This window comes from Lontra canadensis, unplaced genomic scaffold, assembly GCF_010015895.1.
Source record: "Lontra canadensis isolate GAN:19392208 unplaced genomic scaffold, GSC_riverotter_1.0 scaffold141, whole genome shotgun sequence".
NCBI classification, from domain to species: Eukaryota; Metazoa; Chordata; class Mammalia; order Carnivora; family Mustelidae; genus Lontra; species Lontra canadensis.
Genome location: NW_022631135.1, coordinates 2560900 through 2632988, shown reverse-complemented (window position 1 = coordinate 2632988; position 72089 = coordinate 2560900). Strand labels below are relative to the sequence as shown.

At 38.7% G+C, this 72089-nt stretch overlaps 2 protein-coding genes, 1 non-coding gene and 1 pseudogene across 4 annotated transcripts in view; all 4 read left to right on the top strand.

The window, feature by feature from the left end:
- Positions 1–9552, top strand: part of LOC116858658 — a 12903-nt pseudogene extending 3351 nt beyond the window's left edge.
- Positions 9553–25372: 15820 nt separating this feature from the next.
- On the top strand, positions 25373–51410 carry VNN1 (vanin 1). 2 transcript variants are annotated; one of them, XM_032843492.1, is made up of 8 exons: positions 25373–25420; positions 34366–34615; positions 35915–36045; positions 43852–44044; positions 44798–45089; positions 45543–45901; positions 50071–50241; positions 51226–51410. In XM_032843492.1, exons 2-8 carry the CDS (start codon positions 34403–34405, stop codon positions 51403–51405), a joined length of 1539 nt encoding a protein of 512 aa, XP_032699383.1. In that variant the 5' UTR covers positions 25373–25420; positions 34366–34402; the 3' UTR covers positions 51406–51410. The 2 variants fall into 2 exon arrangements, with proteins under 2 accessions (XP_032699383.1, XP_032699384.1); XM_032843493.1 differs by lacking the exon at positions 25373–25420 and adding an exon at positions 31401–31421.
- Positions 39572–39677, top strand: LOC116858670. The gene has a single exon (XR_004380981.1). It is a non-coding gene; the product is annotated as a U6 spliceosomal RNA (small nuclear RNA).
- Positions 51411–67041: 15631 nt separating the features above from the next.
- The window catches only part of LOC116858620 (trace amine-associated receptor 1), a 12793-nt gene continuing 7745 nt past the window's right edge, over positions 67042–72089 (top strand). The window contains exon 1 of the mRNA XM_032843458.1: positions 67042–67065. The gene's annotated coding sequence lies outside the window, so the exon portion shown is untranslated. The remainder of the gene's footprint in view (positions 67066–72089) is intronic.

The following is a 72089-nucleotide window of genomic DNA, read 5'->3' as shown; positions in this document are numbered from 1 at the left end:
ATATATAAAGAACTTAGCAAACTCAACACCCAAAGAACAAATAATCCAATCAAGAAATGGGCAGAAGACATGAACAGACATTTCTGCAAAGAAGACATCCAGATGGCCAACAGACACATGAAAAAGTGCTCCATATCACTCGGCATCAGGGAAATACAAATCAAAACCACAATGAGATATCACCTCACACCAGTCAGAATGGCTAAAATTAACAAGTCAGGAAATGACAGATGCTGGCGAGGATGCGGAGAAAGGGGAACCCTCCTACACTGTTGGTGGGAATGCAAACTGGTACAACCACTCTGGAAAACAACATGGAGGTTCCTCAAACAGTTGAAAATAGAACTACCCTATGACCCAGCAATCGCACTACTGGGTATTTACCCTAAAGATACAAACGTAGTGATCCGAAGGGGCACGTGCACCCGAATGTTTATAGCAGCAATGTCTACAACAGCCAAACTATGGAAAGAACCTAGATGTCCATCAACAGATGAATGGATAACGAAGATGTGGTATATATACACAATGGAATACTATGCAGCCATCAAAAGAAATGAAATCTTGCCATTTGTGACAACGTGGATGGAACTAGATGGTATCATGCTTAGCGAAATAAGTCAATCGGAGAAAGACAACTATCATATGATCTCCCTGATATGAGGGAGAGGAGATGCAACATGGAGCGGTTAAGGGGGTAGGAGAAGAGTAAATGAAACAAGATGGGATTGGGAGGGAGACAAACCATAAGTGACTCTTAATCTCACAAAACAAATTGAGGGTTGATGGGGGGAGGGGGGTTGGGAGAGGAGGGGTGGGGTTATGGACATTGGGGAGGGTATGTGCTATGGTGAGTGCTGTGAAGTGTGTAAACCTGGCGATTCACAGACCTGTACCCCTGGGGATAAAAATATATTATATGTTGCTTTCTGCCCATGGACGCCGCCGAGTAAGCATTGTTAAAGTCTCCCCTCCCACCGCCGTCATGTCTAAGTCAGAGTCTCCTAAAGAGCCTGAACAGCTGCGGAAGCTCTTCATCAGAGGTCTGAGCTTTGAAACAACCGATGAGAGTCTGAGGAGCCATTTTGAGCAATGGGGAACACTTACGGACTGTGTGGTAATGAGAGACCCAAACACCAAGCGCTCCAGAGGCTTTGGGTTTGTCACATATGCCACTGTGGAGGAGGTGGATGCAGCCATGAATGCAAGGCCACACAAGGTGGATGGAAGAGTTGTGGAACCAAAGAGGGCTGTCTCAAGAGAAGATTCTCAAAGACCTGGTGCCCACTTAACTGTGAAAAAGATTTTTGTTGGTGGCATTAAAGAAGACACTGAAGAACATCATCTAAGAGATTATTTCGAACAGTATGGGAAAATCGAAGTGATTGAGATCATGACTGACCGAGGCAGTGGCAAAAAGAGGGGTTTTGCTTTTGTAACATTTGATGACCATGATTCTGTAGACAAGATTGTCATTCAAAAATACCATACTGTGAATGGCCACAACTGTGAAGTAAGGAAAGCGCTCTCTAAGCAAGAGATGGCTAGTGCTTCATCCAGCCAAAGAGGTCGAAGTGGTTCTGGAAACTTTGGTGGTGGTCGTGGAGGTGGTTTTGGTGGGAATGACAACTTTGGTCGTGGAGGAAACTTCAGTGGTCGAGGTGGCTTTGGTGGCAGTCGAGGTGGTGGTGGATATGGTGGCAGTGGGGATGGCTATAACGGATTTGGTAATGATGGAAACAACTTTGGAGGTGGCGGAAGCTATAATGATTTTGGCAATTACAACAATCAATCCTCAAATTTTGGACCCATGAAAGGAGGCAATTTTGGAGGCAGAAGCTCTGGCCCTTATAGTGGTGGAGGCCAGTACTTCGCCAAACCACGAAACCAAGGTGGCTATGGTGGTTCCAGCAGCAGCAGCAGCTACGGCAGTGGCAGAAGGTTTTAATTACTGCCAGGAAACAAAGCTTAGCAGGAGAGGAGAGCCAGAGAAGTGACAGGGAAGCTACAGGTTACAACAGATTTGTGAACTCAGCCAAGCACAGTGGTGGCAGGGCCTAGCTGCTACAAAGAAGACATGTTTTAGACAATACTCATGTGTATGGGCAAAAAAACTCGAGGACTGTATTTGTGACTAATTGTATAACAGGTTATTTTAGTTTCTGTTCTGTGGAAAGTGTAAAGCATTCCAACAAAGGGTTTTAATGTAGATTTTTTTTTTTGCACCCATGCTGTTGATTGCTAAATGTAATAGTCTGATCATGACGCTGAATAAATGTGTCTTTTAAAAAAAAAATATATATATATATAATATGTTTATAAAAAATAAAATTAAATTAAAAAAAAAAAAAGAAGAGTGTGTTGGGTACCTGGGTGGCTCAGTCCCTTGAGCATCTGACTCTTGGTTTCCACTCAGGTCATCATCTTGTGGTCATGGGATCAAGCCCTGAGTTGGGTTCTGTGCTCAGCAGGGAGTTTGCTCGAGATTTTCTCTCTCCTCTCCCTCTGCCCCTCCCTTTGCTCTCTCTCTCTCAAATAAATAAAATCTTGAAGAAGAAGAAGAAGGAGGAGGAGGAGGAGGAGAAAGAGGAAGAGGAGGAGGAGGAGGAGGAGGAGGGGAGTGTGTTCTATTTCAACCCCTTCATTTAACTGTCTGGAAGCACTTTATGAGAGAAAGCATTTTTTCTTTTCTTTTTCCTCTTAATCCACCTCCTTTTCTGTGCTTCAGTCTCACATGGCAGTTGAGAGTCTGGTACATTAAAATAGATTAGCTTTTAGGGGGCCTGGGCAAATCAGGTGAAGGAGAGTGAGAGGTACAGGCTTCCAGCTATAGAATGAATAAGTCATGGAATAAAGGCACAGCATAGGGGATGTAGTCAGTCTGTAGTAGTACCAGATGGTGATTGTGGTATATGGTGCCCAATGCAGCTGCACTGGTGGTGAACACAGCATGGTGTATAGAGTTGTCCCACCATTATTTTCTACACATAAAACCAATGTAATATTGTGTGTCAATTGTACTTCAAAAAATAAGCAGAATAAAAGAGATCAGTTTTCATAAAGATGAAGATTATATTGCTTGTGAAATGTTCGATCTTTTCTGATTAAATTCTTAACCTAGAGCTTGTGTTCTAACTAACAGGCAAATAAAGTGCCATTTTGGAAGATTAGAAATCACTAAAATATAGTAAGCTTGAGGCAATACGTATTAAGTTAGGTTTGGCTACACCCCGGTGCAACAAAGTCTCAGCTGTCTGGCCAAAGACAACTCTATCTACATTGTAGCAAATACTGGGGCAAGAAGTCAGGCAGAGCCAGTGACCCTCGGTGTCCTCATGGTGGTCTTTACCAATACAACATTGATGTGGTGTTTGATTCTGAGGGTGGGCTGTTGGCACGCTACCGTAAGGTGAGAATTTCTTCATTTGCTTATCTTTGGTATATGGTATGTATATATACTCCTCTGTTGAATGTGGGTGAAACAACCATAATGAATGAATTCTTAATTATTATGTTTTAGTTGAACAGGGGGTTTTATTTACCTTGGTCTCCTATAAGTGTTCTGAGTTTGAATTAATTATTAAACAGAATATGGCAGAAAATTGAAACAATGGGATAATATTCTCACAAAGATTTTAATAGTCTCTGAGAAAGAAGGCAAAATGTAGTTTCATCCATGATTTAATACCAAGGTTAGTTTTCTGGCTCAGTTTGTTAACATTTTACTAAGCTGTAGTCAGTCATTCATTCCATTAGGGCTTGTCTTTTCTTCTCTCTCTCTTTAAAATTCAAGTAAGTTCTATGCCCAGCGTGGGGCTTGAACTCATGACCTAGAGATCAAGAGCCATATGCTCTACCAACTGAGCCAGCCAGGTACCCCCATTAGGACGGTTTTTATTGCAAAAATAGAAAACCCCAAATGAAATTTACTTAAAAACACTCCATGGAATTTCCTTATGTATCTGAAAAACTCTAAAACATAGGAAGGGTGCATCTAGTTTCAGATGTAGTCTATCCGTCAGAGGCTTTAAAGATGTCAGCCATTCCTCTAGCTCTCTTAGCCTGTCCTCCAGCTCTTACACAGGCTGTCCTTTTAGAGGCCACATGTGCCCAACACAAAGCTTACATTCTGTAGCAGCAAAATTGAGAGGAAGAGTGCATTTCTTACTCCTAGAACACTGGCGAAAGGCTCATCATGCCATGAGTCCAGTTAGGCTTCCTGCCGTCCTTGAGCTGATCACTGCAGGAGGGAGGATAAGCTACCACCCAGTCGGAGCAGGAAGGAGTCAGCTATCCTCTCTGAAGCCGAGGATGTGTTGCCAGAATATGTGTAAGTACACATCGAGCCTAATCAAAACCTGAGCAAATACTCCTGAGTCCAGGCAAAGTGGAATTTGGGGACAATAATCAAGCTGGGAAAATCACAAATGGCTTACTGATTAGCAAGGTTTTGCTATGACATTGTCTAAATTCACTTTAAATGTACTTCACTTATATAAACCTAGCAGTATCATAGGGAGATATGGCAAAGTTAATCTTATTAACATGAATTAGACTTCACACTGCCAGTGCTGTTGGTATTTCAAGAATATACCAATAAAAAATCTGAAATTTGTAAGGTTCAAAATTTCAACCTGTGATGTTAAGACAGAAATACTCACTTTTTGAATATCATTTGTAGATATGATTTCATTTGTTAGTTGAGGGAAACTGGTTTTTGATTAACATCATGGTAATAAAACAGTGGTATGCTGGGTGTGATTCATACAAATCTTTTGTGTAATTGTTTTAAATATGCACATCAGCATGAAGGGGAAAAATTTTATGGATACAGAGCACCTCTACTTGGCAGTTTTCTTACTAATTTCCCCCTTCTTTGCTTTTTGTTAGCAGTACAATCTTTTTGCACCTGAAATTCAATTTGATTTCTCCAAGGATCCAGAATTTGTGACTTTTGACCCTCCCTTTGGGAAGTCTGGCATTTTCATTAGCTTTGACTTTTTCCCCATGACCTGGCCATTGTAGTGGTGGTTGATCTTCACGTTGACAGCGTTCTCTACCCTGTGACGTGGTACAACACGCTGCACCTTCTCTCAGCTGTTCCCTTCCACTCTGCATGGGCCAGAGCCATGAGATTCAACCTCCTTGCTGCGAATACCCACAACACCAGCGTGCACATGACAGGTAGTTCACACCCATCCCGAACCCGCTGGCCATGACAGTCTCGGGAAGTCTTCATTGATTTTCAAGCCACATTTTTCTTTAATAATGCTTTTATGAGCTCTAATGTCACAAAATTAATGATAGCATAGATTTCTGAACTGACATTTAAAAAACATTATCCCTATGAGTACAGAAGGAGGTGGACGTTATCATCTCAATTTCATATGAAGGAAAATTGGAATTAAAGAGAAGTCAAGGGGTGCCTGGGTGGCTCAGATGATAAGGCATCTGTGTTTTGGCTTAGGTCATGATCCCAGGGTCCCTGGATGGAGTCCTGTATCGGGCTCCCTGCTCAGCGGGGAGCCTGCTTCTCCCTATGCCTCAGCCTCTCTCTCTCTCTGTCTCTCATAAATAAATAAATAAAATATTAAAAAAAGAAGAAAAGTCAAGTGACATAAACAAAATGAAACAAAGCAACACAAAGAACCAAGGCCAGATTTAAAGAACTTTGCAGCCAGCATCCATTAATCATATTGAAATAAATCTTGAGGCAATAAAATAAATTTAAACTTAAGCAGATCTTTAAAATTTATCCTTCATAGCATCTGCATTCAAGGTAAGGCAGGCTCCTCTCTTGACTGCTTGGTTACTTGTTGATCCAGTGGAAGAAACTTAACCACAAATAAATTAAGACAGGTCAGTGGGGAGCTAAAATTATTCTTTGTATTTGGGGAGTTTTCTAATTGTTAAGTTGGCTGAAAAGGGGGTAGTTTACGTAAAAAAGACAAGCCACCCAAGTCAATTGATAATTTCAGATCATTATGGGAGGCGCAGAGTCAAATTGGAGCTATGCCAGTGTAACAAGCTATCTCCTTGATTATCCTGAAAGTGCTTATGGATTGATAAAGTTGTACCTATTTTCTAATGAAAATGATTCCATTGGTTTGAGACCATGCAAAATTTGGAACCAGTATTTGTGTGACTTTGCGTTCACTTCTGTAGGGAGTGGAATCTGCACACGGGAAGTGGTCCAAGTGTATTGCTATGACATGGAAACAGAGAGTTGGCCAGCTGACTTCAGTATTGAAGTCCCAGCTTCAAAATGAACCTGCCTACCCAGAGGCTATGGATTGGAGTGCTTATGCCAGAAGCTTCAAGCCTTTCTTGTCCCAGCAGTTAGATTTTCTGGGAATGACTTATTTTGATAAGCTCACGTTCACTGAGCTTAAGAGAAACAAGGGAAATTACACAGTTTGTCAGAAAGTCCTGTGTTGTCACTTAACTTACAAGATGTCTGAGAAGTGAACAGATGAGATGTATGTATTAGGGGCTGTTGATGGACTGCACACGAAGGTCAATATTACTTGAGGGAAAAAAAGCTTCAGTGAGTTAGAATGGATATTTTTATCTATTAGTTTTTTTTTTTTTTTAACTAGACCATCACTGCATTTAAAATAAATAAAAATTGTACTGGATTCAATTAGTTGGTATAATGCTAACATTGATTACTGAAGTTTTCCCCCCAGGATGCCTTATTTGTTTAGCTTTAGCAAAAACGGAATTAGTTTTCTTGGCTGCAAAGGAAAACACAAAGCAGATTGATCCATTCTCGACCATCCAGACTCAGGAAGTTTAAAAGGCTGCAACTTCCGTGCTTTTTTGTTTTGTGTCAGGTGGCTTTAGAGCAATGTGTTCCAAACGGTCTTCAACTGGAGTCCAGAATAGGAACTTCATTTTCCATCACAAGGCAGTGCAGTCAAGATGAGTGAATGATTTATAATAGATTGGCTTTAAACAAATATTTTATTAATAAGTTCAAATTAGAATTAGAAATCTTACAGGATTCTCCATCGGTGCCCCGGGATCTTGGTCATGCTGCTTTGAACAAGGAGGAGGTAGACCAGATGGAGTGATGGGCAGCAAAGCAAGGTTTACTGAGTGAGAGCAAAGTGATAGTACAAAGCTCCCAAGGAATCAAGGGACCTGAAAGGGTAGGTTGCCACCGGTGTTTCTAAGTCTAGGGGTTTTTATGAGCTTGTTGGCAGGCTGTTTCAATCTTATTAACCCTCCCTGCACCTGTCATCCAATCAGATTTTTTGTCACAGGGGAAAGGGTGGAGGGCTCTTTGAGGGTGGTGTAAAATCCTTCCAAGGGTGGTTTCCTTTTAGGGTGGGGCCCTTCTCCCAGCTTGCCTTCCAACTATCCTTCATCAGAACTATCTCTAGGGAGGCGTGGGTCGCTCAGTCGGTTAAGCTTAAGTGTATGAGTTCTGCTCAGATTGTGATCCTAGAGTCCTGGCATCAAGCCCCACAAGGGGCTCCTGCTCAGTGGGGAGTCTGCTTCTCCCTCTCTGTGTGCTGCTCCCCTGCTTTGTGCTCTCTCTCTTTCTCTGACAAATAAACATAATCTTTCAAAAAATAAAAAAAAGTATCTCTAATTATGAGCAATGGTGCTCTGACTTTTTAAAAATCTAGTTTATTGCTTTTCACTTTATTAAAAAAGAATTAATCTTGACCCATTGAATTGATTTTAGGATTCACTAATGTCTATGACCTGCAGTTTGAAAAGACTGCTTCAGAGGTGTAGGAAACAAAAGCTGGCTACACCAAGATGAGCCGTTTTGGCATGAAGATTATTGTGAGATAAAAAGAAATCAAAAGTCAGCAGACACAGAAAAAGCTCTTTATCTTCCCCACAACTGCCTAAGAAGAATTCAGATAAAAGATCTCCTCTAGGAGAAGATCTATCACCGTATATAACTCTGACTATGTTGTAACACGAATGAAGAGTGGCAGACAGGGAGGAACCGAATCCCTCACAAGGCCTATTTGAACAAATTGTCTCTGTCCCTTGTTTCTGAGTGGCTCTGCAAACATTTGTTTACCAAATGGTTATTCTTTTTCCTCTTCCTCTGAATTGCATTCCATCTCTTTGAATTCCAAGACCCCTATGCCTTTCTCCTTACTTCAGAATGACATGTGTACCTCATTTCGCCTGACTGCCTTTGGAATTTCCATGTCTGTGTGGATTGCCCATAAGTACAAAATTCAATTTGACTTTCTGCTGTTAATCTGTCTCATGTCAACTCAGTTCTTACTCTGACTAGAAGGACCGTGAAGGGGACATGAAAGTCTTCCTCCCTGACAGACACAACTTAACAAATTTTCCTCTATTCCTTGAGATTGTGTCTCTTCCAGAGAAAATATTTCCAAGATTTCTGACCACCTCTGTCTCTCCTTTGCTTACATAGATATGCACATTACTGAAGTGTCAAACCACTGGCCTGAGAACTTGTGGGGAGTTTGTGGGGTCAGCTTTCACCATGTTTGGATAATTCTCCCTTAGTGGCACATTTGCCACATGTTATGTTTTCCACAGATCATTCTCAGTGGAAGTCAACTTGTTCCTGAGAGACATGATGAGGTAGGAGGAATTCAGGATGATAAATTTCTTTGAGCAGATCGGGTAGACTTGGCATCATGAAAATCTTTGAAATTATGAAGCAGTTTTGCAATGCCGTGACTTACATTATATGGCAAAACTTTAAAGGCAAGGGGGATCTATAATATGGAAGCAAAGTTGTGGTTCTAGATGCCTTTTTTTTTTTTAATATTTTATTTATTTGTCAGAGAGAGAGGGCACAGGCAGGCAGAGGGGCAGGCAGAGGCAGAGGGAGAAGCAGGCTCCATGCTGGACAAGGAGGCAGATGTGGGACTCGATCCCAGGATGCTGGGATCATGACCCGAGCTGAAGCAGCTGTTTAACAGACTGAGCCACTGAGGCATCCCAGTTCTAGATGTCTTTAGGCTGTGATGGAAAATTTGGGGTTCATTTTTCTACATAAATGTGGTGTTGAGATCCAAGGCAATAGTAGGGATATGGAGAATTATAAAAAGAAATCACTTGTGGACAATGGCAACTAATATTCTCTTTATTTGCGTGGTGTAGAAGGCCCAAGTTAAATGCACCTATAGCTTGCTTCATGGATATGTTATTTTACGAAGTTGTTATAACAGGAGCAATAATGATACTATTTCATGAGTTAAAAGAATTTTTTAATACATCTTTTTAAACCACTTCTGCCATAGTTTACTTGATGCACTTTCACCCAGCTCACTCTCCTATTCGACCTTTAAATCTGGCACATGGGTCTTCTGACACCAAATCCTGTGTGCGTGTTACTATTTTAGAGTGAGGTTGTTGGAGAAGAGCCTCTGGGCTGGAAACCAAAGCTCTGCATTGGAGTTAATCCTTTGATTTCTTTGATCGGGTTCCAGGAGATGGATGTCCCAGGAGCCGGAGCAGGGCTTCTGTGCCTGAGTGCGGGTCCTGTATGGGAGAGTGTTTGAGAAGGACCCTCAGCACTTAGGGCAAGGACCTGGGAGATGATTGTGAGCCCCTCCCCTGGGCATACTTTCAGGATTGCACTGGCAAAAAAAGGGAGAAAAAACAAAACAAAACAAAACAAAAAAACCCGCTTCGTGTCTGTTTAGAAGAGCTGTCACAAATTGGCCGAAACAACAAACTTAAAATTTAAAAAGCTGTGGCTCTGTCTCACATGTTTGACATTTTACATATTTGATATAGCACAGACTCATTTGTGGGAGGTGCCTTTATCCTACGTGGAGAGGTGAGGTAAGTCTGCGTAAGCGTGGGTGTGTGTAACAGAACATGTATTTAAATGGAGGGGCACCTTAGAAAACTTTTGTGTTATCTACTCTAATGCATGCAAATGTTTTTCTATCATTTGTCAACACACAGGGTGAACATCAAATATGCAGAGGGTAGTTGATCCTAGTTGACTAAGACACAGGAAGTTGAAAAACAAGGTCCTCTTGTAATTACGAATAACTTTTTAAAAATTATGAATAGCTTTTTTAACTAGTTAAAAGTGTTGCATTATCTCCTTATTCCACTCTTAAGTTGTACTTGTATGGAAATTAGCTACTTAGAATGGAAATAAAAAAGAAAAAAGAAATGATCTCCTTCAGACCACACCCTATTCCCTTCTGACATTGTTCTATTGTAAAACAAAGCCTTACCCGGGATACTCAGATTTGTGGCAGTCTGCACTAGCCAGGGAGCCTCCTTATCAAGGGCCACCCTGTCAACTTTCCCCTAGTCACTGTTGGTGCCTCAGTCCCAAGATCCTGAGCTCTTTTTCTCTCCATTGGTCACTGATTAACTCTGGGAAGAGATAAACAGGAGGGCCAGGGAGCTCTTGGGTTCATGTGGGAGTGGTTGAGGCTCCCTCAGAGTTGGAGTTACCTTTTTCTCACAAAGGATAGGACGATTGCTCTCCTAGACTTTTCCCAGATGTTTATTTCCATTCCATTTAATTCTTCACAGTTCTGGTAGGCTAGAGATATTCTGGTCAGCAGATATAGCCCTTATCTCCGCTCCCATCAAGTCAGGATTCTCTATCCAGGGGCTATGATACTCAGATCCTTAAAACCTCGTGCTGGATCTAGGCTTCTTTACTCTGTCTTCTAGACCGTTGTCTGGTGGCTACATTGGTACCTGGTGGCCCCAGCCTCCTCATCACCCATGTCACCCCCAGGCACTGCTACTTCCTCTCTCTAGCCCCGGAAACTGCAGAATCACCTGATCCCCATGGTTTCCCAGCTTAATCACCATGACTAAACAACCAAGCTGCCTCTCTGCAAGTTATTTCGATCCTTATCTTTTAATACTGCAAAATTTTTATTACTTTGAGCTATCTTATCTCCTGCCCCTCTCGCCTACCCCTCTCATTTTATTTACCATGACTTATAAATGAGGAGCTCTGACAGATCATAATCCCCAGAGCAGTGTCTTCCTACATTCTTTCTTTGGAGAGAGAAATCATTCTGGCTTCAACTAGTATTTTTAGGCAGCAGAGTATAATTCACAGGTGAGCAAAAATAATTTTTAAATTTCTTTTCTTTTTATGGGAGCCAGTTCAAGCCACAGAATAATGGTTAGGGGTATGTTAAAAAAAATTAAAAAGTTTTATTAGGTCCTATGGCAAATATATAGATACACACATAGGTATTTTTATTCTTACACCGTACCTCACTGTATCAGTTGGATTAATGTCCACAAGGAAGCCGCAAGTGTGCTAGTCATTAAATATTACTAAGTACCAAGAAGCCAACTGAGTCAATTTAAACATCATGTTGGCTTTGTTTGATGATTCCTGAATCTGATAGCATTTCATCTCTTTAAAAAGTTCCATTGAGTTTTAGAAAAGGGAAGATTTTTGAAGACAGAGAGGGAGTGAAAAAAATTATTATCAAAACAATGCATTATTTTAGGCTAGGTGGCTCTCCTAAGGAGAACTTAAAGATTAATTCCTGGAGTGGGCCCCCGGGGAAATTCTAGGTTGGCTGGTTAAAGTCCGCATTTCTGGGAGAAGCTGAAGTTGCAGTGAGGTTAGGCATTAAGTCTTGTTTGGTTTAGAATAAACGACTCCATTTTGGGCCTGTTGTCGTATTTTTAATAATTTAATATCTAGGCATATATATTTATAGCAACCCAGAGGCCGATTTCTCATCTTTTACCTTACAGAACACACAGTGACTCTCACTCAGTTCTGACGCACAATCCCGATGTGTTTCCCACACCATTAATTGTCTGACACCGGCTGGGAGTCCTATAATTCAACTCCATTCTGACACTGTGTACCTGGAAAGCATGTCAGGTCCCACAGGTAAAGGGCTCAGTCCCACAAAACTGCCTGCCCTCTCCCCACTTCAGATCCCAGTGGTGAGCCCAGGTTGTGTCACCTGTGTATCTGACTGTCTGGCTATGGAACAGAGGGTCCAAGGACCCCCCTCTTTCAGTTTGGTTAATTTGCTGTAGGGGCTCACAGAACTCACACATTTTACTGACTGGATTACCAGTGTTAAAAAACAAAAATCGACCTGGTACCTTTGAAGATCTAATTTGGCTTTTTAAATGATTCAGGAATCAGGCAGGCAGCATCCCATCTAGCAAGCAGAGGGGAGCTCCCCTGAACTCAACAAGAGACAGGTTTTTAAACATTATTATTATTATTTTAATATAATTTTAAAAAAGATTTTATTTTATTTTTTTTAAGATTTCATTTATTTATTTGTCAGAGAGAGAAAGAGCACAAGCAGAGGCAGAGGGAGAAGCAGGCTCCCTGCCGAGCAAGCAGCCGGATGTGGGACTCAATCCCAGGATGCTGGGATCATGACCTGAGCCAAAGTCAGCCGCTTAACTGACTGAGCCACCCAGGCGTCTCAAGAGACAGGTTTTTAAAGGCAGGGAAGGGGTATAAAAAAAAGGAATGTATTAGCAAGGAATGCATTGTTTAGGCAAGGTTTCCCTCTTAAGGGGGAGTAATAGGGACCTATCAGTAAATGTTCTAGAATTGACCAGAAAATTCAATGTTGACTGGTGAAAGGTTACATTTGTGGGGGTATTACCATTGCATTTAGGTTAGATGTTTAGTCTTGGTTTATTGACTTGGGGCCCTTACCTAAGTAATGCCATTTTGGGCTGGTGGTTTTCTTTCCAACAATCCCCTCCTTTTGATCAGACTTTCAGTTTAACTGAGAGACAAGATCAAAATTTAAGGCATGAATGCCACTCATAGCTACTGCTCTGAGGTTCTTGAAACTTTTGCTGATCCCTTGTGTGGCTTTCACAGGTCATGACCATTGTCTCTGGGATATTTAGAGGTTATAAATTCAGGTTTATATTTTTTAATTCAGTTATCCTTGGTTCCTTTTCTGATGTGCTGCATTTAAAGCTTTTGAAAGAATATAATGCACCAGGCAGATTATTCTGATTACTACAAGTGGGATAATTCTCATTGTTTGGAGTGAGCTTTGAAGCCGTGGTCCCTAATGCAGGGTCCTTGAGCAAAATAGAATTCTAAGAATTCTTGGGACATTTTTACTACAAAAAGGTGCTTTTATTAAAGCATGTCAATAGAACCCATGGGCAGAAAGAGATGCACTTGTGATTGTGACATGTGATTTTGATTATATATTTTGGAGTTGGGAGGTAGTAGAGGTAACAAGTCTCTGAAGGGATTTCTGAGGTTAAAGAAGACTTAAAGGATCCTGGAAGTCTTGTTGTTGTCAAGCTAAGGATGCTTTTTAGTCTCGGGCAAAATGGCAAAGCGGGCAAAGCATTAATATTAAGGCAGTTGTGAGTTCCTTGAGGGATGTCACATTCTGCATGCCCAGGTATTTATCAATGGGCTGCAAGTGGTAGGGAAATTTAATTTTACTTACATTTCCCCTACCTTTGTTCTCCTCCTTGGTCCCTAAGAACCAATCCAATCAAAATCAAGTAAAAAAGGGAGACCCCGGGCGCCTGGGTGGCTCAGTGGGTTAAGCCGCTGCCTTCGGCTCAGGTGATCTTGGGGTCCTGGGATCGAGTCCCCTGTCGGGCTCTCAGCTCAGCAGGGAGCCTGCTTCCATCTCCCTCCCTCTCTGCCTACCTCTCTGCCTACTTGTGATCTCTGTCAAATAAATAAATAAAATCTTAAAAAAAAAAAAAAGGGAGACCCCATGGAGGGAGTCACTTTGTTAAGCCAAAAGGCTTGCTTTGTGAATCTTATGTGATTGAGTTTTAACTTCCCGAGAAGTGTTAATCCGGGCTAAAGTTGCAGCCAACAGATAATCAAGGGCTATTCTATTATCAAGAACAACTTTGGTCAGAGCGCCTATGGATCTTAGTTGGGCAGCTGTTGCTTCGCAATGGATTCTCCAACAGTTTCAAGAATTAAGGAGAAGTTCCCCATCACAGCCTTGTTTATATTTATACCCTTGCCCAAGAAGTAGGAACCTGCCCAAAGGAGTGAATCCTGAATCCTGAAAGCCTCCTGGTAGACCTTTTCTAACTTGATTATGTGAATTCAGGGGAGTTGACCGATGAGATGGAAGGGCTCAGATTTCAGGTTCCTAGTGTGAAATAAATAGTTTGCTCTAAATTCCAGAGGCTACCCATCTTAACAATGGCCTGGGAGATAAAGATGAGGGTATAACCTTTCCAGGCCAATGCCAGAGTGAAGGAAGGGAAAAGAAGAAGGGGTTTCAGTGTTTGGTTTAAGTGGGAAGTCTTGATCTGTCTTCTCAGCCAGAGCAGTATACCTCAGTGTCAGCTACTTCACTTCCTTATCAGTTTTATTTGGAGGTCTCCAGGACCAGGTGTCAGGTGGAGTCTTTTTTACCTGTGTGACATGTACCCAAGGCTGAATATATTCTAGTTTTGCAGCAGTGTTAGTGGTCAGGAACACTTGGTAAGGTTCTTTTCAGAGGGGCCTGAGGTCTTCCTCTGATGATGTGTTCAGAATACTTGGTCACCTGTGAAGGCTTCTCGTTGATGACAGGCTTGAGCATAAGGCATTAGAGACTTACAGTAGTGGTCATCCTAGCACAAGACAAGGGATCAGCAGGAGGTTATATTTGATAGAATTCCAGGTCGGCAAGGTTTTCATTAAGGCCCATATGATTCACCCAGTGAAGTGGGTGCCTTGATCACTGGAGATTATAGAAGATACATTTCAAGTGGAATCACATTTTGTAGTAGGTCCCCTCCCACTGTGAGAGCATCGGCCTTGTGGTAGGGAAAGGCTTCAACGCATCTGGAAAACATGCATACAATAACAAGGACATACTGATAACCCATACTTAGTGACAATTGAATGAGGTCTAGCTGCAGGTAGGTGTTCAAAGGGTCTACAGGGAGGAGGTTTGAGGACAATGGAGACAAAAATCAGTTTTTCTGGATTATGGATCTGACAAATTAAATGTTACTGGCAGACTGTTTTGTTTTGTTTTGTTTTGTTTTGTTTTCAGTTTCATAGAAGTTTCTCCACGAATGGCTATAACTCAAGTCATCATCTTAAATGCCTTACAGTGGATAAAGGAATGCAAAACTCAGAAAAGAGGGTTTTCAAGGAGCTGGGAAAAAACAAGCAGCCATCTTGGGTTTCCCATAGCCCCGACTATTCATTTAATTTACAGCCATTGTTTAACCATTTCATTTTCTCCAATTCAGGAGGAGACTATTGCCATGTTATAAGGAGATCAGGATGGCAAAAGCCTGGAAATGAGGAGCCATTTTTGCAGAAGCAGAATGGACCTCATCCGGGTGTGTTACAATCATTATAGATTCTGTTGCTGCTGCGTTTGCAATGGAAGTCGGCTGGATCACATATTCAGAGTTCCAAAGATTCCTTTTTCACAAACCTTCTACAATTTTTTTTACACTCTGATTTTGTCCTAAGTTTTCCCTCTTTAAATAGCCAGGCTCACGTTAGGACAAAATTACTTTGCTTTTCCTTAACAAGAATGTATCTCCATTCATCATAATTTTTTTCTTAAAAAAATGCATCTTACTTTCTTTGCATAAAACTTACTTTCCCTTATTATTTCCAGTGGTCTAATAAATTATTACATTTACTAGAATTTTTAAGTCTTAGAAACCTCAATTTCTAGTGAAAATTAAGTAGTAAATGAACTGTCTCTTTAACCACAATTCTTTAGATTTGCAAATTTATTAATATATCTCATAATATTTAGAAGCACATGCCTTTTTAAATTTTCCAGTGTAGCGCAAACAGTTCCAGATATCTTTTAGTTTCTCTGTAATTAGAAGCCAAAAATAGATAAGCCTACGTTTAGTAATCAATGTTTTAGTATTTTGTTTTGTAACCGGGTTTTTTCTGTCGGTGCCCCTGCTTCTTGGTCACACCACTTCGAAGAATGAAGAGGTAGACTAGACAAAGTGGTGGGCATCAAAGCAAGATTTATTGAGTTGTAGCAAAGTGATAGCACAAAGCTCCTGAGGAGAGAGGGGACCTGAGAGAGTTGCCACCAGAGTTTCTTTCTTTCTTTTTTTTTTTTTTTTGCTTGCTTTTATTTTTCTTTTATTTATGTGAGAGTGAAACAGTGAGAGAGGAACAGAAGCACGGAGAGTGTGGGAGGGAGAAACAGGCTTCCTACTAAGCAGGGAACCCCACGTGGGGCTCCATCCCAGAACTGGGACCATGGTCTGATAGCAGATGCATAACAACTGAGCCTCCCAGACGGGAGTTTCTGCTTCTAGGGGTTTTTATGCACTTGTTGTCAGACTGTTTTAATCTGATTAACCCTCCCTGTATCTGTCATCGCGTCAGGTTTTTGTCACATGGAAAGGGTGGAGGCCTTCCTACAGGTTATAAAATCCTTTCAAGGGTGGTTTCCTCTTAGGGCAGGGGCCATTTGTTCCTGCCTGTTCTCCTTCATCAGTTTTATTTGGATCTAGATATTAAACAAATTTAACTTAACTCATCATTTAACCTAACTTGGCAAGATTTTAAGGTTTTAGGTTACCAGTAAGATTTGAGAAAACAATTAAAAGGGTTACCTAAAATTTTTTTATGTCTATTTAATTAACTTGCTATTAACAATTATGCTTAGATTACTCAAAAACTAGTCAGTCGTTCTTTCAAGCTATTTTTCTTTTGAATAGTAGGTAAAAGAGATAACATTGACTTAGGACTTTTAAGTAAATGCAGGTAGAATAAAAGTTTCAGTTTTATTGCTGATAACTCTAAAGACATGTCTATTTTAATTAAACCAATAATCTTAAACTTTCAAATTGAATCTTTTTCCAGATCATATGAACTTGAAAAAAAAACATTTGGGTTAGTTTCTTTTTGATAGGTTTAGAATGGTCAATCCTTATTAGCACTTGTCTTCAACTAACAGAGCTCTTTTGAAAATTAGCAATACCATCCAGAGGTAGAATAATATCTCACATTTGTTTATTTTATTTATTTATTTTTATTTTTTTAAAGATTTTATTTATTTGCGAGAGAGAGAGAGCGAGAGCGTACACACAAGCAGGCAGAGAGGCAGGCAGAGGCAGTGAGAGAAGCAGGTTCTCTGCCAAGCAAGGAGCCCAATGCGGGACTCTATCCTAGGATCCTGGGATCATGACCTGAGCCGAAGGCAGCGGCTTAACCAACTGAGCCACCCAGGTGTCCCAATATCTCACATTTATAACAAACCCACAAACACATGGATGCAAGAACATTATTGTTACAAATGTTGGGGAAGATTTTTAAGATTTGTACTTGTCCCTGGAATTCATCTTAAAGCTGTGCTAGAGTCTGGGCACAAGAGACTTTAGCAGTTTATTTTATTTTATTTTTTATTTATTTTTAAAGACTTTTTAATTTATTTGTCAGAAAGAGGGAGAGAGCTCTCGTTGGCACAAGCCGGGGGTGGGGGCAGGCAGAGGAAGAAGCAGGCTCCCCGCTGAGCAAAGAGCCCCATGGGGGACTTGATGCAAGAACCCTGGGATCATGACCTGAGCGAAAAGGGACCCTTAACCCACTGAGCCACCCATGTATCCCTAGCACTTTATTTTTAAAAAGACCTCTCTCTCTCTTTCTCTCTCTTTTTTTTTAGCTCCCCCTTCAGTCTCAGGTAATAGTGGGCTGTATTTACATTGCAAAGGCCAATGTGTAACTTTAAGGCCAAGAGAAAAATAAGTTCTTCCAAGAAGGACTTTGGTTTTCTAAGGCCAGTAATTTATAGTGTGTTTCAGATAAACAAGGGAAGTTTGGGGATTGGTAAAAGAATAGGTGAATTTTGAATTGCCTGTATGCTGATTTTTGTTTCATAAAATAAGGATGGTGTTTTCGGTTCCTCAAAGAATTGGGTTATAATTTAAATGACATCTTACATCCATTCACCGATCCTACTACATTATCCTCAATTTGTTGCTTTCCCTCTGGGTACATAGTTTTGTTGGTTTTTAATTTCAGTATAATTAGCATACAGTGTTATTAGTTTCAGGTGTGTAATATAATGATTCAACAATTCTGTACATTGCTCAGTGCTCATTATGATAAAAATACTTTTACCCTTTCACCTACTTCACCCATCCCTCCACCATCAGTTTGTATTCTATATTTAAGAGTGGGGTTTTTTTTGTCTCTTTTTTTCTTTGTTCATTTGTTTTTTTTTAATCAAATTTCCACATGAATGAAATCACATACTGTTTGCTTTTCTCTAACTGGCTCATTTCACTTAGCTTTATACCTTCTAGATTCATTCATGTTGTTGCAAATGGCAAGATTTCATTCTTTTTTATGGCTGAGTAACACTTACTATGTGCGTGTGTATACACACCACTTCTTTCACAATTCATTCATCCACAGACAAGGGTTGCTTTCATAATGTGGCTATTGTAAATGGTGCTGCATGAGTACATAGTTTCACTTTCAAATATTTCTGAGAGGATTGAGTAACATCTGGGGTGTCTGTCAGATCCCCAAGGAGGACTGTGTTCCACAAATCCAGAGTGACTCCCAAAGGCAGCCAAAAGAAAGAAACAACTTGCCAGTACCAGGCAAGCAGAAAGCCAAGCCTAGTTACGCAAAACGGGACAAGCAAGAAGGCAGTTGCTATCTCTGGGAGAGAGGAGAACAATCCACAATGGGCTTGAATATGAAAATGGAGGGACAACAGTGAGATTTTTTTTCCTTCTCCAGACTGGGCACGGCAGAGATTCAGAAGAACAGATTCTGGTAAGAGTTTTCATCCTTCACTGGCTTTTGACAGTTTATCCAGGATCCTGTCTGTAAGCTCTGTTACCAACCAGAGTTTTCTCTTGGTTGTTTAAGGGAATAATATAGCAATTTACCAGAAAAGTCCGCAGTTTTTTCCACTCTGGGAGGGGTACCTCTATGGGAGCCCTTCTTTGAAGGTAGATGTGGGAGTATCTGTAAATCCATTAACTGGCAGAATTTTGCTTAGAATTATGTCTCTTTCCAGAGCGGAAAAATAATTCAGACAGACGATTAGTAGAATGAGTACTCAGAGGAGGATAGAGGTGAACCTTAGGAGTTCTTTTGTTGTCTGTCTGTCAGGGAGCAAGACTTTACTGTCCCTTTCAAGGCTCATCTAGTACATTGGGAATTAAACTGATATGAAAATTAACAGTAGAAAATCAAATTTCATTTCGGATGTATGGGGAATCCACACGCATGTGAAGATTCCAAAGAATCAGGCAGAATGAGGTATGTAGGTCATTCTGCAGGAAGGAGAAGGGGGTGGGGGTCTGGGACTTCAAAGCATAGGAATGTAATTCGCAGGAATATGAAAAAGAGTAAATGGCTGGTAAACATGTTTGCTGGACCACTCAGAAAAAAGAAGACCTGGGGAACTTTGACCCGACAGGTGCTGTAAGTTTCCTCCCTGTCTGCCACACCTAGTTCATGTTACGACATGGAGTTATCTCTGGTGATCTCTCTCTTGCTGGAGTAGATTCTCTCTCTAAATTCTTGTTATGCAGTTGTGGGGTAGGTAAAGGGCTGTTTCTGAATCTGCTGGCTTTTGGTGACTTTTTTGGGTAAGATTTTATTTATTTATTTGATAGAGAGAGAGAGATGGCTTGAGAGGGAACACAACCAGGGGGAGTGGGAGAGAGAGAAGCAGACTCCTGTAACAGGGAGCCTGATGTGGGGCTCCATCCCAGGACCCCAAGACCATGACCTGAGCCGAAGGCAGATGCTTAACGACTGAGCCACCCAGGTGCTCCTTTTGATTACTTTTTAAACTCAACTAACCTTCATGCAAAAGTGGCCTGTCTTGGGTCTGCCGGCCTTTTGCCCCTATACTTCCTTCCTCTGAAACTTCCCTGAAATTTCACCTATTAAAAGTTGAGTTGGTAGATTCTTTCATCCTGTTGAGCCAGTGTCTGTCCTGGCAAGAAGTCCAGTTTAGCTAAACTCATTTCAAGAGGTGGTGATGCAGGTGTGTTCTCAAAGTTAGGCCTATGGCTCAAGAAATTAGGTATTAAATAAGAGGCATTTTTATTTTTATTTTATTTTAAAAGAAAAACAATGGTTAATGGTTAGATCCTGTTATAAACCTATTTCTGAGTTTTAATGGTAGCTGGTCAAGAAGATGTCAGGCTATGTTCTGAGTGACCCCTAGAGAAAGAGGCATGAAGATTATTTATAAATGAGCTATTGTGGTGTTTTCTCTGAAATTTATATCAAGTTGTTTATATTCCATTTGTAAAGCTTCAGGAAAAAGGGCAGTTTTAATTTTTAAATGATTCCAAGTCAGAAATATGAGAGAAAAATGAAAACCTTTTAGTTTGGAGACTGGTAGCTAGGCATCAGAGGACACTAGAAGAAATCAGGATCTAGTCCAGTTTATTTATTTATTTTTTAAAATATTTTATTTATTTATTTGACAGAGATAGATCACAAGTAGGCAGAGAGGCAGGCAGAGAGAGAGAGGGAGAAGCAGGCTCCCTGCTGAGCAGAGAGCCCGATGCGGGGCTCGATCCCAGGACCCTGAGATCATGACCCGAGCCAAAGGCAGAGGCTTAACCCTCTGAGCCACCCAGGTGTCCCTCTAGTCCAGTTTATAAGGAGCAGTATTAAAACCTAACATTTACAAAGGTGTGTTGAGGAAAAAGAATTTCTTCTGCTATCCAAGGTCCTTCTAGCTGGACTAAGAATCAAATTGACATGAGACAGACAGACAAAAATCAAATTTAACTTCATACATACAGGGATCCACACAGGCACGAAATTCCAAAGACTTACGTGAAACTTATATGAGTTAAGAAGAGGAGTAGGGGCCTGAAGATAGAGAGGTGAGAAAACCATCAGCAGGAAGTTGAGATGTTTGGAAAACAAAAAATGCAGGTGGATTTATTAGGTAAAGAGAAATCTCCATTAATACCTGTTTTCCTAGTACAGGGAGGCAGTTGAGGGGGGAGATAAAGAGTTTTTCCTGAATCTGCTGGGTTTTGATGGCTTTTAACTCAAAGTAATATTCATGCCAAAGTGGTCTCTCTTGGGGCAGCCTGCCCTTAGCCCCTACAGGTACTTCTTATATATTAACATTTTTCATTAGCCTTTTGAAATGGATCTTTCAATGAAACTGTTGGAATTTTGAAACTTTTTAGAGACTTCTTCTTGCCAATTAAAACAGGTATCCCATTCTGTTTACCTTGGGACCCCTTGCTTTCAAGTGCATTCCTTAGATGACCATATTTAACTGAAATGTTCTATCAGGGCCCTGATAATTCTGGGTTGTTTTTAGTAAAATTTTACCATTTCTGTAGATAATCACAGCTCCTGGCACCATAGTTTTGTTTTTAGACATAAAATAAGCAAGTGTGCCAGAAGGTGGTGGCATGCTTGACTCTTCTGATTTTAAGGATCCCAATAGCTAAGCTTTTGTTTACACAAAACAAGCAAACATGGGTTCCCGAATGCAACGGCAATAACCAAAAATTGTCATTGTGGACTGGCCAGGAAAAGGCTGTGTCCACCACCTGCAATTCCCAGCATGGACTAAACCAGTGACATCGATTATGGAGACTGCAGACTGGAACTGGGGAAAGGACTAAACCAGCAAACCACAGTCAATGGAGACTGCAGGTGGGAAATCAATAAGGAATTCCCCCGTGGAATTATGGACTGAGCCAAGGGCTGAGGACTGGCACTCCATTAGACTATTCTGTCTAGACTGACCTGTTAACCCTGGACGAGAAAGCCAATTAGGTCAGGAGCTGGAATGCAAAAAGAACGCAGCTCACCCGAGTGCCAGTGGCTCTCAGAAACAGCGAGAAAGACCGGGAACTCAAGTGTTCACAGACCACCACCCCTGTGTTTCCCGTTGTTCTCAAACCCAGTCAGAATTTTGCTTCAGATCCTGATGCTGCCACCAAATCTGTTTAAAAAATAAGGCAACCAAGTAAATCTGAAGATCTGGTTGGCTTTATTAAATGACTCATGACTCGGGCAGCAAATAGGAGGAGCTCCCCTGAGCTGAACAAGAGACAGATTTTGTAACTGAACCAATGCGAGTTTGCTCCTGGGTGAGTCAGAAACTACACAAGGTTAAGTCATCGCACAAAGAAAGGTTTATTTGGGGGCGCCCGGGTGGCTCAGTTGGTTAAGTGCGTGCCTTTGGCTCAGGTCATGGTCCCAGGATTCTGGGATCGGCCCCGTATGGGGAAGCCTGCTTCTCCCTCTTTCACTCTCCTGCTTGTGTTCCATCTCTAGCTGTCTTTCTCACTGTCAAATAAATAAATCTTTAAAAAAAAAGAAAGAAAGGTTTATTTGCAGCAAATAAGGAGATCACGGGGGGGGTGGGGTGGGGGATAGCTTCCAAAGCCATGACTCTGGGCAAAGGTGAATGGATTCTCTTTATTTAGGGTTAAGATGAACATTTAGATTAGGAGGCCTCATCGTCTTGTGTAAAGGTGGGTGTAAGGTCGCACATGCGCCTTAAGGAAGCATGCCTGTACATATACTACACGTATGTAGATGAGGCTCGAGAGCCCTTCCTTGGGCAGAGATTTTAGTAATAGAATGAAGTGAAGGTAGTCAGTTCTTGGTCTGTCTGCAGCTGTGAATCAGGAGTTAAGGTCAAACTGGTCTTGTTTGTCTGGGCTGGCTGGAAGTCTTGTCAGGGCAGTCACTATTGCCGGAAGCGTGGTTTTGGTTTCTATTTACCTGCATTAAGAGATAAACTGGAAAGGAGAGCTTAAGGGGACACCTGGGTGGCTAATTTGAGGCTGCCTTCGGCTCAGGTCAGGATCCCAGGATCATGGGATCAAGGCCGGTATCAGGTTCCCTGCTAGGCAGGGAGCTTGTCGCTCTCTCTATCTGCTGCTTCCTCTGTTTGTGCTCTCTCTGTCAAATAAATAAATGAAATCTTGGGGGAAAAAAAAAAGAGCTTAAGGAAACATGTGGGCCAAAAGTTGGTGAGTATAAGCAAGTGAGCAGTAAAGGTCAGGTCTTGGGGTGTAGCTGGTGATGGTTTTTTAAGACACAGGGAAGGCATTAATAGAGGAAAAAAGGGGGCACCTGGGTCTGTTAAGTGTCTGCCTTTGCCTCAGGTCATGATTCCAGGGTTCTGGGATGGAGCCCCATGTCGGGCTCTTTGCTCAACAGGGAGTCTGCTTCTCCCTCTCCCTCTCTTTCTCTGTGCTCTCTCTCTCTCTCAAAGAAATAAAATCTTAAAAAGAAAAAAGGGGGCGCCTGAGTGGCTCAGTGGGTTAACCTTCTGCCTTCAGCTCAGGTCATGATCTCAGGGTCCTGGGATCAAGTCCTGCATCGGGCGCCCTGCTCAGTGGGGAACCTGCTTCCCCCTCTCTCTTTGCCTGTCTCTTCCTACTTGTGATCTCTCTGTCAAATAAATAAAATCTTTAAAAAAAAAAAAAAGGAATTTATTAGCAAGAGACACATTGTTTAGGCAAGGTTGCCTTCTTAAGGGTAGTGATAGGGGCTTACCAGTAAATTCCTAGAATTGACCCGGAAATTCTGTGTTGATTGGTAAAAGGTTACATTTTCCTGGTGTTGCAATGACAGATAGGTTAGGTATTAGGTCTTGGTTTACTGACTAGGGGCACTAAGTAATGCAGTTACGGGCCTGTGGTTTTCTTTTTAACATCAGTTTAATTAAAAAGGATATAACTCATGAACAGCCAGATGGAAGGGATGCATCGGGAAAGGGAAGGGACCCAGAGCCCCATGCCCTCTCCAAGCATGCCACTCTCCCCACATCTCCATGTGTTTGCCCAACCGGAAGCTCTCCAGACCCCTTCATTATATAGGCATACTTGATTAAATCATTGACCGTGGCTACTGATTCAACTTCCAGGCCGAGTCCCCTCCCCTGAGGTCGGGGTGGGACTGAAAATTCCAACTCTCTAATCCCATGACTGGTTCTCCCACACTGACGTCACTTGGATCAGGGGCATCAGCTGGATCACCTGCGTTAGCTGGAATCACTGAGGAGATCAGGGAAGTATCCAAAGTGCTATGGCAAGCTAGTGGCAATTCTGGGGCAATTCATTAAAGGACACATTAGGCTTTTCGTGTACCAGGCACTGTGCTAGGTGCTGGGGACATAGAGAAGTATGAGAGGCAATGCCCACCCCGTTCAGTCTTTGCTCTTCCTCCTTTCCCCTGTTTCTGGTTCTTTCCACTTGGATGAGGTATGATTTCCTGCTGAGTTCCTTTTGGGACCTGCTGCCTGGGTGCTGGTAGCGAATGGTCCTGTTGCTGTGGGTCTCCTTCTGACTCCAGGTAGTGGGATGTCGTACTTTCCCTCTACAGAGGCAATCCTCTCCATCCTTGCAGAATCTGGTGGTATTAATCAAGGCTTCTCTCCACATAAAAGATTTGTTTTGGTCAAGAGCCACTCCAAAATGTGCCACTTTGGCGTATTGATTATTTTAAACTAAAATGACTTAAGAAATAGATGATGCAGGGCGCCTGGGTGGCTCAGTTGGTTAAGTGTCTGCCTTTGGCTCAGGTCATGATCCCAGGATCCCGGGATCGAGTCCTTCATTGGGCTCCCTGCTCTGCCTCTCCCTCTCCCACTCCCCCTGCTTGTGTTCCCTCTCTCGCTGTGCCTCTGTCGAATAAATAATATCTTAAAAAAAAAAAAAAAAAAGAAAGAAAGAAACAGCCAATGCAAAAAGAACACTCACTTCTGGGTACCTGGGGGGCTTAGTTGGTTAGACATCTGCCTTCAGCTCAGGTTATGATCCCAGAATCCTGGGATCAAGTCTTGAATCAGGCTCCCTGCTCAGTGGAGACCCTACTTCTCCCTCTGCCAGCCACTCCCCCTGCTTGTGCTCTCTCTTTCTCTCTCTCTCTCTCACAGTCTCACTCTATCTCAAATAAGTAAAATCTTTTTAAAAAGTCTTAAAAAAAAAAAAAAAGAACACTGACTTCTTTATCTTCAGAAAACAAGAAATAAATCTCTTGTATAAAAAGTGGCCAATCTGTGCCAGGAGGTAAAGAGATTCTTATTATCAGGCATAGGAAGTTTAGAGTCAAAAAGGCTATAAAACAACCCTTGTTACCTTTTTAAATTTACTACTGCAGCCCACATTCTGTTTACAATTCCTTACTCACTGAAGCTTCCCAAGTTAAGTTTTCTTTGTCCTGTCAATTCCTCACAGAGTTATTGCTTCTTTGTCTAAAAAGTGTAACAACTACCTCCCTTGGTCATTTCTTTAGGTCTCAGTGTCATTACCCTGTCTCTGTGTGCAGGTAATAAAACTCTTTTTTTCCCCCTCCTGTTACTCTGTCTCATGTCCATTTAATTCTTATACCAGCTGGAAATCCTTGGGAACACAGGATTTGGTTCCTCCCCTCCAGCTGGGGTGGCCAGTGGGATCAACTTCCACTGGATATTTGCTCTGAAGCTTCCACAGCTTCAAGATCTTGGGAGAACTGACATACGGCCGGCAGAAGGTAAGATTTCTTACCATGTCGGCCTCCCCAAATCTGTCTGTGAGGTCCGGTGGAGTGAGAATAATGACAATCTTTTACTCTTTCTCTCAAATTAAATTAGCAGGAGAAAATATTTGTGGAACTAGTTCCTTTGGCTTAGCGACTCTCAGAAAAAAATTTGGTAGAGCACTGTTTGCTAAGTGATCCATTTCCTTCCAGAGATGGTCTTTGTTTTCCTTTATCTGTGTCTTTTGTGTTTTTTGTCACAAAAGGGGATTAAATCCATAAAGCGTAGCGTTCATGGTTCACATCAGACAGTGTCTGTGTGGACATACTTCATACTTTACTGTGGGTCCCCAGTGTAAAAACTAGATGAGGTTTTTCTTTTTATCGTGTTCTCTGTCCTAAGAGCTTGGCTTTGTGACCAGTGAGAACATTTCCTCTGGTCTTGGCCATCTGGAAGGTGCATTTACTGGGGTGCACTTTGGTGGCAAGTTGAAAAGACTGGGGATTGGAGACACCCATTTACAAGCAGCCTTCTCTTTGCCCAGTTGTGCCAGCTCTCAGGGGAGTTTGTCATAAGAGGTCCTAGACTATAAGGGCCTTGGTTGTCTCAAACCTCATTGCTTGTGAGTGCTAGAAAAATCCCATTCCATTAGCACCTGCCTCCTGTCACAGATTGGTGAGTCTGTGACTGGAAGCTTCTTACCTTTGTGGGAGACTGGAGACAACCTAATAATACCACGTCATTCTTCCCACCTGTCCCTGAAGGTCTTTGCTTCCTTAGACTATCTTGGAAGTAGACTGTTAGATCATGGGGACTTCATCAACTATGCCCTCTCTAGGGACATCTCTTGTATCTTTGGTCAAACCATAAAAAGGCTTATTGGTTTGAGTGGCTGTGAATTGACATTAATAACAAAATCCTATTCATCATGGCCAGAGGATGGATCCTTGAAATTGGCTAAATTAAGGAGTGCCTGGGTGGCTCAGTCGGTTAAGTGTCTGCCTTCGGCTCAAGTCATGATCCTGGTGTCTTAGGATGGAGTCCTGCATCAGGTTTCTTGCTCAGCCGGGAGCCTGCCTGCTTCTTTCTCTGCCTGCCACTCCCCCTGCTTGTGCTCTCTCTCTCTCTGACAAATAAAATCTTAAAAAAAAATTAAAAATTGGCTAATTGTCTTATTAGTATAAGGCTATCCTTGACAAGATAAAAGAACAGACCCAGACTTAAGAAGTTAATATCTACATCCATTGTAGATTTCCCTTCCTCAAATCTGACCCCATTTATCGGTTTTAACTTCTCTTTCCCTACAAGATTTTTTGTACAGTACTCTGGCTTAATCTCAAGTTCAAAGTATACAAACTACTCTTATAAATGCTGGAGGCCACTAAGTGAATTTAGCATAAGAACCTGAGACGGCCAGTAAGGTTTGCTTTGCTGTAATCAGGCTCTGCCAACCTTAGGCATTTCTATGCAATGACCTCGGCAGATGTAGCTTAGAACTGTGCACAACTCCCCCAACCTGCCCCCAATTCACAGAGAATTCATGTCCCTTGAACAGCAGCAGATCTTTTAAATTATAAAGCCCTTTTTCCTCCACTTTCAAAAGATCCCTACCGAATTTAGAGGAATTAGAAAGGTTGATGGCTATTCACAAGCTCACTCAAAGAGAACTTGACTGGCAGCTAAGGGAAGTTTCTTTCAGCTTCTGATTATGCTATGGGTATGAGGCAAGTCAGAAGGGCCCCGGAACAGAGCCCCCCTTCACAGAGGAAGCTGATGACCAGAATTTCTCCTAAGCCCTCCTGCAATTAATCAGTGGAAGGCTTATCTAAGGGCCTAAGATCAGAAAAGTACAAGGTTAAATTATGTACTTAGAAAAAAAGCTTTTATTAAAACACTTTATACAGAGTTTATCAAGGCATAAAGCTCTTGATTCCTGTTTTAGTTAAAAATCTCCCTGGTTTATATACATATATAAAGTTTAGTTAGAAAGGCAGATCCATCCCTTGATATTCAGGCTGCAATCCATGATCTTTGGGGGAATTAAAGGCAACTGTCTTTGTCTTACAAATCCCTACAAAACAAAACTAGAAATAAACTCTAAAAATAAGTCAAAGCCCACCTATTTTTACCAATCTCAAAACCTTGCCTATTCCTCTCTAGATGCTTTATAGCTATCACAAAAGATCGAATATTGGAACAGAACTGTCCTGTACCGAAGAAAAGAAACAGTTTTTTTAAATAGCAATTATCTCAAATTTCTTTAAAACAAACAAAACAACTTGCATTCTTTCTCTGTCTCTTAGAGTTATAATTTCAACATGTCTTTGAAATGAAAACACAGTCCACAATTGTTTGAGACTGAAGCAAAAAGGCAGGGAAGGGAAGAGGGCTTTTTAAAAAATACAGATTGCTAAGGGGGCAACTGGATGGCTCAGTCGCTTCAGACTCCTGATCTCACCCCAGGTATGGATCTCAGGGTCATGAGTTCGCGCTCAGTGATGAGCTTTATGCTGCATGTGGAGCTTACTTAAAGAATAAAAATACAAATTGCTAAAAGGGCTCTTATACCCAGGCTCTAGCATCTCTAAGTGGATAATATGTCCCAAAAAGTCCACCTTGGAGAAAACTTGGGTACTTTGTGCCTTTGTGGTAAAAATTTTCTACCCCCTTTTCTAGGACCGAAGAGCCATTCTTTGAAATATAAGCTTCAAAAAAAAGTTTCTCACCGGAAGGAAAAAAAAAGAGAGCGAGAAAAGGTATATAAAAATCAGGCCTATAACGTTCTCTCCACAAAACAAAAACTATAGGATCCTTGTTTACATCTGTAAGTATGTCCATATTGTTAAATAAGAGAAATCCATCAAAGTAAATGTTAAAGATTAAATTGGCTTTATAATCAGTTCATGAATGGGGCAGCATCCCATCCAACAATTAGAAAGTAACTCCAAAGTGCTACAGAAAGGAACTGCTTTTAGAGGTAGAGATGGAGCGGAAAAAGATAGTTATTAGCAAAGAATCCATGTTGTAGGCAATTTGCCCTCCTAAGGGAAATGGAAGGGGTCTGTCAATAAACTTCTCGTGTTGACCAGGAAATGCCATGTTGCCTGGTTAAAGGTTACATTCCTGGGGAGTTGAAACTGCAGTTTGTTTAGGTATTAAGTTTTGGTTTACTGACTTGGAGCCTTAAAACGAAGTGATGTCATATTGGACCTGTGGTTTTCTTTTTAACAATAGATACCTTGTAAGTGTGAGATTTACCTACATGTGGATGGTAGTACTAAAATTAGTTCATAAAAGAGCCCTGTTTAGTCAGTTTCAAGGCAAGTGCTTATTTTCAAGAACACATGATTTCGGAGAATATTCGTTGTTAAAGCTAATTTAAGGTTGTCAGCGTAGTTAAAATAGACATGTCTCTAAAATTACAACATTAAAACTAAAACTTTTATTCTGTCTCAGTTCACTTAGAGTCAAACAGGCTGCTACTATCTCTGTTTTTAAAAAATGATTGACTTGGAGGGATAACTGACTTTGATATCTCAGAGTTTTTATGGGTAATCTAAGCATAATTGTTAAGAACAAGTAAATTAGATATAAATTTTAAAAGGTTTTTTAGGTAAACTTTTAAAATAGTTTCCCTCATCTTTTTGGCAACTTGAAACCTTGAAGTTTTGCTAAGTGGTGAGTTAGGTTGAATTCATTGAGTATCTCGGTCATTTCTAGATAGACAATAAGCATTAAATACTGAACATAGGTTTATCTACTTGTGGTTTCCTTATTACTTTAGCAAAACTAAAGATTTAAGTCTCCTAGTAAACATGTTCTGTTCTTTATTAAACTTTTGTACTATGAAGAAACATATGTTTCTAGAAATTATGAAATATATCCATAAACTTGCCAATCTAAAAAATGCTGGAGAAACAGACAACTTACAGTTGTTTACTACTACTTCACTAGAAATTAAAATTTCTAAGGATTAAGAGTTGTGATTAACATATGACTAAAGCTGCTAAAAATTATAAGGGAAATAACTCTGTATGATGCATGTTTCTGGTAGGAAAAAGTATGAGGAATGGCAATACATTTTTGTTGAGGGAAAAAATAAGTTTTCCTAAAGTGAGACTAGTGATTTAAAAAGGGAAAACTTAAAATCTGAGGTCCTTTGAAAAATAATTTTATATATAGCTAAGGTTAGAATAAGTATATTTAAGAGTGAGTTTTAATATCAAAAGAACACTGATGGAAAATTAGAATTTGTTTTTTCTCTCTGTTAAAAGAAATACTTTCTTAGATGATTGGTTTGGTTTTTATGAGAAATTACAAACAAAATTTTCTTTACCTTTTATGTAATCTGCCTAGAAAACGATTTTATGTTTTGTTTTTTATCAAATCTTTGATCATTCAAGAAGACAGTCTTCTTAATATTAAAGTAGCTAAGACTTGTTTACAACTATGAAAACTTCTGTATTTGCCTCTCATTGTCACTTTGGTTAAATCATTTAATAGTTTTATAATCTGTGATCCTTCTTTTCTTTTAAGATTTTATTTATTTATTTGACAGGGAGAAAGAGATCTTAAGTAGGCAGAGCAGGAGGCGGGGTGGGGGTGGGGGAAGCAGGCTTCCCGCTGAGCAGAGAGCCTGATAGGGGGCTCGATCCCAAGCTCCCGAGGTCATGACCTGAGGCAAAAGCAGAGGCTTAACCCACTGAAGCACCCAGGCGCCCCATGTGATCCTTCTTTAATGCTTGAAACTTTTGATATTTTTTGACATATTTCCCATAATCAAAATTTTTTAATGGTCTTATATTTAAGTAATTTCTACAGCCAACATGGGACTTGAACTCATGACCACAAAGTCAAGAGTCACGTATTCTTCCAACTGAGCCAGCCAGGCGCCTCCCAAAATCAAATTCTAAAATAAAGTCTTTTGCCTACAATCTAACTGGAATGTTCCAGAGGGCCCTTGGAACATTTTAGTGATTTTTTTTCTCATTGTTAAAGAGAGAAATTAGGCTTGTTTGGTATGTTAAATTACATGGGAAGTGTTGTCAAACAAATAATACTAAACTGTCTTATATTTGTGTAGATATATGCTATTAAAGTAACTATTCTGGAAATTATATGAAACTTCTAGAAATTTGATATGTCTTGGTATGTTGTTATCTTAAAATGTTACATGTCACAAAAATAACCAAATTTTCTTGTCAATTACATTGTAATGAATATTAATCAGATTTTTAATCATGGGTATTTTTAAAGTCCTTTGTCATTTGTAGACAGTTACACTTTTACTCAGATGCTTTTACAAAAGCTTCCTGCAACTGTGTTTCATCCTCAATGAGAGAGGAAGAACCTTGAGTATAGGTTCCTGATAACCTTAAGATCATAAGACTAAATTTGTTAAGAATTTCTGGAACTAGTAGAAAAACCAGATTCAAGCAGAAAAAAAATTAATAACATGAGACTAAATGAACTGAGGACAAGTATAATTTTTAAAAAGATTTATTTATTTATTTATTTATTTGAGAGAGAGAGGGAGAGAGAGTGGAGTAGGGGAGGAGCAGAGGGAGAAGCAGGCTCCCCACTGAGTAAGGAGCCCAATGTGGGGCCCCATCCCAGGACCCCAAGGTCATGACCTGAGCCCAAGGCGGATGCTTAACTGACTGAGGCACCCTAGGATGATTATAATTTTTATGATTTTTTTGTTTGAAACATTGTTGATCTTTTAAAGTTTTATTTTTCCAGATTTAAGAAAACATCCTCTTAAGCTAATTATGACCTGCAGTAATTTGATAAAATAAGAACTTTCCAACAAATTAAAATACTTACCTTTTTCTTTCTGTCTTATCCCTCCAGAATTTTCAGTGAATATTCTTATATTTTCATGGCAATATTTTCATTTACATAAATTCAACAATAATCTGTTCTCCTTGTATCAACACATAATTGGAAACATTGATTATATTACTGAGGCTTTGATTGGCATGTCTTAGTTGAGGGAAACCTGCAAAAACTGAGGTATGACCAGACAGCTTTAAGGAAATAATGTTGATTATATGGAGCCAATAAGGCCCTTTGAAAAAACAGCCCAATACCTTGCTTATGGGCTTGCTAGCAACCTTTTAGGTAAAGGACGTCACTTCTTGGCAGGTGCAGGAACCTGGGGCTATTTTGCAGATCTCAACAGAGAGGAATTAACCTGAATCTAAAGATATTATAGGCAAAGTCTGATGGCAAGTATTTGGCTTGGCTTCTGACCTTGAGAGGCTGTTAAAAGTTCAATGTAGAGATTCCCTGTAAAAAGTTCCAGCAAAGCAGATTTAAAAGAGTATATATGATCAGTTGCTATTCTTGCTGAACTTACATATATAATCAGGCCAACATTGGTTTCCCCCCCACCTCGGTTTACTTTATAAACAAACTAGTCTTAATTTCCTATCTTTGGTAGAATGATAGTGATTATAAAGAGGAAAATTATGTTTTTGTAACACACCTTTATGGATATTGGATTCTAAAACAGTTCTTTATAAACAAAACTAGATCCTAATTTTTTCTAGGTGCCTTCAGTGTCCGGCCACAATTCCTAGTTAACATCTCCAATTTTTTCCCATAATTTTGACGGGAATCATTTCATAAATAAAACTTCCCCTTTTCTTGAAGCCCTGCAACTTAATACAAACAACTTTATATAAACTTGAGTGAAATCATAACAGCTCATTTATAGACTATCTTCATGCCTGTTGTTCTATGGGAGCAGAAGGGTCACCAGAGACACTTGATGTACAAACTGAAAGTCTTCCAGATTACCATTGCCTGCCCTCACCCTGTTTGAAGATGCATTTAGCCTGACATCTAGAAATCTCCACTGGCTACTCAGAACTCAGAAACCAGTTTTATAATTTATCTAATCTTAACCATTGCTTTTCTTCTGCTTTCATAAAAATGCCTCTTACTTATTACATGATTAATGAAATCATAGGTTTAACTTTGAAAATACATAAGCATCACAGCCTTCTGACTTGAGTTTTATTAAACTAACCTATTGTCAGAACTAAAAGACCATTCAGTGATATAAAACAGTTTGCCAGCTCAACTTCCTTTGGAAGTTTCAGAGTAGGGGATCATAGGGACCAAGAGCAGGCCACCCCAAAATGTGACACTTTAGCATATTGATTATTTTAAATGAAAGTTACTTAAGAAACAACCTATGCAAAAAGAATATTCTGACACCCATCTGCCAATTTTGTCTCCCTAAAACATGAAAAAAATCTCCCTATGCAAGGTAGCCTGTCCATACTGAGAGGTAAAGAGATCCTTATCCCCAGAGACAGAAAATTTAGAGCCAAAAAGGCCATATAAACAACCCCTGTTACTTTTACTAATTTACTACCCCAGCCCAAACTGTTTAGAATTCCTTACTAAATGAAGCTCCTCAAGTTAAGTTTTCTTTGACTTGTCGATTCCTCACAGATCTATTGTCTGTTTGTCTAAAAAGTATGAAAACTGCCTGCTTTGGTTATTTCTTTAGGTCTCAATTTCATTTGGGGGCCTCCAGGCACATTTCATAAATATTATTTTTTATCCTATAGATACGTCTTATGTCAATTTAATCCCTAGACCAGCTGAAAGGTCCTGAAGGGTAGAAAGAAATTGTTTCTTCCCCACAGAGACAATTTCCCCAAGCTCTCTCCTCTGTAAGAGCAGAAAGGCTACATTTCAGGAGCTTGGCACGTGGTAGGTGGCTTAGCAAAGCTGATGCAGTGACAGTACTGATCAGGGGTCACAGCTCAGGTACCACAGTAGGGGCTGTTGGTCCCTAACCAGTTACAGTTTCAGCCAATAGTGTTCTACTCCAAGAACTAGTTATTCATCTGAAGACCTTCTCTTGATGTAATATATGCTACATAGGCCACAAATGATAGATTGACTAGGTGGTAACACATGAGGACAGGGGAAGGGTTATTTAGTCCAGTGATTAAATTTCTGTCATGTCTTGAGCCTGAGCCTCTGGGCTGTGACCTCCACTAGTGCTTCTCAAGTTCTCTCCCGCTTGAGATAGGAAGGCTAGAAGGGCTACAGTTTCAGTTTGAAACTTCCCTTTCCCCAGGTTAATTAGGCTCTGGTAAATAGTTTCCCTGGAGGGCAGCCTTTTGTTAAGGAAAACAAAATGCTCCATTGGGCATATTTTCCCCCTCCCCCTCTAGAAAGCTTGAAGCAGAGGATTTGTCTCCACTCTTCTCCCAGGGGATCTGTGGGGTTCTTAGAGGTAAAGCTCACAAAAGTGTGATGGCCTCTCTGATACTGGGACCTCCCTAAGTTTTTTACTTTTAAGCTTGTCCACACAGAGTGTCTGGCAATTAGTCAATGGCAGTTAATGTGATCATACCAGTTCTGGCCCCAACCATCTATATCTTAGAATGTGACCTCATTTGGAAACAAGATTGTTTCAGATAGAAGTTAAGATGAGGTCATTCTGGAATAAGGTGGCCACTAAACCATATGACCCATGTCCTTTTAAGAAGGGGAAATCGGGATTCAGACATGCATACAGTTAAAGTGCCATGTGCAGACACAGGGAAAAGACAGCCATTTATGCAGAGAGAGAGAGAGAGAGGTCTTGAACAGATCTTTCCCTTGCCGTCCTCTGGGAGAACCAACTCCACAGACACTTTGATCTGAAACTTCTTGCCTCTAGAACCATGAGATAATAAATTTTTGTTGTTCAGACTGCCCAGTTTTGGGCACTTTGTGATGACAACCCTAGAAAACTAAAACATACCTATCCTTGTTAGATCCTCACAGATCCTTGCAGTAAGAGTCCTTTGTTATGTAAGATTTGTTTACATCTGTGTCTACGATGCAATACCGTAAGGCTTGCTTAGAATAGATTTTGTAATGTATTTATAAAGTACTAGTCCAGGAAATCACATGATTAATTGTGTTTTCTCTCTATACATGTCAGGACTTGCTCTGCTTATCAGCGGTCATCAGACTTCAGCATGATCACCTCTCAGTTGCTGGCTTATGTGGCAGTTTCAGTTCTCTGTGTCTTCAGAGTCAGCTCCCGGGATACGTTTATTGCAGCTGTTTATGAACACGCAGTGATATTACCTAATGCCACCCTGATACCAGTGTCCCATGAAGTGGCATTAGCATTAATGAACCAAAATCTGGATCTTTTGGAGGCAGCAGTCACTTCAGCAGCAAACCAGGTACCATCTCTCAGGTGTGCTGGATTCCACCAGGAGAAGGAGTAGGGTCTTAGGAGGCAGGATCTCTATCAGGTTTGGTTATACTTTTGGAAGACATATGTGTCAGGGTAGCCAACAACTTTGTTGTACAATCAGACTCCTAGCTCCTTCTCAAAGTTACTATAGCTGGGGCTCCCTAATAATGAGACCAAGTTAAGAAAAGAATGGCTTCATCATCATGAAGGAAGCAGCAGACCGTTGAGGAAATTGCTGTACATTCAATGACTTTGCTGCTCTATTTTGCTACACATGGAGAGTGGAGGACAAATGAGTCAAGACCGGATGCTGTGCTCAGAGTATCAGCAGCCTTGATATACTTTTGTGGTCCTAAGCTTGTGCAGGTTTTTGGATTAATTCATAACATCAAAATAAAGTTAAGTTGCAAATTACTTAACAAGATGTATTATGTACTTCATACTTCATTCTAATTATAGATTAACTATATATTAATGCATATAAGCCCTGAGTTGAATGAAGGGTTAAGTATAAGTGTGTAGTTTGAATGGATATGATTGAAACAAGGTATTTGTAGATCAGGTGTAGAGGAGGACTTTGTGAAGTGGGATGAGTCATGAATCCATACATATCACTGATATCTACCAATACATATTCTTAGACAATACAAACATTTTAAAGATTAATAAGAATTCTGAGGTTCTTTTTTATCCTTAGTAGGACTATTTTCTTAAAGGCTGCAGCTTTCAGGGTGACTCTCCCATCTGAAGGTGCCCAGGTGCGTCTGGGGTGTACCTCTGGGCTTGGCACCTTTAAGGGGAGTCAGTGTCTGAGTGCCCTCCTTCTGAGAAGCCAGAGTCACTTTTGCAGGGTACAGAGCAGGGAAGGCTGGAGTGGAGCAGGAAGTGGAACAGAGACTTTGAGTATAAATCGATCCCATGACACCCGGGCACAAAATCTACCCAAAGTCCAGGAAGGGGGCCAATTTTAAGAAGAGTCGGGTTTATGCTTAACAACGGCAGTGGATAGCAACCCTGTGAATAACCTGGAAAACTCTTGATGTTTATGAAAGAATGGAAACGTTATATAGAAATGGTGATGTGGGATTAAACAATGCAATTGTGCAAAGAAAATAAATTTTAAAAATATAGAAAACAAAAGATTAAGATTGAAAGGAAAAGAAAAAAAAAAAAAGGCCTGGATGGCAGTTGCTCATCCACCCAGTTCCTCAGGTCCCCTTACAGACCCTATCTTGGATTGTTTGCTTCTCTGAGAAATATTTTAATTAAGCTACATTTTTAACAGGGTGCAGATATTATTGTGACTCCAGAAGATGGTATATATGGCTGGAACTTTAACAGGGAAACTATCTACCCATACCTGGAGGATATCCCAGACCCTGAAGTCAACTGGATCCCCTGTATTAATCCCAGAAGGTATTAATCCCAAACAGGTAGTGGACAATCCAATCATGAACATGCACTTACTTTACTTGGGAGGACTTTTTAGTAGATCACCGCTTAAGATCCACTATCAACTCTAAGTTCAAGATAGTTTTATTTTTCCTCTTCTGTGGATACATTTATTAGGGAAGTGATAAGAATTGTGAAATCACAGAAATCAGTGCCGCAAGCTAACACAGAAATCATCAAATTCAATGTGAATATATTTCCATTGAGGGAAGGAATCTGGAGAGACAATAGCATAACTTGCTTAGGGTTACAGGGGTAGTTGGTTAGCGGGAGAACCAGAATCAGACTCTAGTCTTCTGACTTCTTACCAGTGAAGAGAAAATTGTTGCCCCACATGGGCCTGTAATTTGAAAACTGAGTGAGAAAAATGGCAAAATATTCATTTTTAGAATTAAGAATTTTCCTTTAACATTAATAAAATGGCTAAATGAACTTAATGTATATGAAATCCCAAGAGCTTAAGGTGATTGTAAATGTAGCAGAAACGGGTAAGTGGTTTAAGTCAGGTCCAGAGTAAAGAAATACAATCTGCGATGAAAGTAGCACTATTATTTTTAATGTAGATAAAGCAATACCTTATATATCTCAGAGAATCATCTCAGCTATCTCACTTCTTTCTAAAGCCACTATTGCTAACATCATAGGAACTCCTTTTTTGGAACTGCTCCCCAAACGACACAAATTAACTAATATAACTGCTTATAGAGACACCTTGATTTTGACAAGTTCAGTATTATTTATCTTAATCATCTACTTTCTTCATATTTCATTGTATCATAATTTTTTATTTGACCAGCTCTCATGCCGGGTTTTCAGTTTCTGAAGGGCAAGCACTCTTTGTGCTCTTCCGTCATGTGTTGACTTCGCTTGTATCTGAAAGACCTTTTCCTAGAACCAAATTTCCAAGGGCCTCCTGAAAATCCCCACCAGGCTATTCCATGCAATCCATTTCAAGGAGTCTGATTGCCCTGCCTATTTTCTATCAGCTAATTGCCTCTCCATCCCTTGCTTTCATTCATTTATTTAACATTTGAGTGTGTGTGTGTGTGTGTGTGTGTGTGTGTGTGTGTAGGCTGAGGAAATTAAGGCCATCCCACCTCAAGTTTAGCTGATGTGGGAACAGAGGCAGAAGAAAATCATTAAAATTCCTTACCTACTGACAAGCCCTTGAAACAGACTGAGTGGCTCTCCCCTGGGGACTCAACTGCCCTTACCTTGAGGTTTCGCTAAGGACAATCCTAGCCTGACCGACCCCCTACCCTGACAGGTCTGACCAGGACCCTGTAAGTCTACTTTAACAATTCCTGTAGGAAACTTTATCTCTAAACCTCCAAGATAGTGTCGAGAATCGTTCCTAAGCATATGGCCCACTGATATACATCTAAAGGGTCTCACGAGAAGATTTTTATTACTGGTAATAAATAACTTTCTCCCAATAATAGCTAGCCCCTCAAGGTCCTGGAGACCTTGCTTCCTTAGAGACTTACATCATCCCTAATCCCCTTTGTCCTCACCCACTGCCAAGTCCACACCTACTCTGCCTTTAAAAACTGACTGTAATCTGGTTCGGGGTCCAAGTCCCTACTCCGCTGTGCTGGGTATACTTGGGCCCAAGCTTAAGCTTGTCAAATAAACCCTCGTGTGATTGCATCGGTGCTTGGCTCCTTGGTGGTCTCTTGGACGTGAAAACTCGGGCATAACGTGTGTGTGTGATTGTGTGTGAGTGTGTGTGTACATATTATGTATAGGTACTATTCTGTACAGTAGGGTGGACAAAATAGATTAAATGATGATATTAAAATTATATAAATATAAATATAAAATTATAGATTAAAAGATGATATGTAGTAAAGGTAAATGCTATGGAGAAAAACAAGCAGGATAGGTGAATATGGCCGCCAGCGTGGGGCCTTAATTTTTGGTCATCAGTTGTCTTCATGGTGACATCTAAGCAAAGACTTGGAAGAAAAGAGGGAGCAGGTCATATAGGTTCTAACAAAGGTTTTTGTAATCTTTCCTGGATATAACAAACAGTCTGAAAAATGTAGTTTAGATGTATATATATTTGAATATATATATATATGTATGTATACATATATATATATAATCTTTCAGGATTAAGAGAGACAGGAGGGAAGTATGTAATCAGATTGTTTTAGAAATACCATTACCAAATATATACTTCATGTACAATATATTCTGCCAGTTGTGGCGATCTGAAAAGACTTGGGCTAAATATGTTTCAAGGTTTGATGTGTTGTGTTTACATCTGTCTTTCAGACATTAATTGAAGCAAATGAGAGAGAGGAACTTATCATAGTCATTCTTTATATGTAATGCATTAGAATAATTCTTTGTAGTTTCTCATCCTTCTTGGTCTTTTCAAGGATATGTTTTTGTAGATAATTGCTATGGTTTTGCTTATATTAATTGTACCAATTAGTAGATTTGATACTCAAAGCTTTTACTACTATTGCCAGCAGATGGCACTAAATTTCCATACATTCAACAGTTACTTTACCCTTCTCAGCTATTCTTCAATAACCTATCTGCTATTAACCATTTATTACTTAAAGGTTGTGCCAATCGAGGATAAATATGGCTATAATGTTACATGTAGTGGGTTTCAGTTTTGAGGATTGCATTTTAATTGCTTAAGGGACAACTACAGTCAACATGATAAAGAATAAAGAAATCAGAGGCACCTGGATGGCTCAGATTTCTTAAGCATCTGCCTTTGGCGCAGGTCATGATCTTGGGGTCAGGTCCTGTGGTTGAGCCTCAGATTTGTCTCCCTGCCCATCAGGGAGTCTGCTTATCCCTCTCTCAGCCTATTCCCCCTGCTCATGTGTGTTCTCTCTCTCCATCTTTCTCTGTCTCTCAAATGAATAAATAAAATCTTAAAAAATGGAATTTAAGAAATCAATTAACAAGTGTTCCAGTATTTCCATTTTCTCATACTGTCTGGCACTGCCCTAGCCCAATTCTTGTTGCCTTTAATCTGAGCTAATGCAACAACTTCCTAATGATTTCCTACATTTAGTCTCTTAATCATTCTAGTACATTCTATACCCTAATGGCCTATCATCTTAAAGAAAATTCAGATCATGTTACTTCTGTTCTCAAAATCTTTTTGTCTCTTAAATTTGAAAGACGTTTTTTAAACTTCTTGTGACTAGTTCTATCTTTTATGACCCCAGATGCATCTTTTAAAATTCCCTTTTTGTTTTTCTAACCTACCAATGCCTCCGCATTGACTAGTTCCCTGAACAAGATTTCCCTTTTCTTAATATCCAAGGGTATTTTTTCCTAATTTTTTTTATTGTGGTGAAATACATAATATAAAGTTTACCATCTTAACCATTTTTAAATGTATAGTCAGTGGTATTAAGTATATTTGTATTGCTAATTCAGCCGTCACCATCACTCACTTCCAGGAAACTATCTGGCAAAACTCAAACTCTATGCGCATTAAACAATAACTCTACCTGTGCTAATTTTGGCAGCACATAATACTAAAATTGGAGCAATACAGATGATTAGCATGTCTCTTGCACAATGATGACATGCAAATTCCTGAAGCATTCCATATTCCTAGAAATGAAAAGAGGAGACATTACAAGTGATACCACAGAAATACAAAAAATCATAAGAGATTACTTTGGATAATTATATGACAACAAATTGGACAATTTAAAATAAATCCATGGACTTCTAGACATAGGCAACCTACCAAGACCAAATCATGAAGAAATAGAAAATCTGAACATAACCATACTATCTCAAAAAGATATCCGCACCCCAATGGAGTATTATGTCTCCATCAGAAAGGATGAATACCCAACTTTTATATCAACATGGATGGGATTGGAAGGGATTATGCTGAGTCAAATAAGTCAAGCAGAGAGAGTCAAGTATCATATGGTTTCACTTACTTGTGGAGCATAAGAAATAACAGAGAGGACATTGGAAGATGGAAAGGTGAAGTGACTTGGGGGAAATCAGAGGGTGAGACAAACCATGAGAGACTGTGGACTCTGAGAAACAAACTGAGGGTTTTGGGGGGTGGTGGGGAGAATAGGTGAACCTGGTGGTGGGTATTATGGAGGACACATATTGCATGGAGCACTGAGTGTGGTGCATAAACAATGAATTTTGGAACACTAAAAGAAATTAAATAAAATGGAAAAAAGGAGAAAAAGAAATAAATAAAATCTTTTTAAAAGGGGGAAAAAAGATATCTGCACCCCTATGTTTATTGCAGCATTACTTAAAATAGCCAAGACATGGAAATAACCTGCATGACCATCAACAGATGAATGGATAAAAAAAGTGATATATACATATATTCAATGGAACATTTTTCAGCCATGAGAAAGAAAGAAATACTGACATTTGCAACAACATAGGTGACACTGAGAACATTAAACTAAGTGAAATAATCCAGGCAGAGAAAGACAAAAACTGTATGATCTCACTTATATGTAGAATCTAAAAATGCTGAGCTTACAGAAACAGAGAGAATAGTAGTTGCCAGGGGCTGGTAGTGGGGGAAATGAGGCACAGTTGGGCAAAGGGTATAAACTTCTACTTATAAGAGGAATAAATTATAGAGATCTAATGTATAGTATGATGACTTAACAGTATTGTATTGTTTACTTTAAAGTTGCAATGGGAGTACATTTTAAATGTTCTCACAATAAGAACAATAAAATGGTACTTATACTAATTAAAAATGTGCTAACCTAATTGTGGTAAACATTTATTAAAATATACATGTATCCAATCATCACATTTTACATTTTGAACTCACACAGTGTTACAGTTTTATATTTCAGTAAAGCTGGGGAAAGAACACAATAACTCCCAATTTCCACATCTCTGCAGCCCCAGGCAGCCATCATATTACCTTGTATATCTATGAATTTGACGATTATAACTACTCTGGTTACCTTATAAGTGGAATTGTATGGTTTTTTTTTTTTTTTTTTTACCTTTTTGTAATTGATTTATTTCACTTAGCATAATATCTTCAAAGCTCATTCATGTTGTGTCATGTTGTGGCATGGGTCAGCATTTCCTTCCTTTTTAAGTTGAATAATATTCTACTGTGTATACATGCCACATTTTGCTATCTTTCATCCATTGATGGAAACCTGAGATGCTTCCACATTTTAGCTATTGTGAATAAAGCTGCTGTGAACATGAGTGTACAAACATATCTTCAAGACACTGCTTTAAGTTTTTTTGAAATCTACCCAGAAGTGTAACTGCTGAATTATGTAATGGTTCTATTTTTAATTTTTTGAGGAACTACCAAACTGGTTTCCTGGCTGTTCTTTTCCTGACCACATCATTTTTATATTTCCATCAACAGTGCCTTTGTGTTCCGGTTTCTCCACATCCTCAACACTTGCTATTTTCTATTTTCTTGTTTGTTTTTTTTTAATAGACATTCTAATGGGTATGAGGTGATATTTCATTGTGGTTTTGATTTACATTTCCCTAGTGATTAGTAAGGTTGAACATCTTTTCATATGCTTATCAGCCCTTTGTGTGGCTATCTTTTTGGAGAAAAGTCTATTCAAGTCTTTTGCCCATTTTTAAATCAGGTTGTTTTTATTGTTGAATTTTAAGAGTTCTCTTGTATTTTGAATTATTAATATATAATGTCTTTCCCCAAATCTTGTAATCTTTTTTCTTAATTTAAAGTCTGTTTTATCAGATATTAGCATAGAGTGTCTTAATTTCTCCCTCATATTTGAACAGTATTGCTGGATACCATAGTCTTAGTTGACAGGTCTTTTTTCTTTCAGTGCTTCAAATATATTGGCCTCCTGCTTTCTGGTCTCTAGTGTCTGATTTAAAACTGCTGATAATCTTATTGGGGAATCACTTACCTCTCGTGGCTTTCAACATTTTTATTTTGTCTTTGGCTTTTGACAGTTTGATAGCAATGTGTCTTGGTATGGGTGTCTTTGAGTTCATATTTTTTGGAGATCATTGAACTTCTTGAATCTTTATATATTCGTGTCTTCAAATTTGGAAAAATTTTGGACACGATTTCTTCATATAGTCTCTCTGACCCTTTATTTCACTCTTTTTGGACTCCTCTAATCTGTATATTAGTCCACTTGATGATGTCTTACAGGCCCCTTAGGCCTTGTTCACTTCAATCTTTTTCTTGTTCCTTTCTTTTGACTTGATCACTTCAAATGGCTTAACTATAAATTTATTGATTCTTTCAGCTCAAATCCATCTTTGAATCCCACTAGTAAATTTTTCATTTTAATCATTTTTAATTTTCAGCTCAGAATTTCTTTTTGGTTTCTCTTAGGTTTTTCCACCTCCTTATTGATATTTCCATTTTGTTCATATATTATCTTCTTGACTTTTTCCACATTTGCCTTTAGTTCTTTGAGCATCTTTAGGATAGTTGTTTTAGTCTTTAGTCTAGTCTTTAGTCCAGGTTTGTCATCTGGTCTTTCTCTAGGATGGTTTCTGTAGGTTTATTCTTTTTTTTTTTTTCTTTTTTTTCCCCCCTTAGAGTGGGCTATCCTTTCCTGTTTATTTGTATATCTTATGATATTTTTGTTGATAAGTTCATATTTGAATCTGAAAATGTGATCACTCTGAAAATCAAATTCTTCCCCCAGGGTTTACTGCCTTTTGCTTGCTTGTTTGTTTTGATTCCTGTATACTGTTTCTGTGCTAGGCATAAGCTTGATGTGTAAACTTAAGATCTTTGGAGGCATTGTCTTAGCCTGTGTCTCCCTGAGAACATGTGATGACCTTTAAATTCTCCTATATATACGATTGCTTTTTTATGTCCTAGTCCTTAAATGTCTGAGTTCAGAAAAAGAGAGAAAAGGAAAAATTAAGGAAGAGGGAGAGAAACACCTCTGGCTCTTTAAATCCTCTAGAAATTACTTCATCCAGTAGGGGAAGGACTTGCAACTATATAGTGGTGGTGGTGGTGTAGTGTAACAATGGTTGCCTGCCTCCGTGTTTGCCCCTCCATGATCAGAAGCAGTTATCAGTGATGAGAGCACAGATCTCTGATATTCAGAGAACAGATATTTGGAGCCCAACCTGGTTTTGTAAGCTGCCTGCATGGTGCTCCAACCTGGCTGTCTGCATAGGCCTTGGTGTGGGGTAAAGCATGGGTAGCCACTGCTGAGATAAGAGCTAAAATTGACTGAAATTGACTGTGTTTTGCCTTCCCAGCTTTCCCTTGGAACTTACAAGCCTTGAAATAGACTCCCAGATTTCAAAATAGTTATCCATCAGGTTCTGCCAGTACAAATACTGTCTGGGTGGAGGGATGTATTTCTGGTGCTTCCTACTCTGGCATCTTCCCAGAATTCTAATTCCAACCTGTTACTCTTTCATTCGAAATAATTTTTCTTTAATTCCTCTTTTTTGCCAGGGTTAGTGAACAGAAGATGTGTATCATTGCCCCCAAATATCTGAGATGTGCCACACATCATAAGATAAACACATAGTGAATACATTATTAAGTGATGTTAAATGCTATGATGAAAAAAATAGATGGCTTAGAATCTTATCCTAGAGTAGTTTTCCTACAGCCAAATTCCCACAAGCATGTACTTCCTCTGAAATCTATTCTTGTTTTAATCCTTCCCTTCTATGATGTTATTTAGAATTATTTTTGTGTATATCACATAATAGGTTCAGGCAATATAATTCTGAATTTTATTAAAAGATAAGCTTCATTTTTGCTTTCCTTTTCTAATGAACACGTATCAGGTTTGGCTACACCCCAGTGCAAGAAAGACTCAGCTGTCTGGCCAAGGACAACTCTATCTACCTTGTGGCAAATATTGGAGACAAGAAGCCATGCAATGCCAGTGACTCTCAGTGTCCCCCCGATGGTCATTACCAATACAATACTGATGTGGTCTTTGATTCCCAAGGAAAACTGGTGGCACGCTACCATAAGGTAAAATTATTTTGCCAACAGTTCAGTTACTGAATATTTAACAAAATAAAGTGGACAAGAAGGAAAAATCATTAGTGTTGATAATAAGCATACTTTAGAAGCAGAATAGAGACAATGCATAGAAAGTAATGATTAGGTATGGTAAGCTCCTAAAAGAGGATCAAGGGGTTTTCTGTGCATTTACAAACAGGAATGTGTCTGTGGAAGTGTATGAGAATCAGCAGGAGGTACCTGTATAGAAATACAATGTTGCCTTTTAGACATTGTCCTTTTGAAGACATTCCCTGGCAAATGGGTCAAGCCAAGAAGGAGAAACTACCTACCAGACACTTGATTTTGAAGAGAAAGGAGCAAAGAAAGTTGTTTGTCCACAGAAAATAGTTAAGTGTTCTTGGCAAATAGAAGTTATCTATTTCACTTCTATGTCTTGTAATATTCAAGAGGGTCTTAAAGCTTTGCGCAGCGGCAGTATCATAGCCAAGGAGGTTTATTCGAGACGTGATTACTGCTAATCAAGAGGGTCTTAATAAATAGGGATTCCCATCGACATATCTATAAAATGTGGAGGTTGAGCCAAAGGCTCTTATCAGCCATAATAATCTCTGATTCTCTTATACTTTTTCCCTGTGAAGACAGTGCTCATGGATTAAATTGGCACTAAGAGATGTTGGCTTGCACTTTTTCAGACACAGTAACACACAGGCCAGCTTCTGAAAGGAGACTTTTACTCCCTTCATCTTCTCTTTATTACAGCACAACCTTTTCATGAATGAAAATCAATTCAATGTACCCAAGAAGCCTGAGGTTGTGACTTTTGACACTGTCTTTGGAAGATTTGGCATTTTCACGTGCTTTGATATACTCTTCTATGATCCTGCTGTTACTCTGGTGAAAGATTTCCATGTGGATACCATAGTCTTCCCAACAGCATGGATGAATGTTTTGCCACATTTGTCGGCTATTCAGTTCCACTCAGCTTGGGCAATGGGCATGAGGGTCAACTTCCTTGCATCCAATATACATCACCCCTCAAACAGAATGACAGGTAATGTGTAAACTCTAAGATTTACAAACTTTAAGTAATCAAAAAAGTAAAAGAAAAAGTAATTTTTTTCTAGCTAACATGTACTCTTTAATATTTAATGTTTTCCAACTCTTAATTTTTGCATATCTAGCTGGTGACATACTGTAGAATCTATCTTAGTCTAAATTGTTTTGTAGATTTATTTAGTTTTATTCAACTTACATGCACATTTCTTCTTTTTCTCTCTAAAGTTCACCACTTCCTACATGGAAATTTCTCTTATTGGCTTTTTGGTACCATACTCTGTTGGATTTCCTCTCACTTATTGTCCTTCTCAGTATGTTTTACTGAAATTAATGACATATATAGCTTAGAGAAAGAGTAAATGGTAACAATAAAATAAAACAAACAATAACAACTATGCAGTCCTTTTTTCACTTCTATTTCAAATGTCATTTCCAACATCACTTTCAGGAAGTGGCATCTACGCACCTGATTCTCCACGAGTATTTCATTATGATATGAAGACAAAGAAGGGAAAACTCCTCCTCTCAAAACTGGATTCTTACCCACACCGCCCTGTAGTGAATTGGACTTCTTATGCCAGTAGTATAAAAGGGTTTTCAACAGGAAATCAGGAATTTAAAGGTACTGCCTTTTTTGATGAATTCACATTCTTGGAGCTCACAAGAGTCACAGGAAATTACACAGTTTGTCAGAAAAAACTCTGCTGTCATCTAAGCTACAAGATGTCTGAGAAGAGAACAGATGAAGTTTATGCCCTAGGGGCATTTGATGGACTACATATTGTCGAAGGGTCATATTATTTGCAGGTAATGATCGTTTTGGTGGCAGGGGAGTTAACCAGATAAAATACAGGACACCTAGTTGAATTTTAATTTCACATAAACAATGGATTATTTTTATTATAAGTATGTCTCACTTTTGAGGATACCTATACACTAAAAATTTTGTTTTGACATTCAAATTTAGTTGGGCATCGTGAATTTTTGTTTGCTAAAACTTGAAATCCTAGATGTCAGTCCATTTTAAACTGGCTGGAAAAAAGGCAGAAAATTTATTTACAGTACCTGTATTTAAAATGATAATCAAATTACAGATGATTTTATTTTATTTTATTTTTTTAATTGTATAATTGTGTAATTTTAATTGCATAATTTTTGCAAACTCTTACAGATGATTTTAATGGATGATTAGCCTCTGGTATTTCCTGCCTGAAGAAATTTATCCATTTTCTTTATATGTTCACTAAAACTTCGCTTGTTTCGTTAACTAAGTATGTCTTGGAAACGTATAGGGTTGACCTCTGGGATATGTGTAGAATAGTTTATTACTGCAAAGCTTTGGGTATTTCACAGCCCCCAACACTAGAGGAGGAACTATTTATAGCCTGGTGAGGTGTCACTCCTAAGAACAAACAACTTTCATCTTCCTCTCATTCTACTTGCCTCTTCCTGATCTATCTCCCAACTGATTTCAGGGCTTCCTGTTGACAATTTCAGCTCAATCCAATCTATTTCCTATACTCTAATTATAAAAATTACTAAAAGCCATTTCTGATTATTTCATTCTCTTGCTTAAAATTCCTTGCAGGTTTCTAGTTGGTTTCTAGTTTCAAATTTCTTAACAAGACATACTCAAATTCTTGAAATGTGCCTTTTCCTAATCTCTGTTCTCTTCTGTCATTTCTACTCACATGTGCCCTGGGGTTCTCTCTTACTGAGACATTTCCTCATCCCCAGTGTGTGGGCAACTGCAGACCCTCTGGATGTGTTGTTTCCTTTATCTATGATGGCCCCACCTACTCACCATTCACAGTGCTTTTCAGGTGTTGTCTTCACCAAGAAGGCTGGCCTAACACTTTCTTTAGCACGGCTCCCACCTCCCCACTGGGGCTAAGTGCTTCAGACATCCTATGCTCAGTTTTATCAAGGGCGAAATTTTGCACATGTTGTCTGAGACTGAACCTTTGAGTGCTAGAACTGTGCCCACTGTGCAGTATTCTGTTCGCTGCTGCATGATGAGACTTTACCAATGCTTGCTGATTTGGTAAATGATGCACTTATTGACTGCCTACTATGTAGTAGATACATATTCAGTGCTAATGATACAAAGATGAATAAGTAAAGGCCCTCCTCTTGAAGCATTTAGTAGTGGGGAAAGACATAATGAACAAATGATGTCAGGATAGGTTGGCATGGAGAGAACGTAGAATGCACATTTTGTTGTAGGAATACTAAGAAGCAGTACCTATCCTAATTTGGGGATTCAGGGAACTTTCTGGAGATATGATGTATGAGCTTATGCTATTATCCAGATGAAAAGAGCAAGAGGAAATTCTAGGTGGAGTGGAGTATGAGCAAGGGTGTGGATGCTCAAGAAGTAGGGTATGCAGGTCAGTGTTACTAAGGTGTATTGTGAGAAGCAAGAATTGATGGAAGATGAGCCCAGAGGCAGGCTCACATCTGACAGCTTCTTACCTGTTATTCCTAAAGTTTGGACTTTACTTTCTGGGTAATAGTCTTCTACTGGAAAGTGTTCAGCAAGGGCATGATGTGATCAAATATGTCATTGAATAGATCACTATGGCAGCACTGTGGATGATGAAACTAGGGCAAAAAGACAAGTTAGATTATTAAAATAGTCCTAGATAGTCTCTACCAAGAGTAATGTTAATAGAAGAGCAGGGTATGGAGTCAAGCAAGAAATAGAAAACTTGACTTGTAGCCAATTTGGTACAGAACAGGAAAGCATGGGCACCTGGATGGCTTAGTCTGTTAAGCTTCGGCCTCTGGCTCAGGTCATGATCCTGGAGTCCCGGGGTCGAGTCCCATGTTAGGCTCCCTGCTCCCTGTTTCTCCCTCTGCCCTTCACCTTTTTGTGCTCTTTCTCATGCTCCCTGTCCCCCAAATAAATAAATAAAATATTAAAAAATAGAACAGGAAAGCAGAATGAGGGGACTAGGTTTCTGGCAAAAGCAGCTAGCTGGGTGAATGTAATTCTCTGACAGGTCAGGATGCTAGAGGGGGAGCAGATTGGGTGGCAGTGGGGAGATGCTCAGTTCACTTTGGATGTTCTGGTTTTGAGGTATTTATGGGACATTCAGCTGGAGCCACAGTACTTGATATCACCAGCAGAGTCTGGGGCAGCACCCCAGATCAAACATGTTAATGTCTGCTGGAAAACATGGGACTCTTCATCCTAAATAACTTAAAAAAATAATAACTTTATGTTGGTTCAAGTTAGGTCTCAATGTCAAATGTGCTACAAGTCCTTTATTTAATTTAGAGAAGCTTGGTCTTAGAATTGAGGATGAGGGAGTTTGGTGTTGTATTATATTCATAATCTCCCAAAGTCTGTGATGATATTTAATGCTAGAAAAATCTCTATAACACCAAAATCTATTTCTTAACTAATGAGAGAAGAGAAAGAAAAGGAGATAAGAGTACAACTCTGCATCTTGCCACAGAGATTTTCCAAGTGTTCTAGAGTAAATTTTAAGGACGTGGGGAAAGGTGCTTGTAGCATTTTCTAGAGTAGAAGATGGTAAAAGATTGGGTAGAGATTTATAGCAGATGTTATAGAAGAGTGGGAGAAGGAGCAGTCTACATATTTTAAAGAATCATTGGGTAACCAATGAATAAAGAAGGAATAAACTAAATGAAAGAAGTTCATTCCCTTTACCCAATATACTTTGAAAACTTTCCTCTTCAGATTGCTTTCTATACCCTTTGCCTCTCTGTTTCCTCCCACCAAGGTCAGTCATCCAAATCACTGGCCTATCAGTCTTCTAGAATGTAAAGCTATTTCCCAACAGGGTAAGAAACTAGGGATAACAATTCTACTAAAAAACAAAGATTAAGTTCTGGGGCACAACACAATAGGGTGGGAACATAGATTCTGGAGTCAGAAGTTCTGGATAATGGCTACCCGGCCTTGAGCCAGCCTTTAGCCTCTCTAAACCTCTGGTTCGTCATAACATATAGATTATTTTCATTCACCAAATATTTATGTAATGCTTTCTGTGTTCAAGCACTTGACAGAGACTGAAGATATTAAGATGGAGGAAGACAGATATAGTCACTGTCTTCATAGAACTTAACACTAGTGGGTAAACAGGATTGAGCAGAAACCTAAGAAAATCACTAGTTAATTTTAGTTGGTGACCAATGCCATAAAAGGAAACTACTATGGACAATTAAAGCATATAACTGGAGGATGCAACCTAGTCCTAAGAGGGGAATTAGGATAATTAATAATAATAATAATAAAATTCTTTATAGTTTTGGGGATGTTTGATTTCATAAATATAAAGAGTTTAGCACTGTGCCTAGCACCTAGAAAGTCCTCGGTAAATGTTAATTTTTATTATTATTATTGTTAATAAAAGTAACATAAGATAATTATTAGACCTATACCATCAGGTTTTATTTACATAAACACTGGCTTCATTGCAAGCAGCTCCTGATTCAACTCCTTTATTTCTTTAGTCCTTCTCATAGTCTCAATGTCCTATCCCTTCCTACTACCTGGATTGGTCCTATCACTTCTTTCTTCATTTTTATCAAAATAATGCATGAACATAACTAAGAAGACAAATAGCAATGAAGGCTTGTAAAACACTTGTGCCTTCCATAATCCACCCAGTTCCTCTTTCTGAAGGCAAACCTTTTTGCATCTTTTAACTGTTTCTTCTGAAATTTACTCATCTGACACCATCTACCTGGAGCTAATGCAAAGGTCTGTTTGTTTCTTTAAGCGATTTAATCTGTTTGGCTGAATTGGAGAAAACACTAAGGACTGAAGTCCTTTATTTTTATGACTAGTTGAATTAGCTGTGTATCAATGAACTAGATTAATCTAATTAAAAAACATTTTATCAAACAAAGGGGAAAAGGCATTACATAGGCATTATTTCTAGGTCGGGAGGGTATATTAATTGGCTTTCTTAGGACTTACTGGTTTGCATTTACTTTCCTAGATTTGTACTCTGCTGAAGTGTAAAACAGCAGACTTAAACAGTTGTGGCAGTGCAGTTGAAACTGCTTCTACCTGGTTTGAAATGTTTTCCCTCAGTGGCACTTTTGGAACCCAGTATGTCTTCCCTGAGGTGTTGCTAAGTGAAAATCAGCTTGCTCCTGGAGAATTTCAGGTAAGAAACTTTGCTTAATATTGATAATTCATTTCATGTAAGAGGAAGTGCTTTTTGAGTACAAAACCTACAAATACCAAATATAAATATTTACAAATATCTTACAACTCTCCATTTGGAAAGAATAATATTGTTCTTGGGGAATCATTAAGGACACTGATCAGGTTGAATTTCTTATCTGGAAATCTGTAGTATAATGATTAGTGTATCCTAGAGAATACATAAATATATTATTGTGGAGACTATTGGGAGGAGACTGGGCTGTTTTGGGTCTGTTGAGTAGGAATAAGACTCTTGAGAGGGTTTCAGGACTGGGCCCACCAGAGGAAACCCCTTCACATCATGGGCAGTGATAGCCTAGCAAAGTTAAAGGGAATTCCTCTCACTGTGTGGGTAAAGACCCAGTGGCCAAAATAGGCAAGAAAGCGAACACTTTTTTTTTTTAAAGTCCAGAAGTACTTCTTACTGCATAAACTCTGCCCAATCATATTCTTTCCCTGATTTACCTGTGGGTTTTGCTTTTATTCTGCCTTCCTTGTAGGAATAGCTACTGTGGGAGTACTAGGGACAAAGAACAGGTTGGGAGGCTGCGGTGAGTAAGTGACAGGGATGACAGAGGTTCCGTTCAAAACCCCTCAATCACTCCCTTCTGTCCACTTGGAGGAGCCTATTATGTCTGAGAGGACTAGATTTCTCTATGATACTCCCAAACCCATTGCTTTATGCTAACTGATTCATGGAATACATCCTCAAATAAGTAAATGATAAGATATTGATGATAGCCATTTCAATAATAAATGCATCAGTGCCAATTCTATTTCTGCAATTTTTCTTATACTCTGTACCATTTCAAAATTTCTTTTAGAAGAGAAGTTAGCCATTATTTTTTTATTTCTTCATCCAGTTGTGCTGATTTTTAGAAGTTGTTGTGTGGTTGTATAACTTAACGGGGAGACCCAGCCAACTTGTCTGTGTTTTAATTAGGTGTCAAGTGATGGACGCTTATTCAGTGTGAAACCGCCATCTGGACCTCTCTTGACCGTGACTCTGTTTGGGAGAGTGTACGAGAAGGACCAGATATTAAACGCTTCATCAGACCTCCAGGCACAAACACTAGGAATAATGCTCTTAGTCATAATACCAATTGTGTGCTCATTAAGTTAGTAGAATATTTCTCTTTTATTTTGTGTAATTAAAAAAATGATGGCTGAGAAAAGGATGAAGATCATAACAATGGTCATGGTCTCTTGTACAAGTAAATACAAATACATATACATATATAGTTCACGGATTTTACACACACACACACACACACACACACACACACACACACCACCCCCAGATAATAGAAGCCAGATAAATAGTGACATCATTTTGAAAGGTTAAAATCTATAAAATGAGGGTAACAGTTTTACTCACAATTTTAGTTTTTTTTTTTTTTTTTAAATTAAATAATTGAATGCATTTAAAGTCCTTAGACAAGTTTCTGGATCATGGAAAGTACTGGATATGTGCTAGCTATTCACAACTGTATAATTATCACAGTAAAACCATGTGTGATATTTTTATTGCTAAAATTACATCACCTCTGATTGTCTAAATTTTTAAACATCTTCCACAGACTTAGCGACCCTCCATATTTCAATTAGAAAATCAATGAACTCAACATCAGCTAATTGGTTTAGGTTTGATACCTAGCAATGACATATTCTGGAAGGCAGCTGGACATACAACTCTAACAACCTGTTAGAGGGCCTTCACTTTTTTGAATGTTTTTCCGTGCCTCTTTAGTGTTTTACCTATCTTGTTAGCCTGTAAGCATATCAATAGGGTGGTTCTTTTTTTTTTTTTTTTTTTTTGATAGGGTGGTTCTAAAGCAAACATTTTACCAAATCAGTACTGTGATAAGTTTTTGCATGGCCTTAGGTTTTTATGTTTCTAAATGGTTGAAAAACAAAGAAGAATCAAAAGAATAATATTGTGTGATATGTGAAAATGATCTGAAATTCAAATTTCAGTCTCCATACCTAAAAGTTTTATTGAGCACAGCCATGTTTATTTAAGTGCTGCTTATGGTTGTTTTTATGCTATGGTGGCGAAGTTGGGTAGTTGGGACACAGACCCTATGGCCAGAAAAGCTGCCATTGCCTTGTTCTTTACCGAAAAAGTTTGTTGACTCCTGCCCTGAAGTATAAAATAACAATGGATAATAGTATTGAAAACCTTTAAAACAACTCAGGGGGCAAATTGTCTTTAAGTGTCTTTCTTGTAATTCTTTCACAAAAGGAAAAATAAAATATCTTTACTTGTTTTGTATGGTATACCATCACACACACACACACACACACACACACACACACACACGAGACTACCCTGATTAACTTACAACCAAATGTGCTAAGTAAACTAATACCTTGAATAAGTAAGCTAATTTTTATGAACATTATTATTTATTCACTAAAGGATACACACTGCAAAGTTTTTTGGTTTTTTGGTTTTTGGGGTTTTTTTTTTGCATTTGGTATGTTCTAAAATTCCTGAGAGGAAGCATGTTAGTTTTTATTTTCAAATTTTTCCTGGAAATCAATTAAGAACTACTCATCTGAACATAGTATCTAATATTTTCCCTGTGACAAACTTACTAGCTTGTCTTAGCATGATTTTTTTTAAAGTTAAACATTACACATAGTGAGTTTACCTTTTAAAAATATTTACTATGTCCATACCCAGCTCTGATTACTAGATTTCTTTAAGATATATGTTTTTATGATAGCTTTGATATGCTTCCTAACTGTGATTTTTATTTCCTCTGCATAAAACATTTGTGATGCTCTTTTAATACAAACAACCCAATTCCAAAAAAGATCAATGCTCAAATATGTTTTCCTTAATCTCTTTGTACCTCAATGAATTTGAGTGGTCTAAAGAGCAATTTTTGATACTCCTTCATTTAAAGATATAACTTATTGTCAAACTCCTGCTGATGTAAAACACACACACACACACACACACACACACACACACACACACACAGTCTTTTACTGTAGTAACCCTCTTCCAAGATGGTCCCCAGTGATCCTCACCTCCAGGCTCCATGGAGAAATTCTCCCTGATTGTTTTGTTGCTATTGATTCTTGTATTTTTTTTTTTTTTTTTTTTAAAGAAAGAGACATAGATAGTGAGCACATTAGTGGGGAAGGGGAAGGAGCTGAGGGAGAGAGAGAATCTTAAAGGCTCCATGCCCAGTGCAGAACCGAACACAGGGCTCAATCTCATGACCCTGAGATCATGACCTGAACTGAAATCAAGTCTGATGCTTAACTGCCTGAGCCACCCAGGCACCTGTGATTCTTATTTTCTTATGTAGTTCCTGAGCCTTGTCACTTATAATAAATCTGAATCCATTGCCACTTTTACTGTAACACATATCTCTTACTCAGCTCTGCTTAAGTGTTCAAAAGATTTTACTTATTCGTTCTTTTAGTTTTTTTATCTAAACAGTATATTTCAGGTCTCATAGACTGAATTGTGTCCCCTCTCAAAGTCATATATTGAAGTCTCAACTTCATACCTGAGAATGTGATTGTATTTGGAAATAGGGTCTAAGGAGATAAAATGATGGCATTAGGGTGGACCCTAAGCCAGTATGACTGGTCTTGTCAGAAGAGGGGATTAGAACATAGACATGCACCAAGTGGAAACTATGTGAAGACACAAAGCAAGATGGCCATCTACAAGCCAAGGAGAGAGCCTCAGAAGAAATCAACCCTGCTGATAGTTGATTTGTATTTCTAGTCTCCAGAGTCTTGTAAATAAATTTTTGTTGTTTAAACTAATCCGTGGTACCTTATTATGGCAACCCTAGGAAACTAATACAGGTTCCAACCCCCTCTCTCCTCCATTTCCACCATAAGTTGAAGCTTAGAATGGTTGCCCAGTTAAGAGTATCAAGCTAGCCTGGTTCCCCAAGACTCAGCTAGATCCTCTTAGAGAAGCATTGCTGATGAACTGATAGTGAAACCATCAGATCACTGAAGATTCTCTGGAGTTTGGAAATCAGAAGTTCACGTGGATGAAATCGTGTAATTAATCTGACCTTAAATGTTATTTTTCTGTTGACATCATACAATTTAGTGAAATGAAGAACATCTTTTAAGTCAAAATATCTCTCAACTGGTAGACTATCCACTATCCACAGAACCCTGAAATCAGACCTACACTGTGCAAAATACACCCTTCTGCAAAGGAGAGCAGTGATCCCTACCAGCAATACAGCATTTTGAAATAAAAAAAAATTTTTGGCAGATGCTTTTCTTAAAAACTACTATATCATCCAATAAGTATTTGAGTAAAATTCATCTTTTGGGTGGAATTAACTGTCTTTAAAAAAGAAAAAAGACCCATTAGAAAATAAACCCCTGTGTATTTAGGAAGCAAGCCTCAATTCCATCATAGAATTTTAAAGAAGAGAATTTCAACAGTGATAAGTTTAAAATATTAAAGGCTTCAATAAACTATGCTTTTTTTTCTGTTCAATTTTTACAAATACATTATATATCCATTGTAGCATAACAAATTACTGTCAATATAACAGCTTAAAACAATATATTATCTATACACAGTTTCCAGGAATCAGGATCTGGAAATGGTTTAAATGGGTCTTCTAGCTTAAGGTCTCAAAGTTGTAGTGAACCTGCTCAGGGGTTCAGTCATCTCAAGTTTTGCTGGAGCTGAAGACTCTGCTTCTAAGCTCACTCATATGGCTGTTAATGGGCCCCAATCCCTTGCTGAAAGTTTTCTGAGGCCTTTGTTCCTTATGCATGGGCTGCCTGAAAGTCTTCACAGAAAGGCAACTGGCATCTCCTACAGTGAGTGATGAGAAAGATAGGTAGAATAGAGGTAGAGAGAGAGAAACAGAGAGATGGAAGGATGGAAGGTTCAGTCTTTTATATCTTAATTGTGGAAGTGGCAACAGTTCTGCCATTTATTATTAGCCACCCAGACTAACAGTGGTACAATGTGGGAGAGAATCACCCAAAGTTGAGAATATCAAGAGACAAAGATCCTTGCAGGTCAGCTGGGATGCTGGCCATTACAGTTAGTATACATAATATATTTTATATATATATATATACACACACACACACACACACATATATATATATATACACAGGATTTTTCCTTTTTTATATTAATATATATTATATATTTTTTTTGCTGTATACTTTTTGCTGTATATGTAATAGATGCTTCAAAGTGGACTCTTAATATTTATATCTGAAAGGTATTGTGCCAAAAAAATTTCTACAGTTACTTTCTATAATAAAGATTAAATTTAGTGAGTTCAGCTTTTGGTCTGTAATAAAATTCAAATTGCCTGGGTTAACTCATTTGTGGCAACACCATCTTCTCCTGATATACACCTGTCACTTTTACATTCACTTCTCAGAATTCTACTTTATAAGAATATACATTAAAAAGTAAAATAGAATAAACAGCATAAATTCCAGAATCATTAATTCATGAAATGACACTACTAAGAAAAAGGTCTTTAAGAACATGAGCATATTTACTTTTTTATAATCAGTGAGGATTTTTTCCAATAATCTATAAAAATTAATATATTAACGTGGAAAAAGTTGACTTAGATAGTTAAAGCGTTCTGAATATCAAGAGGTATATGGTAACAAATCAACCAGAAAGTCATCAGTGTCAAAAGCCATTCTGAAACCTATCACTTGGCTCTTATACTGAAAATTAACTCCACATTCCTCACATTCTTCTGATTCTCTATTCTAGATGTCTTGGGCATACTCTAAATGCATGACCTTAATTTTAGTTTTTGAACAGAGTCCTAGATGTGGAAAATATTTTATATCCACTAGCAATACATAGGTAACATGTTCTCATTTATAATAGGTTTACATTCTTCTTCCACTTTGACATATTGAAATCACTCAATAAATGATTAATGTCTGCCATGAGTCACCAGGGCTGTAATTTATCATTCCTTTATTCTCCAACCTATAGTGATATTATACCCCTTGCCTCCTACCCCATTTTTTTGTTGTCAGCCTCTGACCTGCCAGTTGCAAGCCAATACCACCAGTTTCTTTAAACTTTTCTTGCCCTTGCCATTAATCTGAAGGAAACTTTATCTTCTTACCCAGAGTAGTAAAGACATCATTAATATTTTATGCATAGTGTTTTATAGTTTACAAGATGTTTTAACGTACATTTTCTTTTATTTCGCAAAGTAGGTGTATTTTTCCCCATTTTTACCTCAGAGAACAAAGTACTGTTTCCTGATCTCCTAACTTAACGTGTATAAGATCCTCAAACCAGAATCTTTTAATTTCATGTCCAGTGCTTTCACTAGTATTTTAGGTTACAAGTGGTTTCTCACACAACCCCACTAGACTGTGGCTTTCTGGGAGACTCAGGGTTAATCTTGTCGGTTGAAACGCTGGACACTGATTATGTACTCTGATTATTAAAGCCAGTTTTTAATTGCATCCTTATGCAATTAAAATGCAGGAAGGGCTAAGGTGAAAGTATATGATTAATAATAAAGTATATATCCCAGAACAAAGATTGAACTGTTGGTCATACCTGTTGAAGTGGCGTGGAGAATAAAAATTTGCCTTGAGAGACTGAGAGAAGACTGTGAACATAAAGAGTGGGAACTTTTCAGTCTTGGGAGGTAAGTTTAGAAGTATCAATGAATATGCTAACAGAAGGGTGAGCTTTTTTACTCTTTCTATTTGAAATCGGTTCCATATGGTGGTCTAGCCACAGAATTACAACAAGAGCTTTTATCAGTGTTAATAGCTATTTAGTTATCAATACCTTCTAGAAACCTTGAACTCCGGCCAAGGCAAATAAGGTCCACCTGTCAGTATGGTGGTAGATTACCTAATAAAAAGTTAATGTTTGGACAATGTGCTTTGTAGATATGTTGACTGGATAAACTTTGAATTGAGTTATGAAAATATTAGTATCCTAAAATACTCTTTTAACAGATTATGATGTTGATTTAACTGAAATTCATTGTGAACCAGTTGACTTTTTTCTTTCCATCTATGATAAAATTTCATCTTGTTCTATCAAAGACAACTACCGAGAGTTTATTTGCTATTGCAATATGAGTAAAAATTGATTGAAAAACATACCATTGTGTGTACCTAGTTCTAGGAAAGTAGTTGTTGTAGAGATGGATTATAAAAGCATTATAGCAAGAAAATAAAATCTGATCGCCTGCAATTTTTCCTTAAGTACATATATAATTTAATTTTAACTGAAATAAAGATGTGAAAGTTATCTTCAGAGATTGTCGATAACAGTACACTGTAATGATATTACTGATTAAGACAATTACAAACACTATTTTGAAAAATGTTCTTTTTAAAAAAGATTTTATTTATTTATTTGAGGAGAAAGAGAGAGAGAGAGTGAGCACCGAGCAGTGGCGAGGGGCAGAGGGAGAAGAAGGGAGCCTGATGAGGGACTCGATCCTGAGTCCCTGGGATCATGACCTCAGCTGAAGGCAGACGCTTAGCCAACTGAGCCATCCCGGTGCCCCCCCACCTTTTGAAAATGTTCTGAAATTACTATTTAGTATGTTATAATGTCATCTTGCTTAGCTTATAATTAGTAAGATTCCCTCCTCCACCTATCCATAGATGGATGTTAGGTGAAATTTTCATTAATGTAGTAATTATTTCAGTTTTTCCCTCTCCAGCTATTTGGAAGGTATTGGGAATAAACTAGAGACTTCATATAACACCCTTAGCATAGTGATGGACCCAGGTTCAGTAAGTTATTCTGCCTCCCCTTTCTTTCTTCTCTCCTTCTCCTTTTTTTCCTCCTCCTTTTTTTTCTTTTCCTCCTTCGCCACTGCTCTTTCCCCTCCATTTCCTCCTTATTTCTTTTTATTACTACTGACATTAACCAAGCTTAGGCTGCCCACTTGAGATGTTCAGGTTCTATCTTCAAGAGTTCCCAAAATGTGAAAGAAGTTTCCCAGCAGCACAGTGTGGGAAATTCACTATTGTAAATTGTTGTCCTAATTTATCCCTCTTCTCTGCCCCCATGGGGAAAACAAACAAAAAGGACAAGAGAGTTGAAGTTATTTCATACTGGGTCATACTCCATTCCGGGACCCTGGGGAGTAGAGATCCAGTATAAAAACCCAAATGTTGCCCTCTATAAGTCCAAGTGGCTATAATATCTGGGTCAGAGATTCAAGTTCAATAAGAAATTAACATTCAAGGTGAGTGTAGTGTCTTAGGATAGGTTCAAAAAGAGAGAATATCCTTCCTGAAATGTATAAGCTAAATTCCCCCTGTATTCCATTCTTCTATTTGTGGTGCCAAGAGAATAGATATACAGACAATCCTCTAAGTCTCCTCCCTGTAATAGTCATGAAAATATTCAGGGTTGGTGGCATCAATATGCTTTTAGTTAACAGTCAACCTCTTTCCTGAAAGAAGTTTTCAGAGATTTCAGGAGACCTGCTAGCATTTGGTCTGTTCTCAGGGCTTTGAACTGAACACAATTTTTTTTTTTAAGATTTTATTTATTTATTTATTTATTTATTTATTTATTTGTCAGAGAGGGAAAGAGAGAGAGAGAGAGCGCACAAGCAGGCAGAGTGGCAGACAGAGATGGAGAGAGAAGCAGGCTCCCTGCTGAGCAAGGAGTCCAATGTGGGACTCGATCCCAGGACCCTGGGATCATGACCTAAGCCAAAGGAAGCAGCTTAACCAACTGAGCCACTCAGGCGTCCCTTGAACACAATTTTTGAAGTATCACTTTGCTTTTTAGCCTCTATACTATTATTAGTTTCCATAACTATTCTTTACCAGTTTAGAAATTCCAGGGGATGCGCTAGGGCCTTAGGATATAAATGTTTCAGATATGCTGAGACACTTAGATATACGTGGCCCCAGATACAATATTCAGCAGTAATGTAGAGATCTGCACGAAGATTAGTTCTATAGTCACATGACTCCCAACTAGATTCCATGCCCAAGGATGGCTGCATGTCTTTTTCTAGGCTAGTAAAAGGCATTGTTGTTATATCCTGTAACTAAACACTGTCTGCTAATACAGTTAAGAACTGATGAATTTTTTGGAGGGGGAAGGGTTCTATTTCCTGTCTGGATCTCTAAACTGCAAGCTCTACAACTCAGTTGTGTCAAGGCCACTGGAAGTGAACAGGGTGTGGGAAATTGAATCACTTTAATGGAACTCACTGAAGACAATTTATAAATCAGACTGTTTCTAGGTTTCTGCATAATGAGAGAAGTAAAAGAGTAGCAGAGAGAAACGGAACTTCAGTTTGGGACCTGCCTTTGACTCCTGGCTTTGCCCCTTGCTGTTCTGAGACCAAATTCCTTAGCCACCTTGAGAATCAGTCTTTTTTAAAGGTGACATGATAGCGTAGTGTCTGGCATACAGGAGGCACTCCATAAGGGATTGAGTGCTTATTACTAAGCCAGTTGGATACTCATATCAGAATACAACATCTTTCACGAATCAAAACCTGCTTGGGAAACCCGAATACACTTGACCTCTGAACAACATGGGTTTGAAATGTGTGGGTCTGCTTACAGTCTTTTTTTTTTTTTTGATAAATACACTACAGAACTATAATTGTATTTTCCTCTATAATTGTATTTTTATTTATAATTGTATCTCATTATGTCATAATAACATTTTCTTCTCTCCAGCTTCCTTTATTGTAAGAACACAACATATAATACATGTAACGTGCAAAGTGGGGGTTAATCGACTGTGTTCTCAGTAAGACTTCTAGTCATACAGTAGGCTATTAGAAGTTAAGTTTCTGGAGATTCAAAAGTTATATACAAATGACATGACAGTAGATTCTTATAATACATATAGATATGCTTGCTAAAAATCATTTTAAAATGGTAGTACAGGTGCCTGAGTAGCTCAGTCGGTTGAGTGACCAACTCCTGGTTTTCAGCTAAGGTCATGATCTTGTGTGTTGTGGGATGGGGTCTTGCTTTGGGGTCCATGTTCAGTGGGGAGCCTGCTTGGGGATTCTCGCCTTCTGCCTCTCTCCCACATGCCTGCACACACGCTCTCTCTCTCTCTCTCTGAAATGAATAAAATAAATCTTTAAAAAATGATAGTAAATCATTGGAATACTTTCTGAAGTGGAGTGGAAAAATATTGTGGAATACTTTTCAGGAGGCCATGACAGTTTGCTAAATTGGTTTTATGTGCAATAGAAATGGTGCTGCCCAACTGACCATAGGCATGGCCCATGTCAGGACATGTCTAGGTCATGGCTATGTCCTAGACAATGCCAGGGCTCTGCTATGATTTCAGGGGCTTGAAGCCACATTGCTTAAACCAAGATCTTTGTCCCATTTGCCCCAAATTCCTTAAGTTGAGACATTCTTTTATGCATTGAAGACCTGGTTTGCTTAAGTCCTTTCAATGGCAAGTGTCTCTGGGCATGGTTGTATTTGCTCTGCTGTTGAAAACTTGCCATCATTGACCACCATTCACTGAAAAGATGAAAAGATGAAGGGAAGGAAATGGGAGAGCATCTGAAAATAACGAAAGGTGGAAAGGCTTCATATAAGTATCTTTGCTACATTTACTATAAAAAATTGAGGGATGCTTAGGAAGTGAGAAGGCTCCCCACATCCAAGAATATTCCATAAGTCTAAGACGTTTCTGGAATAGTTTCCAAGTAATGACAAGTTATGCCTATGTAAACTTATAAAGACGTTTATATAAATGATTTCTTGCTATGATGACATTGTTTCCTCTCTATGTCAGTAGGCAATAGCCCCAAATATAAAATTCAAATGGAATTGTAAAGACTTTCCTTTTCCTTATTTTTGCCTCAATCAACTGATTTTTTTCCCCCCACTGCAAGTGCTATTTCTACCATAGTAGAAACGTGTATGTGTAGCAGAATGGAAAGAAGGATCTTACCAGTAAAATGGTTTTGAGTCCCCATCATTTTGCTTTGATCAATGATATGAAACCCTATAGTATGTCTTCTATAATCTTTTTTTTTTTAAGATTTTATTTATTTATTTGACAAACAGAGATCACAAGTAGGCAGAGAGGCAGGCAGAGAGAGAGAGAGGAAGAAGCAGGCTCCCTGCTAAGCAGAGAGCCTGAGGCGGGGCTCGATCCCAAGACGCTGGGATCATGACCAGAGCTGAAGGTAGAGGCTTTAACTCACTGAGCTACCCAGGTGCCCCATCTCTTCTATAATCTCTATCAGGGATCAGTAAGCTCTTTCTTGCAAATACCAAGTTTTATCAGACAGAGCCACACCCACTCATTTATGTATCGTCTGAGTACTTTCATGTTACAGTGACAGAATTGAATAGTTGCCACAACTCTATGGCCCTCAAAGCTTAAGGTATTTAGTATCTAGCTCTTTACTGAAACCCTTTGTTGACTCCTCACTTATATGGTAAGGAAAACCTCTATGAATCTAAAAGTGGGTATTTTACTCCCTGCTTATGCATTTCATGATTTATGACCTTTTCTATGAATTTGATTCATTTATGGTGCTAGCTGGTTAAAGTACTCATCTTTTTCCATTATATTGGAAAGGAGTTCTTGTGCCAACTACATTCTACCTCAATACATCTGCTTTCGGTACATTTTTAATAGTTCGGAACATTTAAAGTTATTTGCTTTGATATCTTGATTCTCTCTATGAGAACTGTCTTCAAATCTAACCCAAAATCTTCTTCCCACCTTATTACCTTCTTCCCACCTCTATGACCCAGAAGTTCTGTTCTCATAAGCTCGCTTGTGTTAAAGTTCTATTAATGTTAGTGGGTATAATCTTCTGAGAACTTTACTTCATTCATTGTTTACATTAACATCACTGTGGGAAATGTGAGATAAAAGATATGATTCCGATCAATTATTTTAAGAAAATACAACAGAACATATGATACTTACATTTCAAAAGAAGATTTCCAGAGAGAACAACTTAATCCAAAGAAGCTACTGTAAAGAGGTGATTTCAGATTCCCTTGCTCGTTACTGGGAAAGATGGCTCAAGGCAGGTATATTGGGTTTATGGGGCATTCAAATTATATCTCATCATTCTACCTAATTGCTTAGTATTCATGTGATGTGTATTCATGGGATGTATACAGGCCAGAGGACTGTAGAGTAGCTAGCTTGAAAACTAAAAAGTACTGACCACACTTACAATAGGAGAAAGATAGTTTGAAAAGACTCCTTGAAACATGATTTTTGCGAAGTGAGCCATAGATGTAGAAGCTGAGAAATGAGAGTAGCCAGACAAACCAATGCCTTTCATGGCAGTTCAGAATTAGAATGTAAACTCTTTTACCTTGAGGATAGGAACTCAGTTTTACTCATTGTATTACACACACTGAGCTCTGTGTCTGTCATGTAGCAGGTATGGTTGTCTCCTATGGCCTGTCTCCCTGGCTTTCAGTAGACGGCCTTCTTTCTGTGTCCTCACAAGGTCTTGCACATTGCTGGTGTCTCTGTGTGTCCAAATTCCTCTTCTTATAAAGAGACCAGTTAGATCGCGCTGGGGCTCACCCTATCAGCTTCACTTCCAGTTCCAAAATCATGAAAACACAAATGTCTGTTCTTAGGACTCAGAGCTCTGCCTGTGGCATTTGTTATGGCAGCCCTAGCAAACTAATTCACTGGAAAGAAGAGGAAGAGCAAGATGGGAGAATTCCTCTTATTTTTAATGCTCGTCACTGCTTGTATTTCTGACCTCAGCCTGTGTCCCATCAAATTCCTCCCCTTTGGTCTGTCCTGGTGGCTGACAAATCCTTTCATGCTTATTCTAATCCAACTGATGTATTAATGCTTCTGCGGGGGAAAATAAAACCAAAACCATCTCTCAATCCAGAAAATCACCCCAAAAGCTAGAAGAGAAAGAAAACAATTTTGTTACTGAATAAGCATTGAACCAGAATGTAATGCACACCACAGGCAATCTACTAATAAACCGCGAAGACGGAACAAACTCTCGCTCTTCTGTATAGCCCAGCAGATACCCCAGCCCACTGTGATGGCCAATTTTATGTGTCATTTTATGTGTCAACTTGACTGGGCCATGAAGTGCCCAGATATTTGGTAAAACATTATTCTGAGTGTTTCTGTAGATACATTTTTGGATGAGATTAACACTGAAATTGACAGACTGAGTAAAGCAGATTATCTTGCCTAATGTGGATGGGCCCCAACAATCTGCTGAGGGACTGAACAAAACAAAAAGTCTGACCCTCCCTGAGGAAGAGAAGATTCTTTCTGCCTGATGCCTTTGAATCAGGACGTTGGCTTTTTTCTGCCTTGGACTCAGATGGAAACGTTGGTTCTTTCTGGATCTTGAGCCTGCTATCCTTTTGATTGAAACCTTGGGTCTCCAACAGGCTGGATCCCCACCCCTGCAGATCCTGAGACTGGTCAGCCTTCATAACTGCATGACCCAACTTCCTATAATAAGTCTCTTTGCATATATATATATATTCCTTCAAACTAATATTCTATTTTTCATTTTTCTTTCACTGTCACATGTCTCAAAAAGTTAATTTAATCCAGCTACCTCCCTTTTCTCACTACACACTATCTTCGTAATCTCATGAATCTAGCTTTTCTCTGACCCTCTGACCCCTCCCCATGGTCCATAATACCGCATTGACATAGCTCCAAAATCACTAATGGCACTTTCTTTACCCTGTGGTCTTATCATCAGTCCATGTGCTTTTTTTGTCACTTAGTATTTTATACTGTGACTCCATCTTAAACATTCTTTTTCCTCCCCTTGGCTGTATTGTTTTATTTTTCTTCTCAATATCTAGAAGTATTTTCCACACATTTCCACCTTCCTCTCTCTTTCTTTCTGTCTCTGGGATTTTTTTAGTCCTCTATCACAGACAACTTCAGCTGTGACCACAAGAATTATGCCTTCCACAAGCGCCTGAGTGGCTCACGTGGTTAAGCGTTTGCCTTCAGCCCAAGTCGTGATCCCAGGGTCCTGGGATAGAGCCCCGAGTCAGGCTGTCTGCTGGGCGGGGAGCCTGCTTCTCCCACTCCCTTTGCTCCTCCTTCTGCTTGTGCTCGCTCTCTTGCTCTTGCTTTCTCTCTCTCAAATAAATAAATAAATAAAATCTTAAAAACAAAAAAAAGAATGATGCCTTCCGAATCATACTGTGGGTTCTGACTCACCTTGTGCTATACAATAAATATTCAGCTAGTCTGCTAGAAATCCCAGGCAGCCAACTGACCAGTCATTATTGAGCACACACTATGTGCCAGGTCCTGGGAACACAGCAGTAACAAAGCCTATATGGTCTCTGTTGTCATCTGTATGTAAGCATGTGAGACACAATTGTTACCGATTAAATGATTTTAATTGCCCACTATGAAAATGTTTTATTAAGATTAAATATGAAGTTCTCATGTATATTTACCTATTTTAAATTTAGTCTGTTTGTGAAGTTCTCTGATTCAGCTATATGTGACCACCTTTTTGGTAATCTTTCCAGGTTACCGCATGAGGTTTCTAGATCTCTTAAGTGCTCCCAAAATTCAGCTTTCTAGTTCAAGTCAACATTTTCTCTATGATACTGTATCTGTTTGCACATCTAACTCACCATTAGCTACATATTCCTAGAAGGAAGAATCATAATCATATTTTATCTCACAGGCTTGCCATTCAGGGATTGTCAGCTAAATAAATGTTCAGGTTAAAAGAAAGAATGTGACATAAAGAAAAAAGAAGACTTGCGTAGCAGTTTTGCAATTAACACAAGTGAAATTATGAGAATTCCATATTCATGTAATACTTGGATTAAAAAACCTTTAAAGCTGAAAAATTAACTTAATTAGTAATGTATCATCATTCAGCCATCAGATATCTATGGAGCAAATGATTCGCAGGCACCATTTTAGGTGCTGAGGAGACAGAATGAACAAAGCAGACGAGAGCTCTGGTTTTCTAGAGCATACTAAACTCCGCTACATGAGGCATTGTGCTTGCTTGCAAAGAAAACTCACAAAATGGCGTGTGTATGTTTGATTCAGGCAAACCTGGAACTCATGTTTGGAAAGATGAGTGATATTTTCTATTTATTGTTGTAAGAAGTGAACTTGTATGTTATTTCTTGAACCAAGTTTAGTATCTGGAAGTTTCTGAAACAGGAGTTATATTCACCTGGTAAAATGTCAGCTTCAACTTGGTAAAGGGTAATTTTCATTTTATGTTTCTTTGTTTTTGCTGTGGCAGCTTTTGTTAATGGCTATTTAGACCATAGGTGACCCATCGTGTCGTGTCAGTGTTTCTGCAAGATGGATCTCAGTGGCTTCTTTCAGAAACCAATTAACCCAATAATCTGTTGCCATGAAAACGCTGTATAACCAACCACCCCAAAACTCAGTAGCTTAAAATAATAGCAACTTATGTTCATGAATCTGTGGGGTCAGCTAGGGTGGCTCTGCCATATGTTTCCTATCCCTATGACCCAATCTGTTCCATATGTCTCTCATCCTTTTGGACCAGCAGGCTTCCTTGGGGCCTGGTCTCATCATGGGAGGGGCACCGAAGACATTCATAAATAGGGGAGTCCTCCTCAAGACAAGGCTTAGAACTGGCACACTTTTATTTCTGTCTATATTCTTTTAGCCAAAAAAGTAAAGTGGCAAAGCTGAAGTTTGAAGGACAGGGAAGAAACATCCATTCTCAATGAAGGAAAGACATAAGTGTAGACGCTAGGAGAGTGAAGAATCACGAACAGTAATAGTCTATCATAATGATCCTATGATTTCCTGTGGCAGAATAACAAATAGACATAGATGAGAAATTGCACTTGTGAAGCTAGTTATTGGGCTATTTTGAAGGATCTGGCTCCATGTGTGAGAGGGTCATTTTAGAAGTTTTGTTTAGAGGAATTAAAAAATTGATGACCATCTCACCTCTAAAGCAGTGTTTCTATAATTGTGATTAGTAACATTATTGGGATACAAATCCCAATTATTAAAAAAAGAAAGTGGAAAATATCAGAACGGGTTGAATGAAGCATATTTTTAATGAAAACATTTAATAAGCATAAATAAGCACATGTTTTAATGAAAGCATTTGCTTCTGTTATGGATGCTTACCGACATGTAGAGTCAGGATGTAAAATATTTTTCTTCCTATTGTGGTTAAAACAAAGTTTGGGAGAAAGTTGTTTTAATTTATTTTCTATCCACAGGATGTTATTGGGCTTAAATACATATTAATTTTTCAAACTAGTCCTTTGGCAGGTAAAGTTACCTGTTTTGAAACTAAACTGCTTTTTTAGTGCTAGTTATTTCCTTTGTAAAGATGTCTAATGCAGGAGTACTTTTCTTTCAAATCCATCCACAATTAAGGCGGTTTTAAAGAACATGTGTTTTTATATATATGCTGTTAACACCCATGACTGTGGTTACTGGTGGCCCATGTTTGAGATTATTTTTAAGGTAATGGTAATATTTACTTTCTCTATTTAGCTTGTTCACTGCTAGCTTCCTGATGCTGGTTTAGAATAAAAGCGCCTCCCAGTTCCATGTATTAATACTATATTGTTCAACCTTGTTTCAGAAAGATTTATTATCAGCTTATCTTTTCCAGATTTTAATATTTGCGTCACTTGCCTATGTGAACTGTGGCCTATTGGAGCCCAGCCGTGGCTTTAGCCAGCAGCAGCCGTGCTGGGGACAGATGCAGTGGGTCTCCTCCCAAAGGCTGTTTTCTTCTCCCAGTTCATCTATGCTTGTTGACTCTTGCTGGAGAAGGTAGGTCTCAATGCACTCAAAAGCCACAGAAAAAGCAGGGACTAGCCTGGGGGTCTAGGGGATCTTTTATTGAGAGAATGCTGAAGACCATAAAAGTTATCCGTGGCTTGGTACTTACTCATACATTAAAATTTATGATTATTTAATAGAAAGTTAACAAGGTTTCTGTAACTTAGTTACTTAAAACCTGTGTTAGTAAGAGAAGCTAAAAAAATAGTTATATATCTTTAAATAGCTTGCTTTATATGTGCTTTTCAAATGTTTCACGTTTACGAAAATTTCACCTATGGAAACCTAGGAGACTTAAAGTTGAAGCATGATTTTTTATCTCCTTTTCTTGTAAATGAAGAAGGGCATTCCTTCTGTGCGTGTTGGCTAGTTTTAACATTATGAAAAGGAACTTCACAGAGATTTGTACAGGTTTTAAAATTATTTGTTATTGTTATTTTATACTAAACTAGAGAACTAAAATCTTATTTGCACAAATATTATTTGGTGGGAAAAATCCTGGCCCATTGTTGAATGACTCCACTCTTTAGTGTATTGTGTGTATGTGTCTTTTTGTGTCTACATGCCATATATTAGATTGATTAGTTTAAGAATCTTTTAGTATGATGACTTAAATCTGATACATATTATCTTATGCAGGTCTACATAACAGAAAAACTTTCAGGTATATTCTATTTACCTATTCATAATATTGCTGGAAATGGTTTTTTCTCTTATCTGTCGGGCCATGTTGATGGGTAAGCAAACAAATGGAATTTGCCATGCTTCCTGTTTCTTCAAGATAGAAACAGATTGTCTCCAATGATGTTTCCCATCAAGACTCACGCCTTAAATAACATTAACATTAAATAACATTAACATTATTTCTTTTGCCCCTTGACTTTTTCTCGCCGTTAAAATAAGTATTTTGGGGGTGCCTGTGTGGCTTAGTTGTTAAGACACTGCCTTAGTTGTTAGCTGGCTTAGTTGTTAAGCAACTGCCTTCGGCTCAGATCAAGATCCCAGAATCCTGGGATCGAGCCCCTCATTGGGCTCCCTGCCCAGCCTGAAGCCTGTTTCTCCCTCTTCCACTTCCCCTGCTTGTATTCTCTCTCTTGCTGTGTCTCTCTCTCTTATTTTATTAATAAATAAATAAATAAAATCTTTTAAAAATAAGATAAAGTAAGTATCTTCCAGGGTGTCTGGATGGCTTAGTAGTGCTGGGCTCTCTACTCAGTGGAGAGCCTGCTTCTCTCTCTTCCTCTGCTGCTCCCCTGCTTGTGCTTTTTTGCTGGTACTTGCGCTATTGCAAATAAATAAATAAAATCTCAAAAAAATAAAATAAGTATTTTTCAAAAATATTTTAGTATTTTAATAAGGAATACTGGGTAAATTACGGAGCTGCAAACATACTTTTGGAATAAAATTGTTATCAACTTTATTTCTAATTATATTTCTAAATTTATATAGAACAAAAACAGGATATGGGTTCAGCTCAGAAATTCAGCAAAAATTTAATTTTAATATAATGTTAAAATGGATCAATAACTCATATAGAGAATTATACAAGCACAAAATCACAAATTGTATAATTTGTTACTTGTTATTCACCAATAGTTTTTTTGAGTTTCATTAAACTTTCGTTTAGAGCAATTCACAGACAATCCATTTAATTTTATTAAATAATTTTTTCTAGTTATGAAAGTGAAACATTCTCATAGTAGAAAACTTGGGATATGTAGAAATTAGGGAGAAGAAAGTAAAACTCACCTGTTATTTTGCCACCCAGGAAAAGTTTTGCTACAATTTAATATTATTTCTCTTTTATGTTGTTGTTTAATTTTAATTTTTTTTAATTTTAATCTTACCATCTCTGAATTAAGGATACTAAGCATTTGGAGTGTACCATTTCATACGTATTTTCCATGCTTATACAAATATGTGTGTGTGTCAGTATGAGTGTCTCTGTACATGGTATTTTAAAACATTTTGCAAATTCTTTTTTTTTCTTACTTGATAAGATACCATTGACATCTTTCTATATCTGTACGTTAAAAAACCCAACTCATTTAATTAACATCTTATTTTCTTAAGATTCATTATTTATTTATTTGAGAGGGAGAGAGAGAGGAATGAGTGGGGGAAGAGGCAGAGGAACAAGCAGACTCCCTGTGGCGCAGGCACCCTCCTGTGGGGCTTGATCCCTGGACCCTGGGATCATAACCTGAGCCAAAGTTAGGTGCTTAACCAACTGAGCCACCCAGGTGCCCTAATTTAACATTTTATTGAACATACATCATGTCTACTGCTGTGTGTGTCTGATGGAAGTTCAGACTATTTTAGTTTTTACTTCTGTTGCTGTTACAAAAACTACTGCTGGGTTGAACAACATAGGTATTTTAAACTTTAAAAAATACTGCTAGAGAAACTTGCCAAAATAAAAGATTAGCTGTACATTTTGTCATCTTGTCAAGATGTTTAACTTGCTAGGCCCTTACCAACCTGAAATAAAAACCGGAGGACATTGAGATAGTTGAGAATTTAAGTTACAGATTAACATTGTTTTTTTGAAATACATATTTTTCATTTCAAAAATCCTTATATAACCAGCATTATTTGTGTCCTATAATCATAATTCTTTTTGATTTAAAATAAATCTTAATTTAGATAATATTACTCACAGTTGTTGCTTTTATTCTTCATCTCTTGTTAATTAGAAATTCTTGGTTTGGTTTAAATTTTATACTGTTAGAGTATTTCCTAGAGTTTCTCAGAAGGTAGTTATAAATGCATTATTTGCTATCTTTCTTTTGCCTTCCTATGACTACCATTTTGGCTAAATATAGGACTGTTGAGTTGCTATTTCCTGAAGAGTTTCTAAACTCATTCCACTGTCTTCTGGTTTCTAAAATTACAAATAAATCCTATGGTAGCCAAATCATCTTTCCTTCTTTGTTTTTTTAAAGCAGCATTGTTGACATATAATTGATATGTAAAAAACTGTATACATTTAACATACATGACTTGAGAGTTTGCAGAGATGAAAATACCTGTAATACTATCACCACAATGAAAGAATTTCTAACTGGTTGGTTATAACATTTTCTTTCTTATCTTTGGAATCAGAGCTGGACTAAGTGCATGTGCCTTACTTTACTAGGGCCCCAGGGGGACAGAAATGAGCTAATGAACTCCTCAGCTCATTGGTTCATTCATCCAAGCCTTTATTCATTTTTGTTCTCAGTGCATGTTCTAGACATTTCCCAGGCCCTGAAGCTATGGCAGTTACTAAAACAGCCCATTCCCTTATGACATACTAACCCCTCTTTGTTTTGTTTCATCTTGTTTCTTCCCTGTTTATCCCCCTTGTCCATTCCTATTCCTTTCCTTCTGCCTATAATAACCCTTTACCATCCATCTTTTTCATATTGATTTAAATATATGTATATTCTTGTAAAGGTTTCCTGATACCTTTTACACATTTCCTTAACATGTCTATACCATTCCTCTCAGATGTTTATTTATTTGATAAACACTAGGCACAGGATGCTACTGTAAACACTTTATGAATATTAACTCATTCCAGACTTATAACAGTCCAGAAACTAGATTTCCTTTTTTTTTTTTTTAAACTTTTTTACTTTTGTTTGCACAAGAAAACTGTAGCCCCAAGAGATTGGATAACCTGTCCAAAGGCAGAGAATGGGTGAATGGCCAGGCCTGCCTGGATTTAAACAGACACAGTAGACACTAGAGGCCACACTCTTCAGCACTCAGCTCCACCTTGACAAATTCAAAACCCAACTCCTGATTTCTTTCTGCTCCTTGCTGTTCTCCAACCACCATCTTTTCCATCTCAGTCAGTGGGAGCCCCTCTTTCAAGCTGCTCAAACCAAAAGCCTTGCTATTTCCCTGGAAAACTTCCTCCCACGCTCAGTCATGTGTAAATCCTGCCTGTTGTACCTTCAGAACATTTCCAAACTTGGCCACTCCTCTCCACACTCACCACCCCTGCTATGTTCAAACCATCATCTTCCCTCACCAGGGTACAGTGGCAGCTTCTCTCGCCTTCATCCTTACCCTCTGCCTCTGTTCTCAGCACAGCAGTCAGGGTGCATCTGTCAGAACCTGTCAGATCATGTTGTTGGGTTCAAAACCCACCAGGAACTTCCTTTTTCACTTAAAGGCAAAGCTAAAATTCTTACTGGGACCTGTAGGGACCTACTCAGTGTAGTTTTGTACAGCATCCCTACTTTCCCCATCCCTTTTTCTCTGCTTTGCTGGCTCTGCTCCAACCACACTGACATCTCGTAATTTTGCAGACACAATAAAGCATGTTTCCATCTCAGGGCCTTTGAGCTGGCTGTCTCCTCTCCCCAGATTGCTCTTCCCCTACATATCCATGTGGTTAGCTCCTCAGTTCCTTCAGGTATTTCATTCAGAGTCAGCTTCTTATTTAACTTTTCCATGGCTCCCTTATCCTGAGGTTCAGTCCTCTCCCCAAACATTGCAACTGTCTCTTCTCTTCTTTATTTTTTCCCCTTAGCAAACACTACAATCTAACTTCTTATTTATTGTTCATGTTTATTGTCTGTGTCCCCCATGCACACTGGAATGTAGGTTCCTCAGAGGCAAGAAGTTTAGTTGTGTCTGTTCACCCCAGGACCTAGTGTCTGATGGAACGAAGTCATTCACTCCATATTTGTGAAAAAGAATGAGTGAATTTCTCTTTCTTTGTATTGTAGCTTAGCATGTGCGATACTCTTCCATTTGATTCCCAGGGTCAGTGACTTAGTCGTTAGCTGTGATTATTCTCTTTTATAAATTCTTTATGGATACCTGATATCATTTCTTTTGGTTGTAAAACCTTTTCTGTGTGCTAATTTGATGTTCTTGTGTGTTTTTACTAAATGTTTTTTTAAAGTTTTCACTTTTCTGCCTCTAGAGTAGCCACCCACCTTTTCTAATTGACTTGACTCCTCTTGGTGCTGCTACTGCTATTTTCTTAAATGAATTGTGAACTCTGAGAGGTCTTA

Coding starts and splice junctions, on each gene's coding strand:
- VNN1 (XM_032843492.1), top strand. CDS start 34,403: ATGATCACCTCTCAGTTGCTGGCTTATGTGGCAGTTTCAGTTCTCTGT. Junction 34,616..35,914: donor TCACTTCAGCAGCAAACCAG/GTACCATCTCTC, acceptor CATTTTTAACAG/GGTGCAGATATTATTGTGAC. Junction 50,242..51,225: donor TTGCTCCTGGAGAATTTCAG/GTAAGAAACTTT, acceptor TGTTTTAATTAG/GTGTCAAGTGATGGACGCTT.